The sequence below is a fragment of the Dama dama genome, chromosome 14 (genome assembly GCF_033118175.1).
Source record: "Dama dama isolate Ldn47 chromosome 14, ASM3311817v1, whole genome shotgun sequence".
Classification (NCBI taxonomy): Eukaryota; Metazoa; Chordata; class Mammalia; order Artiodactyla; family Cervidae; genus Dama; species Dama dama.
In genome coordinates this window covers 20,263,179-20,335,267 of record NC_083694.1, presented here as the reverse complement: position 1 = coordinate 20,335,267, position 72,089 = coordinate 20,263,179, and the positions used below count along the sequence as shown (strand labels likewise).

Here is a 72,089-nt window from a genome sequence, read left to right as displayed (position 1 = left end):
CAGTTCTAATTCCAATTTTTTAAGGAGTCTCCACACTGTTCTCCATAGTGGCTGTACTAGTTTGCATTGCCACCAACAGTATAAGAGGGTTCCCTTTTCTCCACACCCTCTCCAGCACTTATTGCTTGTAGACTTTTGGATAGCAGCCATCCTGACTGGTCTGTAATGGTACCTCATTGTGGTTTTGATTTGCATTTCTCTGATAATGAGTGATGTTGAGCATCTTTTCATGTGTTTGTTAGCCATCTGTATGTCTTCTTTGGAGAAATGTCTGTTTAGTTGCTAATGTATTAATAATACACTTAACCTCTCTCTACCCTCACTCACTTCAGTGTGGAATGGTTGGATTTGTAGAGTGAGTAAACACATGCGTTATTTTGCATGTCTTTGCATCGCACTTGTATTTGAAATCTGCTGTAAACTTATTGCCTCGGTAGCCAGCCAGTTCTACCTAGTAAGTGGGTATGAGGGTATGTGCAGATGTGCTGAGTAGCTCAGTCGTGTCCAGCTCTTCTGCAGTCCCAGGGACTGTAGCCTGCCAGGCTCCTCTGTCTGTGGAAGAGGCGCAGGCAAGAACACTGGAACGGGTTGCCATTTGCTACTCCAGAGGATCTTCCTGGCCCAGGGATCAAACTCACGTCTCTTGCGTCTCCTGCATTGGCAGGCAGATTCTTTACCACTTGAGTCACCTGGTGAGCCCTCGGGTATCAAGGAGTCCAAGTCAAAGATTCACAGTAGGGTTATTTAATTTTACAGATGGAAAAATAACAGAAGTCAAGTCCCATAACTGCTTCAAGACCAAAAAGCATATGCCTTAGTAATACTTTAAAATCTTGTTCTTTGGCTTCTGATTTTTAAGCATACTCTCCAAATGACAGATTATTTTGTTCATTTATATGAAAAAACACCTTCCAACCATTTATTCACTTATTCTCTGCAGGACTCTTCTCATATCTGTGAAGTAGGGGTATTCGTAGGGAATATGAAATCAAAGGAGATGCTCTGTATGAGCTGCTTAGCAGTTAGTACTGGGTAGAAAAATGCTCAGTTAATGTTTATCAGTCTTATTATTATTATTATCATAATGATTAAAAGCATGCCAACCAGAGAAAATGCCATATGCCAAGGAAATTTGCTACCAAAGAACATAGTAGCTCCAGAGGCCAGAAAATGGTTAGGTTTACTGGCCTATTAAGTGCATGTCTGACAGTGTCAGGAAATGGAGCTGTAATCTGAAACTTGAGGCATGTTCAAAGTCTTTTAAAATGTTAAATTTCATCTTAGAGACAAGGGGAAGTCATTGAAATTTAGATGTTAAAGTGTTGAGGATCTGGTTTTAGAAATATAATTTCTGGCAGCAGGATGGAGATTATACTGAAAGTGTAATTGTCTGGAGGCTCTGGGCAGGGCAGTCAGGTCCCAAAGATTAGAGGTCTAATTCTAAAGAACAATATATGGTAGAGAAAAGTCTTGGATTCTTCATTTTAAGAACAGGTCATTGAATAATTCATAGCTCAGGAAACAGAATGGAGGGGTCAGCAATAAGCCCAAGAATTTATGGTTAATTAATCTATGACACAGGAGACAAGAATACACAGTAGAGAAGAGAGTCTCCCCTAACTGGTAAACTTGACAGCTACATGTAAAAGATTGAGATTAGAACGTCTTCTAATAGCATGGATAAAAATAAATTCAAAAAGGATTAAATAACTAAAGGTAAGACCAGGTACTGTTAAATCCCTGGAGGAAAACATAGGTGGAATCCTCTGACAGAAATTGTAGCAATATATATTTTTTTGGATTTGTTTCCTGCAGTAATGGAAACAAAAGCAAAACTAGACAGATGAGACCTAATTAAACATAATCAATATTTTTAGTGATAAAAACACACTTCTAAATAAAGTCTCCAATAGGCACAGAAATCATGGTGATTTTGGTGATTTGAATTTTTCATTTTAATTCCTAAAGATGAGTAAAGGCAGATTTTCTGTGTGTTCACTTTTGTTTCCAAGTAGTCAGGATAGTGGTTCTAGAACCCCTGAAAAATTGATGAAAATATTTAGCAATTTATTCTACAAAGAAAAGTTTGTGTATGTATTAAACTTGAACTGTTTGAGAATTGGAGCAATTAGGTTGAGCCAGGTTTTTTTTTTTTTTTTTTTTGCTTTTTTCCCCCTTTTATTTCATAGACTTCTTAGAGGGCAAAACATAGTCAATTATACATGAGTTATTTCTTCCAAGGCTATGGTGTGTTGACAGATACGTGTAATTGGTATTCAACCACATTTCTTTGTTACCTTTGGGTGACAGATCCTGGCATGTAAAACTCACTGTATTAAGAAGCAAATCTCTGACTGCAGCCTCAAACCTGTCAAGCAAACTATTAAGACGCTTTTCTTTCTTTACAAAATGTTGCAAGAGTCAGAAGGTATGATTTTTATCATGGTCTTAAGTAGAGGATATCATTATCATCATCACCATTATATATACTTTGAGGGAATGTCAGGTTTGTTTTTCATTTGTGTTTGATTTGATCTGGCTTTATTTTGTAAACCCCTACTCAGAGTCAGAATTCAACCTTTGGATAAAGTCACCTCCACAGATTGAACTGTATATGTTTCAGGCTACACTCTCAAGACATTTGTCAGTTCTGAAAGGTCATAAATGTTCACTGAAAACTTTACTACCTTCAATATAGATGAAAATGTCTTCTCCTTTAGTCATTCTTTATTTTCTAAAAATTCTATGAAGAGTTAAAAAAGAAGTCCCTCATAATTTAGAGACAAGCAACTTTTGGAAGGCTTTCTCAGACATGGGAAATCTGTGTTTGAATCCCACTTCACTAAAGGAAAATTCAGTCTTCCAGCCTTTCTTGCAGCTGGGGTATGGGCTCCTCCACTCAGATGCACCCATGCAACAGTTTAATTTGTAAGATAATCATATGAAGGAGATGCTCTCTGAAATTGATTTTTCTGGCAGTAGTGGCAAAAGGCCTAAAGGAACATCTCTGGCCCAGCATCTACTTGGAAAACTGTGGTTCCAACCCTAATAATGGCAGCATTGCCCTCTTATGTCACTGGGGTACATTCTTGGTTGTCCAGCCTCCAAACCCAATCTTCTGACCATCCTGGACATTCTTTAAGCTATTCCATACCATTTACTACATTTATTTTCTGTTAAAAATAGCCAGAATGGGCTTTTTTTTTTTTTTTTTTGCAACCAAGCAGCTTTCCAGGTGGTGCCTATGGTAAAGAACCCGCCTGCCAATGCAGGAGACGTAAGAGACGCAGGTTCGATCCCTGGGTTGGGGAGATCCCCTGGAGGAGGGCAGACAACCCATTCCAGTATTCTTGCCTGGACAATACCATGGACAGAGGAGTAAGGGGCTACAGTCCGTAGGGTTGCAAAGAGTCGAATACAACTGAAGCGACTTAGCATGCACACATCACACACACACACACACTCTGATATGTATGTGTATTTGTTTACACACAAACATCTTTTAAAGTACCACATAATTGCCACAGCACACCACCTCTCTCCAAGGGAGGTAATTATTTATTTATTAATTTATTTTACCAACGTATACATTGAGTGCTTGCTACACACAAGACGCATCACTAGACGTTGACAGTGAAAGCATGCTCTCAGCCCTCTTTGGGCATACAATCTGTGGTCCATATAGCCACTCTCACAACAAGGCCTGTCTTTAACACACTACATCACTGCACACCTCTGCTCATACTTGTGGCACATAAACGACACTTACTGCTTTAGATGACTTTAATCCCTCTTTTTTCCATAGCTTCAGAAACCATGGGAATCATCAACAAGATGATACTCTAACACAAAGAAAATAAGAATGCATTATATTTCTGAAAATACCAAAGCTATATCTTTATGATTAAGAATAAAAAAAAAAAAAAAACATTGTGATAGCAAAGCTAATTATTGTGTGTATGCTGCTGCTGCTGCTGCTGCTAAGTCACTTCCGTCGTGCCCGACCCTGTGCGACCCCATAGACGGCAGCCCACCAGGCTCCCCCGTCCTTGGGCTTCTCCAGGCAAGAACACTGGAGTGGGTTGGTTGCCATTTCCTTCTCCAATGCAAGAAAGTGAAAAGTGAAAGTGAAGTCGCTCAGTCGTGTCTGACTCTTAGCGACCCCATGGACTGCAGCCCACCAGGCTCCTCCATCCATGGGATTTTCCAGGCAAGAGTACTGGAGTGGGGTGCCATTGCCTTCTCCAACTGTGTGTATAGTGAGTAGCTATCTTATACCAAAGAATATGTTAGTTGCTTGAAAAGGAGGAATATATTAAAAACTCACGTGTTTGCTTTCTTTACTTACCTTAGCACTAGAGTTGAATAGGGTAGGCAAATATTAAACTATCAGAAAAGAAAATTAGGTATAGCAAAGTATAACTTTGCAGGTTAAGGAAAACACATTGTAAAATGTTAATTGTGTTACACAATAAGCATAACATGAGGTAGAGAATGAAGTAATAAACGTGAACTGGAAAAATCAGAGATATTTTCCTCATGATACAGGCGTAAGCTGTTTCTTGGTTATGGTGATGTGGGTTTAAATTCTGGTTCTTGCACTTACTGTTGTGTAACTTTGGGCAAGTTACTTAACGTTTCTGGTTTTAGCCTTCTTCTTACGGGTAAAATGGGGCCATAATAGTATCTGCTTCTGACATTGTTGTGAGGATTAAATGGTTTAATGCATGTAAAGTATTTCTAGTAGTACATACTTTAGCTATTAGCAGTTTATTTTCACTTTTAATATTATTAGTGTGTGATATGTCTGGCTATTAGTTTTGTCTTGAATGGTAAAAAGGGTATAGTTTAGGGAGGTGGAGTAGCAACATAAATGGGACAGAACTGAGCATCATATCAACACATTAAATTTGTCCATCCCATCAGAAAATGCATTGCCTCCACATTTCTGCAATAGTTGATTACTTCCTTGTATGTATCTACATTAGCAATCTCATTCTTCTTTACTAAATTAATCTTTTTTACCCTAATTGTTTTTATTAGCAGGATAACCATGTTCTATTCCTCATGCAGACTGCTTTATAGAATTTTCTACTCTTCTATAAATCATAATGGGCAGATTAATCTTTCATTCCTTTTCTGCCACATAGGTGGCATTGCTCTCTCTTTAATGCCCACTCTGAGATGCTACTAATAAGTTGAAGGAAAAGTGATACATAATATACAGAGCTTGTGGTATAAATACAGAGCGTGTAGTGGAGATCTGTACTCTGTGTCCCTTAGAGCATCTTTATTTAGTAAAAAAAAAAAGCAAAACAAAAAAAACATTGATTTCCCATGGAATTGATGCTTGCCAAATCTCAGACCATGAACCCATGCCAATGGGTTTGTGAAACACAAAACCTGAACTTGACCAATTTGGCTAATATAATGGCTTCAGGGATAGGCTTAACTTATGATTTAAGTTCTGCCAATGAGTGTCTTCCTGGAATTGTTGGGAGGAAAAAACACTCTGTTGTTGCCAATAGAATATAAGCTCAGAAAGCCTGGTGGTCTCTTTGCTACCTCTTGGGAAATACCTTCCAAAGAATGCACACAGAAAGTCAAAGACAAGAATAGAATAAATACTGTTGATGACATCAGCTGGGCATTCATATCCACTTGGTAGAGTGAGCTTTTCAGTTATATCACCAAATAAACTCCCCTTTTTTGCTTCAGCAAGTTTGAATTTGATATCTGTCTCTTATAACTCATAGAGTTATAGGACACCTCTATACCCTTTCATATCTTATTTTTTACTCTTTTTGGAGTATGAAACAGTAGCTATTCTAATGACAAATTGATATATCTAGTGTCTAGATTATAAATTCTTAGGAGGCAAAATCATAATAATTTTATTGTTACTTCCTAGAATAGCTCCAAGCATATATACTAATTCAATCAAAATTGCCTAAAAACACAAGAATTAACATAAAAAATGAGGAAAAGACATGACACGTATAATATTGAGCACCTACTTTGTGTCACACATTCCTCTGGTAATTCAGAAGCACCATGAATGGATAAAATTCCTGTTGTTGTGTAAGCACACTTTCCAGTGGAGCAATGCCCAATGAACAAGGAAACACAAATAACTAAATCTAGCTTCAGATATTAAGTGTTAAGTTTCTGGAGAAGAATAAAGCAAGAAGAGAAGGCAGAGAGAGGTAGTGATGGGATTTAGGTAGACTGCAACTGAAAGGTCTTTCTAAGAGGTAACGATAGAACAGACACAAGTGTGGAAATGAACATTTCAGGCATAACAACATGTTCAGAAATGTTGAGATGGGAATGAACTTAATGGTCTGAAAATCAGCAATATGTGGACAAGCTCCTGCACTGTTAGCATGCTCATTTTTGTTGACTCAAAGTTGGTGTATGCTATTGTGAATTATGAAGAGATGAGAAGATGCAGGTGTCAAAAAAGCTACTTCATTTACCAGAAGATGATTATTTCTCATTTTCATATATTGCATATGAAGGGCTGTGAAGAGAATAAAGGTGTGTTAACCCTTTGATGGTGTGATTGTATACTGTCCCCATTCCACTATTGAACTGGTTAAGAATATGGCCTCAGAAGGAAAATGAATGGAAGAGATTATTAGGCATCCTTATTTGACATTCTAGAAAATTAAATAAGTTGTCAAAGTTATATATCTTGTTCCTATTGAATGAAATATTGGTCTTAGATTAGGAATAATTTCCTAGCCACATCTTTCACATGACATTTCATTGACTATTCAGTAAATTTTACCCATTTACCTCTTTGTAGGGAGTGGAGGTTGAACAGGAGGGATACAATTGAATATTGCATCAGGAAAAAAAAATATGACAAACCCTAACACTGTTTATATTAAACTTCCAGTGTATTATATGGCTTTGCATAGCAAAGCTTTCTTTAATAACTGTACTTTTCTTAGGCTATCACTTAGTTTATAGTCCTTCAGACCACTATTGTATAATATTGCTAAATTTTTAGAATTAGATGAATGATATATTAATTAATGAATAAATCAACACTGATAATTTTTTTTTAAAAATATGGAATGCTTCACGAATTTGCCTGTCATAACACTGATAATTTTTTTAGCAAATCTTGGAACAAAATAAATGTGTAAGCTTAGTGTGAAACAAAATGGATATTTAACATTAATCTGTTAAGAATTAAACACTCTCTGTCTCCATTAATATTATTAAATATGCTTTACTGGAGATTATTCATTCATTATACATGTAAGATTGTTCTTGCTCTGTAGAAATTCATAGCCTAGCTGAGTGAGCCAATTATTAAGCTATTTATTGTCTCCATTTCAACCCTCTCTCCTATACTTACTCTTTGAGGCAAAAGCTGGGACTCTGTAAACCACATTTCTACTTTGCCGACTGCTCCCTGGTAGGCTCTGCTGTTAAGGGTGCTAGACAAATCATCTAAGACTGGGGAAGGAAGAGAGGAAGTAGCTTCTAGTTAACTTCCTGCTTCCGATTTTGCTTCCTTTTCCTAATCAGTGTTATTCTAGCAATGTCTCTTCATACTGAAATCAGCAGCCCATTCAAGTTGCAGGAACTGATTCTAGTTTGCAGCATTTTCAGCACTCACAGAATCAGCCTCATTATGCCTCTTTAGACACACCAGTGTCAGCTGGGCAGTACCCCCTGCTCAGAGGTGTGAATACAGCTCCACTGGGCTTCTTCTCCAAGGAAGGGTTAGGGGAGGTTGCTTCCTGCAGTTATCAGCTCTATGTCAACTTAGTGTTCACTTTGATGCCTCTTTACCTTTTCTGTTTGTTTTCTTTAACTCTCATCTTATTTTCAATTTTTTAATATATGTATATAGTTCTATTTATTTATTCATTTTTGGCTGTGCTGCCTTCATTGCGGCACAGGCTTTTTTCTAGTTGAGGCAAGTAGGGGCTACTCTTCGTTGTGGTGCAAGGTTCCAGGGCGTGCAGGCTTCAGAAGCTGCAGCTCCTGGGTTCTAGAGCACAGGCTCAATCGTTGTGATACATGGGCTTTGTTGCTCTGCGGCATGTGGAATCTTCCTGTATCAGGGGTTGAACCTGCATCTCCTGCATTGGCAGGTGGATTCTTTACCACTGAGCCACCAGGGAAGCCCCTCTTCAATTTTCAATACCTCTGTGAGAGTTGTTTGCCTAGGGATTTGAAGAACTACGTATATAAAACAATACACATAAGTACATCAGACCTGTGAAGAAAGATAAATCAGTGCGAGGTTGTGAGAATACTTTTTTGCTAAAACATATGACTATGTGTTTGTTTGATAAGAATATTTTAATCAAATTGTTTCTAGTTCTCAGTATTGTAATCCATCTTGCAAGCTTTCACATGTGTACCAGAGAGCATGAAATGGATTAACAGGAACATTTAGTGAGCTGCTGATGCATTAACACTGTTTTCTAGGAAATGTCAGAAATCTGTGTTGCTTCTCAATGTGTGGAAACCATTTGCATTTGGCTTATGCCTCTCACTAAAAAGATTTAAAACAGTTCAGATTTTACTTGTTGGGTGAAGAGAACACAGCTTACAAGGAGACTGTACATTAGCAGTTAGAATATTTTTGTTTATTTTATATCATTCTGTACTGAAGAACATCCCATCAGTGGCATGAATTATTTTTATAAATAGAAATAAAATATCATTTGAATGAAAATTAGTGAAGAAAGAAAAACACCAAAAGATTAAAAAGGGAGAAAGGCAGAGATTTTAGATTGGTGAATACTGGCAACAAACAAAACCTACATGAAACACAGGAAAGTATCATCAGAATTAAGAAAACAGGACACACCAGAATAGAAAATGGCAATCATCTGAATTATATGACCCAATAATTTTCACAAGAACCTTGATGAGAAGAATCTAGAAGTTTCTATGAAAATCTCACATTAAAGTGTTTATAGTTTGAGGTTTGATGAGATTTAGGGTGATTTAAATCGATGTATTTCATTTCCCTATAAAACCATGTTACCTCACTGCCTTTGCCACCTATAACGAAGACAGCATCGTCACTAGCCTTTGGGTATCTGTGCTGACCTTTGGCATGCCGGATGTCTTGGGAGGAGAGAAGAGAATTCTTAAATATCTTTTGATTCTTTTTATACCAAAAGCCTGGCTGATTTAATCAGAAAATTTTATGTTAGAGAAATCTGTGCCAAGGAGAAAAAGTGAAAAGCCCAACTCTTCCTACCCAAGTGATTTGTGGGAAGATAGGAGTTAAAAGTAGAATGTGAAGCATTCTTATACCTTTGCTTTTTCTTTCTTTTTCTCAAGTGTGGCCATGGTGGGTGAGTGCTAAGTCGCTTCAGTCATGTGGGCCTCTTTACCACTCTATGTACTGTAACCCGCCAGGCTCCTCTGTCCAGGGGATTCTCCGGGTAAGAATACTGGAATGGGTTGCATGCTCTCATTCAGGGGGTCTTCCCTACACAGGGACGGAACCCAAGTCTCCTGTGGCTCCTGCATTGCAGGTGGATTCTCTACTGCTGAGCCACTGGGGAAGCCCAGAGCTATATTGAAATTAATAAAGAGGAAATCAAGAAGAGAGAGGAGGGTAAAACAAGTGAAGGTTTCAAGCTGTGGAGCTACCTCCTCACCATGGGAAAAATAGCACGACTGGTAGATGATGGTATCTATATGGATAGGCCCCACACAGCATCCTGGCTTCTCATGGAATGTGTACCATGTAAGACACTTAGAAACCCCCATTTGCTCCTGTGAAGGACGGCAGAGTGCTGAGAGGCACACGGGACAAGCAGGAGCCCGGGGCTGGATAGAAGAGACCGCCTTGTGCTGGGGACTCTGGCTGGGACCACAGCCCGCTGGGGTGGGTGCCAACAAGTTGAGCGGGATCAGTTTTACTTCAGCCATCTCTGGCCCAGAGAACCAGTCAGAACACAGCCGTGTCACTCAGGAAGTTGTCGTCGCCCTGCTCAGTCACTCATTGTGTCCAACTCTGCGAGCACGTGGACTGTAGCCCGCCAGGCTCCTCTGTCCATGGGATCTTCCAGGCAAGAATACTGGAGTGGGTTGTCATTTCCTCCTCCATAGAATCTTCCCAACCCAGGGATTGAACCCACTAACCCACGTCTCCCGTGTCTCAGCACTGATAGGCAGATTCTTTGCTGCTGAGCCGCCTGGAAGCACCCATTCAGAAAGTGAGAGAATCCAAAACCTATGGTCTTTCCTATCCTTTTCCACAGCCAGGGTACAGGGCACCGGGAAGCTTCCCTACTGATACCAAACATCATCCCCCAAGGGGAGCAGAGGACGGAAGAGGACATGCTTCAGATGAAATTAAATTAAAATATTGATAATTTAAATTAAATTATTGATGGAGCATTTTTATGAGACTGGATAGCAGTTATTTTTCCCTATTGATGATAAGATGGAGACCCCTGAGGAAGATTAGAGTTAGAGAAAATTGCAGAAATTAAGTTTTATTTGTATAGCTTAGAGTAATGTAAGCGAATTTTTATGTCACTAGAATTATATGCAATGGTGCCTCATAAGATGCATATGCTCTTCATGATCAGCAACTGATTTATAATATTCATATGATCATGAGGTAAAGAATAGATAGTATTTAATCTGTTAGTTTCACTCTCCTTAAATAAACCTTATCAAGATTCTGATACCTAGAAGGAGAAAAATCAGATAAGTAGCACTTCTTAATAGAATATTGTTTTATCTTGGTTTAGTTTGAATTGCTAAGACCATAAGCAAAACTTTTAGTGGCCTATCCTATATCCTACCTATTATGTTTCTTGTCTAGTTATATCTTTCTTTCCCAAGTTCCTGAGTCCTTCAAGGAGCTATTTCGTGGTTGTCCTGATTAACACTATAAGAATTAAGCTATTAATATTAATGTAGCTTAATATTTTCATACTTTAATACACATTTAAAAGACTACAGCCCTTTTTAGACAGTTAATATAGTGCGTGCTAATGTTTACGGCATGTCATGAGGCTAACCACAAGGAAAAGTCCACTGTATGCCTACCAAAAATCAATCAAAGGAAGGGTAATTGAGTTAGCGTCCTCATGACTTAACATGGCATGTCCGTATTAACAAATTTGCCTTAATGGTGTAGTCACGCATTGTCCCAGGACGCGGGATAATGATTTAATAAAATGGAGCAGACAGCATAAGATTAATGACTAACACATGAATAGTTGTTTATGCCAACTGTTTGGTGTCGAGAAAAAGAGCCTGTAATGTCAAGTCAGATGATCTGGATTTGAATCCCTGCATGTCCAGTGTTTGATTTGTGTGTGACTTGGGAAAGTCACTTGTTTTCTTTGCACTTGAGTTGGTCCATTTGGACAATTGGAAGTCACACCTCGCAGGAGAGATGGACTCACATAAACCACAGTTGGAGAGCAGGGGCTACGTGCAGTGCTTTTAAAGCCTCCATGAAATGTCCACATGTCCATGCTCATCACACTCTTCACAAGAGGGGAAGTTGGGCCATCACCCAAGGTGAAAAGAAACGCTCTCTTCATATCTGTAGACTATGAAGGAACATTTCCTACTGGGACTTTAAAAATTATATTACTCAAATGTGACTTTTTTGGCTATAAAGTCACATTTTGCTCATGCACTGTTTGGAAAAATAATATAACTATCTATACATTGAAACTGTCAAATACCTCACCCATTTTGACTTCAGCAATTCCTAGGGAAGGGTCTATTCACAGAATATGGGAGAACAGGAAAAAATAAAACATTATGAAAAAAATAATGGGAAATGTTGTTTATCTTCTTGAGCTGGAAAATATGAGACCATCTAGATTTCACAAGACTATTCTAATTTAACCAGACCTGGTTGTTCAGCTGTGGTGCAAACAACACCCTCTTCTCTGATCCCCCTTCTTCCCCATTTTCAAAATTATCTCCTTCAATATTTTAATCATCAAATTATTTTCTTTCTCAAATCCTTATGGGGCTTTACAATCAAGTTAAAATCTTCTCATTATTCATAGTGAATATTACCTCTCAGGTTCCAATTTCCTGCTAGACATTGATTTACCCTCATTAGGAAAGTCACTCAACCATCCTCACATGTCTGTCATATCTCTTTCCCTCTTGGGCTATTTAATGCTGTTCTCATTGCCTGGAATGACCTTTCTCATCCTCTAGCAACTAAAATGCTGCTCAAGGCTGATTATCTCCAAAGCCTTTGTCAGATTATACCCTTTTTTCACTTCATCTCTCTATCTCTATACACATGGATGCATTCAGTTATATTTGTTTATGCCTATATTACTCTATCACAGTATTTTGTGAGTTTCACCACTCATAATATGTATGAGAAACTCAGAGAAATGCACCAAAACAGAAGAGGTCCCTGATCTCTGAAGCTCATAAAAATTTCTGTGAGGAAGTCAGCTTTCAAAATGTACCAGGTGCTAAGAGTGGGTGACTATCTTATACAGTCCCTGTTGGTAACATCTAACCTATATTCTCCACTTCTGCACGGAAGGGGACAAACGTAGGATGAAGAGAAGCAGGGACAGAGGGGAAGGGACAGACCTCTTCTGCACAAGGAGCCCGCCCACAGCAGGACCAGCTGGGGTGGGGGCTGGGTAGAACATTTAGGTTTAAATCAAATTTGAAGTTTTGATTATTACAGGGATTGCCACTAGACACAACTAACTACTGAATGGAGATTGTGTTTTTACCTTTTTCTTATTTCCTAAGAGTGACCAGGAAACCAGAAGGCTGCTTAAGTTTTTATGCTAAGTGAGGGGAAGGCATATTCCCACTGAAACCGTTTAAAGATACTGTGGGAAACAGTGTGACTGAACTTTTATGACTGAATCCTCAGGAGTCCAGATTGTATAACATGATGTGATTTTTCCACTTTCAGTAGGATTTATCTTTACAGCACAGGTTAAAGAAAAGCATTGACATCTTTCCAGTCTCACCTACCTTGTTCCTCTGGAAGTGATTATTTGGAAGATGTCTGATTGAAGATTAGAAGCTGAGAACTGAACCATTTCCAACTATAAACTCAATTTATACACAAAGTTGGAATGAACTTCTGCTTAAATGAACCCCAAGCTGAGCTGAGCATCCTCACAGAGAAGTAACGCCAACATTTTTGTTTTGTTTTGTTTTAAAATCCAGTGAGAACTTCTGAACAGAAACCAACCCTATATTTTTGAAAGCCACTGAACCAGAATTAAGCTAGAGCTTCAAAATAGTTTCTGAAATAAACTTGAATCAAATTGGTATTTTATTAGGTCCAGGTCCTTGGTTAAGATAAAGTGTGTGGTCATGTAACTGAGCAAAGTAAAATAGCCCACCCAGAGATTAACTATGTGGCCTTTCACTCATTAGTACCATATTTTCAAACTAAAACAACTGAGATGACTTCTCACAAACCACTAGAGTTTACACAAAGAGAGAGCTGAGGATCATTTCTCTAGGAAGGAAGGTTGGAATCCAAAACTGTTCAGTGATTTAACCAAGATCAAGAAGAATGTCAAAGAAGAGTTTGGGATGTTTCAAGAGCTATTTTCCTTTGGGTTTTGCCTAAGAAGAAACAGGCAGGCTCAAAGCCATAACTTAATTCGTATAAAGTCATTAACTTCGGGAATACTTTAAGTTATTGGTGTTGCTAGTTACCAGTGGCAGAGGCAGTTGAAAAGAGAATCCCATGGGGAAGATCCTCTGGAGAAGGGAATGACAACCCACTCCAGTATTCTTCCCTGGAAAATCCCATGGACAGAGGAGCCTGGCGGGCTACAGTCCATGGGATCACAAGAATCAGAAATGACTTAGCAACTAAACTGCCACACCACCCTTCTCTTTATTAAATGAAAGCTCTAGTGATTGATTCTTACTTAAACACTGTTAAATCCATGCTGATTGTTTCTCCTCTAAGAACAACTGAAAAACTGAATAACATTTTCCCCCAGATAAGTTGACAGATATTATCTCCACCAGAAATTCACATGCTTCCCCTACATATATCAGAATTTCTGACCATGGGACTTCCAGGGCAGTCCAGTGGTTAAGACTTTGCCTTACAATATAGGGGGTATGGGTTCAATCCCTGGTCAGAGAGCTAAAATCCCATATACTGAAACACAAAACAGAAGCAATACTGTAACAAATTCAATAAAGACTTTAAAAATGATCCATATCAGAAAAAAAAGATGTATTTAAAAAAAAAAGAATTTCTGACTTGATTCTTCCCATTTGTGACTCAGTGAACTGGAACCATGACAAGTTTTACTGGAGAGAACTCAGGGATGCCCTTGGTTTTGCCATGGGATTCTAGCCGTGGGACATCTCTGGAAAGCTTCTGTTTGGCTGTGAAAATAGTTAAGGCAAATTATAGGTAATAGAGAATATTTACTCAGATAAGGGGCTTGCTTTCTTGAAGCTTTTTTTTTTTTTTTACTCATATGGCCTAAACTCTCTGTCCAGGTTTCAATTCTCTGTTGCATGATCTCTAAATTTATACTGTCCCAACTCCCAGAATGGCATAGTTACGACTTACTATAATCTTAAGTTGACTTTGTCCTTCACAAAATGCTAACACACAGAGAATTTCAACCTTGTATCCACCAGACACTTCATACTCCTGTGAATCTTACCTCTGGAGCAAGTCATCTACATACGAACCTTCAACTTGTGAAGATTCAAAGATGTGAACATGCCCAGAGAAAGGACAAAGAGGCAGAAGGGAAGAAGAAGGAACTGAAAAGCTGAGGAGGTTCACAGCGCAGGAACCAGCAAGGGGGTTTTATCTGCTTGAGGAGGCACAGGACTGAAATGTGGACTGGGACATGCAGGTTGCAGCCGCTGTTCTGGATGCTACTGTGCTGCTGTGTCATCTATCATGAGATAAAAAGAGCTCCTTCTCAGACACCACTGGATCCTTTTCCAGAGGGCAGATAGAACCGAATCCAGCTAGGAACCAGAGCCTGTGCCATCAACATCAGGAGTGAGTGAAACTGCAGCTTGCCCTGTCTCCTATTGCCGACGATCCTGCGCTCTACCATCTCCCACCTCCTCCCCCTCCTCCAGTGAGCAACTCTTCTTGCCTGTTCACTTGATGCCAGCCCCTGTATGCCGGCTATTGTATTGTACTACTGGGCTTTTCAAGGTACTGTTCTGTAAGATTAAAAATGTTGATTTGGTGTGTGTGTGTGTGAAAGGTATTATAAACCTATTACAGTATAGTACTATACAGCCAACTGTGTTAATTGTGTACCTAGGCTAACCTTGTTGAACTTACAAACAAAATGGAAATTACGAATGCACTCTCAAAACAGAACTCATTAGTGTGTCCTCACCTAATTCTGACATCTAACACTGCTCTGACATTAGATTTATGGATGCACCTTTATACTTGAGATATAGACCCCCTAGTCTATACCTACTCAGGTCCAGACATCTGTATCCATCTTGCTTATTCGTTTCTGAGACTTGCTGTGATTGTGTATCCCTTTATATCTAGCCTCCTTAGCTTTACCTTATATCTCCAGGCCCCAAACTCCTTACTTAAAATTCATCATACATTTTGGGATAGTCAAAATAAGTAGGAAAACATCCAGTTATCACAATACATGCTAAGTGAGTGAAACACAACTTTTGTTGTAATGTTTGCCTTTAGAAGAGTGTACTTGTTAATATCAATATATCTGTACTGAATTGAATGTCAGATATAGAGACAAAAAAAAAAAATCTGAAAAATTTGGACCTCCAGAGAGAATTAATTTGGGGGAAGTAGACTGAGTCTTTCTCAAACTTCAGTGCTTTATCCCTGCTTTCAGATCAGCCTTTGGTCATCATCACTATTCACCTCCTGCTCTGTGCCAGAGAAACAAACATGGGAAGCTATGTAAGTTCTCTTTGCGGGGGGTTCAGTTGCTTCTTACTAAAGCACAGATATTCTTGGGAAAAGTGACTACTCAGAATTCTATGAGATATCTGACACTTTGAGGTAGCATTTGCATTTTGTTCTGATAACCAGGAGAAGTTTAAGTACAGTAGATTTAACACCTGGGATGTGTGGAGAGACAGAAAGATGTTTAAAAAGGAGAAGCTGACAACTGACAATAAGCTTAGCCTACTCTGAAACCTCGGAGAGATTTGGTTTCAGGTGCAGTGATAATTTGGAAGTGTGTGTGTGTGTGTGTGTGTGTGTGTGTGTGTGGTGTGCACACACTATGCTCACTCAGTAGTGTCCAACTCTTTGTGGCCCCCATGAACTGTAACTCACCAGGCTCAAGGGCAATTCTGAATCTACACACAATAGTGGTTGAAGGGAGAAGACTTTCAGGGATTCCTAAATTCCTAAATTGTGCAAAAAACTGCTTAGCAGTCTTTACCATAGTCATGGCAATGGGAAGTAGTTTGCAACTATCTTTTTAAAATCTGTGTGCGTGTGAGCTAAGTCTCTTCAGTCATGTCCAACTCTTTTGCGATCCTATGGACTGGAACCCGCCAGGCTCCTCTGTCCATGGGATTTCCCAGGCCAGAATACTGGAATGAGTTGCCATTTCCTTCTCCAGGGGATCTTCCTAACCCAGGGGTCGAACTCATGCCTCCTGCAGCTCCTGCATTGCAGGCGGATTCTTTACTGCTGAGTCAATGGGAAGTCCTTTAAATCTATAGATCAATGAGTTTATTATTTTGTTTAAAATCTGTAGATCACGAAGCACTGAACTGAACTCCCTGTGCTATCCAGGAGCTTCCTGCTAACTCTCCATTTCCCAGCAGAAACAAACACAACATTGTAAAGCAATTGTATTCCAACAAAAAATAAAGTGAAAAAAAAAAAAAGCTATAGGTCAGTTGATTCAATTTAATGATACTCTTGAGATGCATTTGGATTAACTTTAGAAATTAGTTTCTGAGGTGTAACGTTAGTATTTTTAATTTGCTTGTCAACGTGTGATGTTTAGTAGTTAAAACACTAGGAATTTTTCCACGAATTGTTTGGCTTTCTAATAGTATTTCCTATTCGACTGGTCATACTAATGACAGTTGCCTATTTATTTACTCTGTTTCTTTGGATAGTCTCAACCTAGTGGCTAACTGACTTTTATTTCTTCTTGTTTCTGCTTTGGTTTTTATTGATGAACAAGCATTGGATAGTGCCATGAGCTTCACTTTTGTCAAAAGAATCTCTGTCAGTAATGCTGCTCTCTCTGTCTCTCTCTTCCACTTACTGTCTCTCTCTCATACACACATAAACACACACACATTGTGAAATTAATGACCGATTGTCAACAATCCCAGAACCTGACAGCACTACTGTGTTAATGATCTTAAGCGCTCCCACCACCAAATCACACAAAACAAATTGTTAAGTATTTCATGCTATAGTACGTGGGTGAATGTATGAGCAGATTGTAATTGCAAAATAATGACAATATTTGTACAGGTATTTTCAGTTTATAGAGCCTTTTGCATCATCTTATTTTATTCTCACTATAACCCAGTAATATATGCAGCAAAAATAATATTATTCTTCATATGCATGGATGTGCATGCATGAAGGTACACATGTGTGTGCACACACACACACACACACACACACAGAATATCTTGCCCAAGTTCATGCAATTATATAATGGTAGTGCAGGAACACAAATCAAGTTCCATTTTAGTTCTCCCTTCATTTCAGTAACATATCTATCCAGTTTTCAGCAACATTATTATTAGGTATACCCCAAAGGATATACATGGAATAATATGCTCCATAAAAATGTGCATATGATTTTACAAGACTAATTCATTCTAAAATATATTTGCTGAAATTACTATGAACATTGCTTTTTAAATGTGAATCATTTCTCCCTAATTTATCTTTTGCAACAAAGTATGAATTTTTATATAAGATTTTAAAGAATGTAACTCAACTTATTTTCTGCTTCAGTTTCACATATATTTGATATCCAAAATGATTGCAGGCTAATGTAATCATAGAAATATTTTAGGAGACAGAAAAGCTAAGGTGTATTCTTGATTTTCTACTTGACCTTCCCTACCATACTTAACCTTTCTGTTGGAACTTCCTCCATCTGTAAAAAATTTTGCGTAATTATACCACCGTATTATCTCATCAGTATGTAGGAATTCTAAGTTCTTTTGGAAGTAAAGGAACACATAAATTCTAGGACTTGCTATCCCCAAAAATAGAGTGGTGAGATTTTGTTTTGACTGCCTCGGGGTGGTAAAACACTGGCATTATTGGAGCCACCACCACCAAAGTTCCCTCGTAGATGGTGTCACTGTTTCCCCCAAAGCCAGGATTTAGCCTCAGAATCTCCTTTTTCGATGTCCCATTCAAGGCAGCCAATGTAAAATTGGTGTGCTGGATCTCTGCATCTCAAAGTATGGCCTGAGGACCAGCAGCATTGCCCAAGAGTTTCTTAGAAACATAGGAGCTCAGACCCTGTTCCAGATCTACGAGTCAGAATCTCTACTAAGTAAGACCAGGCAGTCTCGGTGTGCTTTGAAGTTTGAGAAGCAGTCGACATACGAAACATTTGTTTGAGTTTTGAATACTTTCATTGTTGGGCATCTAAGAAACATGTCAACAAGGATGAAGGGATGTCTTCTAATTGGGGGCTGTTGGCTTGGACAGGAGTTGGAGATAATCCCCCAAACCTCCAACACCTCTGCATTTAACTGTGATAGAAAAAAAGATAGCAAAAAGACCCTCCCCACCAGAACTCTCCAACCTTCCTGACCTTTGTTGTTTGTATAGGGTAAGTGACAGCCTTCACTCTCTGCTGTAGAAGAAAGTACTTGAGCTTGACACAGGTTGGGCTGCCTCTGTTGTATACAGAAACACTAATGCTTAAATCAGAAACATCTTTTTAAAAAATTTAATTCTGTTGCAAGATGAATTAGGATCTAAACTTAGCTCCAAATGGAATGAAAACTGGGGTGTTTCTTTTCAAACCGTCAGTTTGTTTATGCAGTGGTTTTAGTCCTGAGCAGTATCACCTTCAAAGAGAAAAGCAGTTCTGGCTTAGAGTTGCCAGTTCACATGAAGCCACCCTAGGAGCCAGGATGCTTCAGGCCCTGGTGTTTGTGTGGTGTAGACTTATATTTATACAGTAACACATTCGTAATACATACCCGACATCTTCCGTTAACTTAAAAAGTCAAATGGGTTAGCAACCTTCGCAGAGCTGTTCTGACTTTGGACCAGATTTTCCAGTTCTTTCTAAAATTATTTTTTGGGCTTCATAGTGCATTTTCAGATATTCTGGAGATTTTTTTTTTTTATTCTAAACTTTTATTTTGTATAGGAGTAGAGCTGATAGTTTCCAGTTGAATGGCACAGGGACTCAGCCATACATATACATGTGTCCGTTCTCCCCAACTCCCCTTCCATCCAGACTGCCACGTGATATTGGGCAGAGTTCCCTGTGCTGTACAGTAGGAACTTTATGGTTATTCATTTTAAATCTAGCGATGTATACATGTCCTTCCCAGACTCCCTAATTATCCCTTGCTCCCATCCTTCCCCCTGGCAACCACAAGCTCTTTCTCTAAGTCTATGAGTCTGCTTCCGTTTTATAAGTAAATTCATTTGTATCATTTATTTTTAGATTCCACATGTAAGCTGTGTCATACAATATTTCTCCTTCTCTGACTTCACTCAGTGTGACACACTCCAGCTCCATCCATGTTGAGGCAAATGACGTTATTCTATTCTTTTTAATGGCTGAGTAATATTCATATATATACATATGTACCACATCTTCTTTATCCATTCATCTGTTGATGGACATTTAGGTTACTTCCATGTCTTGGCTATTGTAAACAGAGCTGCAATGAATATTAGGGTTCATGTATCCCTTGGATAATGTTTTCCTCTGGATATGCCCAGGAGTGGGATTGCAGGGTCATATGGTAACTCCGTGTTTAGTTTCTTATTTTAAGGAATCTCTATACTGTTCTGAGATAGTCTGGAGATTTTCAGACTTAGAGTGCAAAAGTGTTTCAGATCTTAGGGTGATGTCTCTGAGCTTTCCTCACCAATCAGTCTGGGATGACACCACTGACATCATGATGAATCTCTGTCTAAATCATGAAGCAACAGACAAAATTTGTTGAGCCTAATTTCGTTTGATGTAGCATAGGTACAAGTGTTAGTGAAATAAATCTTGGTTTTCTGCTATAAAGGAAATAACCTCTTTTCCATTTGAGATCATTCTTATTTGTCATTACCATTCCTCCTGCCATAAATCTATTGGTATTGTGTTTACATAAATCATAATACAGGTTTTCCCAGGATTATCCAGCAATTCAACAGTCATGGTGGCATCCACACTTGCAAAGAGTTTTTAAAAGAAACTTCTGAATACAGGTTGCAATGTAGGGAGCAAGTGTTGAGGACACGCACCCTCCCTTACAACCTGGTTGGACCTGGTACACTTTGACCCCAAAGAAAACACTAGAAGCCTGTAGATGGTAAGACCGAGGCATCTGCAGGATCCTTCCTCACATATTCCCTTTGGAATCAATAAGTGTTTCTAATACAGGAGAAAAGGTACAGGTGTTTCCAGAATTCTTTCTTTTCACACCCATAGCCAGGGCAAAGGAACAAAGTCAAAATAGTCCTTTAGCTGGCTGTATTGTAAATTTTAGAACATTTGAGCCATAATATTAAATGGCCAAATCCCTTTTCTTAACAACTCCTCTTTTCCTCAACAGAATGCCATGATGTGTTCATGCCATGATAAGAAGCACGTGTTCTCTGACCCAGAAACTTCTTTTCAGCTTGGTTTAATTTAGAGAATGAGAACTTTGTAACCCCATGTTTCATGAAAAACAGTTGCATTTGACAAGCACATTGATTAAGGTCTAAGTTGTTCCACTAACAATCAAGAGAGGAAAATGAGGTTAACTGCTTCATTTTCAGGATGTCATGCTGACCAAGAGCTTGCAGATTTTTTTTTCCCCAAAAGCATTTTCTGATTACAAAAAGGTACAATAAATAATCCACTCTCTCTTTTAATATTGAAAAGTAAAGAACAAAAGCCCATGGTGTTGGCAATTTATCTCAGGTATTTTGCCAAAGAATGAAATTCCTTTGACAGCTACAAAGCAGTTTTTGAGTTTTGGTTAGTTATTTGGAGTTGTTATTGTTGTTGTTTACTCACTAAGTTGTGTCTGACTCTTTGCAACCCCATGGACTGCAGCCTGCCAGACTCCTCTGTCAATGGGATTTCCCAGGCAAGAATACTTGAGTGGATTTCCGTTCCCTTCTCCAGGGATCTTCCTGATTCAGGGATCGAACCTGCATCTCCTGCATTGGCAGGCAGGTTCTTTACCACTGAGCCACCAAGGAAACCCACTGGAGATATACCAACACATAAAAGAAACAAAGGTCTCTGCTCTTGTGGGGCTTATATTTTAGTCAGATCAGAAAATCCTTAGTTCTGACCTTATGGAGCAATCATACAGTTAGCTGTCTTATTAAGCAAAACACACATTTCCAAGAACATCAGGAATGAATGCTGGCAAACAAGTGGAGACAAGTTTGTCTCTTGCTGCCGGGCTAGCCACACAGCTCACAGACACCCTGTCACCATTCTTTATGTTAGTCATCTTTATTCATACTAGTTTACTTCTTTTGTTAGTTGGGTTATTTCTCTATAAGGGTTTAATTCCAATGTATCCTATTAGCACACTGACTTCCTGTAGTAGCATTGTTCGGAAGGTCTCTCCCACCACCCGCTATGCAGGGCCCACAGCTATGAGCACAGAGGCCAGGGTGATCCTCCGACTCTCCTTCTGTGAATGGCACTATAGACATAAATAATGCTCTCAAGGTTTGGCTTTTAAAATAGGCTCAAATATGACGAACACAGAAGTATGATGACTGTCATAATTTGAAGTCTCTTCTTAGATTTCCACAAGGCTGGGAGGGCTTTTGAGGGTTTGTGTGTGTGTGTGTTTGTGAGAGTTGCAGGAGAGTGGGATGTAAGAGCATCCTCCTGTTACTGTTGTTACTCCCAGGAGGTAAAAAGATCAGAACTGTCACTGACGACTCCAAACAAGTCAATCTTAAGTTGTTCCATAACCACTTTGGCAGGCAAGCATTTTAGTTTTCTGTTTGTCCAGGGGCCTCTGGTTACTGTTACTGACAGACTGGATTTTATAAACTGACTCCTAAGCAGAAAGCAAGAGTCAGTAAAGAGATCTTCTTATTCATAGTGTACCCATAATCAGTTCAAAAACACATTTGAGATCAGATAAGTAGACCACAGAAAAGCCTACGCTGTGTTTTATGGGCAGTGACTATGTTATTCAAATAGATCATTTACTACCCAGTTATAGTGTGTAATATACATAAATTGTTGATTTCTGGGCTTCCCAGGTGGTGCTAGTGGTAAAGAATCTGCCTGCCAAGGCAGGAGACACAAGAGGGTTTGATCCCTGGGTCAGGAAGATCCCCTGGAGGAAAACATGGCAACCCACTCCACTGTTCTTGCCTGGAGAATCCCATGGACAGAGGAGCCTGGCAGGTTAGAGTCAGTGGAGTCACCAAGAGGTGGACTTGACTGGAGTGACCTAGAACCCATGCACACAAGGGAGCGAAGTAACTCAGTTAAACCTGACCTCCTCACTGATGATTCAGAAGTTGCTGAAAGATCTGAAGCTACTGAATTAGAAATTAGTAAAGGTTAAAGTACTTTCATTTTCTATTTCATTCATCTTATAGTCTATTGATAGGCAGGAGTAGTTGTTCCCTGTATGATAGAATACCAGATAATCCAACATTTGCTATAATATTGAAATCTGTATTTCTAGTTATGTATTGGAAACTGTATTCCAAAATACCGATGAACTTTCCTTTTTTTTAAAGGTCTCTTGAGAAAACTTTATTAACATGACTAACAATAAATCACTCCAAACTTTCCACAGTCTTTATGGAGTTTTTGTTTTAAAGATGAAATTTATTTCATAAGTTCTTATATAAACCAATCATGAATAAACTTTTATAATGAACTTCTCAAATCTTTTTACTGTCTACCTTTCTGGCTCAGCTGGTAAAGAAAACGCCTGCATTGCGGCAGACCTGGGTTCGATCCCTGGGTTGGGAAGATCCCTTGGGGAAGGGAAAAGCTACCCACTCCAGTATTTCTGGCCTGGAGAATTCCATGAGCTGTATAGTCCATGGGGTAACAAAGAGTCGGACACAACTGAGCGACTTTCACTTTCTTCTTGGGATAGCATTGTTATGATAGTATTACATTTTCTTTTTTATTCAAATGAACTATTTTAAAGATTAATGATTATTAGCAAATCTTGATGCAAGATAAACATGATACTATAAAATTACCATTTCCTATCAACTATCTAAAGTAAAAAAGTATTTGGTACTAAGTGTTCTTATGTTCAAATTCTAAAAGTAATTTTTAATCCCAAGGGAACTTGGTACTCCAAGACTTAAAAAAATTTTTAATGATATTTACATAATATATATATTTTTAATCACTAAGTTCCTCCTCATCACTGAAGTATGTGCTTTTCTTTATCCTTGGGCGTCTTGAATCATCTGATGTTGAAGGACCTCCTGACCTGGGTTTCCATTTTTTCTGTTCTTCTTCAATTTTGGCTTGCTGGAAAGCTATAGCCTGACTGAGGCTGTCAAGAGCAGGATCTTCCCCTTCATCTTCACTTTCTTCTACTTCTTCAATTTCTTCTTCTGGCTCAGGAATTTTCTTTTTTTTTCTTTTTCTCTTTCTTCTTTGGAGGTTCACGTTCTCCAAGCATGTTTTTAGGACAGGCATAACTTAAGTGTCCACTTTCCCCACATTCGTAACACTTAGATTTATCAAAGTAGTTTCGTCTTCGGATGAACTCAGCTGCTCTTCCATTGTCAATAGCAATGCTTGCTTTTATCACCCTACCAAATAACTGCTTGTTGTTTATTGCCCTGGTACAGTTTTGTGCAGAGTCTTTATCCAAAAATAAAATGAACGCAACCCCTTTACTCCTCCAGGTATCTTTATCTTTCATTGTAGTAACCTTGACAACTTTGCCATACTTGGAAAATATCCAATATAAGTCATTGTTGGTCAGGGAAAAGGGCAGATTGGGTACATGCTCTGTGCTTTTACTTGGGGCCAATCCACCACTCATTTCTTCAAGTGGGGCGGGCCCGGGGGATAGGGCCAGAAGAGCGCCAGCCCTCAGCTCACTTGGGGCTCAACCCCGACCGTTCCGTCGCTCCTTGCAGCTGCCTCGGCATCACGGGTCCCGGGACGGGTCAGGGGCAGGAGACGAGGAAGTAGATACCATGCCTCTTCCCGGCTTTCCTTTCCTGATGAACTTTTGAAAGTGTTTGGTCTCTGATGAGTCACATAAGCCAATTTGAAAGAAAAAAAAATGCAGTTCGAGTTTGTTAACTAGAAATTTCAAACTCACCTACTTAACCACTAATAATAGCGGAAAGGAAGAATTAAGACTGTCATTATTTGCAGATGACATGATACTATATGTAGAAAACTCTAAAGTTGCCACTAAAAAACTAATTAGAACTAATCAATGAATTCATTGAAGTTGCATAATACGAGTTTAATATACATAAATCTTTTACTTTTCTGGGCTCCCCAGGTGGCTCAGTGGTAAAGAATCTGCCTGCCAACGCAGGAGACGTGGGTTTGATCCCTGGGAGAGAAGATCCCCTGGAGAAGAAAATGGCAAACCACTCCAGTATTCTTTCCTAAATAATCCCAGGGACAGAAGAGCCTGGTGGGTTACAGTCCAGAGGCTCATGAGAGTCGGACATGACTGAGCAACTGAGCCCGCACACACACATGCTCTTTTCTATACAGTCTTAATAAGTTATTAGAAAGAGAAAGCAAGAAAACAATCCCATTTAAAATCCCAACAAGAAGAATAAAACACCTCAGAATAAACTTAACCAAGAAGTTGAAAGATTATACTCTGAAACTGTAAAACACCGATGAAGAAAATTGAAGATGATACAAAAAAATGGAAAAATTTCCTGTATTCACGGGTTAGAAGAATTAATATCTGTAAAATGTCCATAGTGTCCAAAGCAACTCACTGATTTAAATGCAATCTCTATCAAAATACCCATGGCATTTTTCACAGAACTAGAACAAATTATCTTTAAATTCATATGGAACCACAAAAGACCCTGATTACTTTTTTTTTTTTTCCTCAAAGCAATCTTGTGGGAAAAAAACAAAAATGAAAAACAAAGCTGGAGATATCACACGCCCTAACTTCAGACTACTATAAAGCTACAGTAATCAAAATAGTATGACACTGGCAGAAAAACAGACACATAGCTCAACTCAACAGAATAGAGAGCCTAGAAATAAGCCCATGCATTTGTGGTCAATTAATCTGTGACAAATGAAGCAAGAATATACAATAGAGAAAAGACAGTCTCTTCAGTAAGTGGTGCTGGGAAAACTGGACAACTACATGTAAAAGGATAAAATTAGAGCAGTCTCTAACAGCATATTCAAAAATAAATAGAAAAAGGATTAAAGATTTAAATGTAACATTGGAAACCATAAAACTCCTAGGAGAAATCATAGAATGCTCTTTGACGAAATTGAAGCAATATTTTTTGGATCTGTCTCCTAAGGCAAAGAAAATAAAAGCAAAAATAAACAGAACCTAATTAAAAGTTTTGCATAGCAAAGGAAACCATTAACCAAACAAAAGACAACCTACTGAATGGAGGAAACTATTTGTAAATGGTATGATTGATAAGAGATTAATATCTAAAATATGTAAACAGCTCATTCAATGCAATATAAAAAAAAACCCAATTAAAAAATGTGAAGAAGATGAATAGACATTTTTCCAAATAATATATACAGATGACCCAAAGGCACTTGACAAGATACTGAACATCGCTAATCATCAAAAAAATATAGATCTAAACTATAATGCAATATCACCTCAACACCTGTCAGATTGGCTATCATCAAAAGAACACAAGTAACAAATATTGAAGGAGGTGGAGGAAAAGGAACCGTAATACGCTACTGGTAGAAATGTAAATTGGTGCAGCCACTGTGGAAGACAGTATGGACATTCCTCAAAAAGCTTAAAACAGATCCATCATATGACCCAGAAATTCCACTACTAGGTATATCTCCGAAGAAAACAAAAACACTTACTCAAAAAGATATATGTACCCCAATACTCATAGCAGCATTATTTACAATTGCTAAGGTATGGCAGCAACATAAGTGTCCATCAACAGGTGAATGGATAAAGAAGATGTGGTTTACATAATAAATACAATAGTTCAGTTCAGTCCAGTCGCTCAGTCGTGTCTGACTCTCTGCGACCCCATGAACCGCAGCACGCCAGGCCTCCCTGTCCATCACAAACTCCCGGAGTTTACTCAAACTCATGCCCATCGAGTCGGTGATGCCATCCAGCCATTTCATCCTCTGTCGTCCCCTTCTCCTCCTGCCTCCAATCCCTCCCAGCATCAGGGTCTTTTCCAATAAGTCAACTCTTCGCATGAGGTGGCCAAAGTATTGGAGTTTCAGCTTCAGCATCAGTACTTCCAATGAACACCCAGGACTGATTTCCTTTAGGATGGACTGGTTGGATTTCCTTGCAGTCCAAGGGACTCTCAAGAGTCTTCTCCAACACCACAGTTCAAAAGTATCAATTCTTTGCTGCTCAGCTTTCTTTATGGTCCAACTCTCACATCCATACATGACCACTGGAAAAACCATAGCCTTGACTAGCCAAAGTCATGGCTATGTATTGGCAAAGTAATGTCTCTGCTTTTAAATATGCTATCTAGGTTGGTCATAACTTTCTTTCCAAGGAGTAAGCGTCTTCTAATTTCAGGGCTGCAGTCACAATCTGCAGTGATTTTGGAGCCCAAAAAAATAAAGTCTGACACTTTTTCCACTGTTTCCCCATCTGTTTGCCATGAAGTGATGGGACCAGATGCCATGATCTTAGTTTTCTGAATGTTAAGTTTTAAGCCAACTTTTTCACTCTCCTCTTTCACTTTCATCAAGAGGCTTTTTAGTTCCTCTTCACTTTCTGCCGTAAGGATGGTGTCATCTGCATATCTGAGGTTATTGATATTTCTCCTGGCAATCTTGATTCCAACTTGTGCTTCTTCCAGCCCAGCATTTCTCATGATGTACTCTGCATATAAGTTAAATAAGCAGGGTGACAATATACAGCCTTGATGTACTCCTTTTCCTTTTTGGAATCAGTCTGTTGTTCCATGTCCAGTTCTAACTGTTGCTTCCTGACCTGCATACAGATTTCTCAAGAGGCAGGTCAGGTGGTCTGGTATTCCCATCTCTTTTAGAATTTTCCACAGTTTATTGTGATCCACACAGTCGAAGACTTTGGCATAGTCAATAAAGCAGAAATAGATGTTTTTCTGGAACTCTCTTGCTTTTTTGATGATCCAGTGGATGTTGGCAATTTGATCTGTGGTTCCTCTGCCTTTTCTAAAACCAGCTTGAACTGGTTTTAGAAGTTCACGGTTCACGTATTGCTGAAGCCTGGTTTGGAGAATTTTGAGCATTACTTTACTAGCATGTGAGATGAGTGCATTTGTGTGGTAGTTTGAGCATTCTTTGGGATTACCTTTCTTTGGGATTGGAATGAAAACCAACCTTTTCCAGTCCTGTGGCTGAAGAAAGAATTCATAGGGCCTGGACTCCATCTGAGGCCTGTCCATGCTGATCGTGCTTGGCCACCTCTCCAATGGACTCTGAACTCTGTGTTTAGTGCCTATGGAAACTACAACAGAAGGATAAGACCCCCTTCTAGACAGGGGAACTTTGCAGATCATATCCAGGTTACTCATCGCCTAAGAGAAAACATACTCTAAGCACCCCTGCCTCCGGACAGGTCATAAATTTTTTCCTGTATGTATCGGAATGTAACCACAGGCTTATCGGTTATTAACTGGTTGGAATGTAATGGCGGGCTTATTGATTATTAACTGTTTGAACACATAACACATGAATGATTATTGTGATTGTATTTACCCTTCCTTTGTAAGTCTCAAGGAATTTGGGGTGGTAGGTTCAGACATGTACACATGGGGTAAAAAGATTTTCACAAATGCTGGTCGGGGTCCTTGGCTAAGAGGAGACTCTGCCTTGGGCCCGCCGGCGTAATAAACTGCACTCCACTATCTGCATTGTCCTTCTGAGTGAGTTTGTTTCCCGGAGTGTGTGGCTATAACATGGCCACTGCTGAGTTTTCCAAATTTGCTGGCATATTGAGTCAGCTATAAAAAAGGATGAAATTTTGCCATTTGCAACAATATAGGTAGACCTGGAGGGTATTATGTTTAATGAAATAAGTCAGAGAAAGACTAATATTGTATGGTGTCAATCATATGTGGAATCTAAACAAGTGAAATGTGAATATAACAAAACAGAAACAGATTCACAGACAGAGAACACACACATAGTTGACAGAAGGGAGAGGAAAAGAAGGAAGGATAAGATAAGGGTAGGAGATTAAGAAGTACAAAATGTAAAATAAATAAGCTACAAGGATATATTGTACAGTGCAGGGAATATAGCCAATCTTTTATAATAGCTTTAAATGGAGTATAATCTATAAAAATATTGAATCACTATGTTGTACACCTGCCACTAATATAATATCATAGATCAACTATATGCAATACATTTTTAATTAGAATGGTATGTTATTTGACTGGCAACAAAACATTATGTTATTAATTAATATGGATTAACAGAGAATACATACTTTAGTTAATACCAACTAGAAAAAAAATCAGGTCTAAGGAAAATAAAATTGGGGTGTTAAATGATTGTCAATTTTGGCTCATCCAGTTCTCCTATTATAAGTTATCCATATTTTGCATATGTAGATTATAGCCCCATGGCTTTGCTTGGTTCTGTTTTGCAACTAAAATGAATTAAAATAGCTTCAGTGTACAACCAATACATATGGAAGTGGGGCCCAGACTTGAACCCCAATCCAATCACCTTGATCTGTTTGGAGGCCTGAGAGGTAGCCTAGAGTCCGAGTTTGGACATTTTCTGAGCTCTTGAGACAAGAGTCAGACCACAGTAGCAATAGTATTGAGAAGGTTGCCTTGAGGCATCATGGTAGCTTATGGAATCACAAAACAATCAGACAGCAAAGATAGTGGACAGTGACGGATGCAAAAGGCCCTGATCAGACTCAGCAAGTAGTTGAGTATAGATTAGGAAGAATTGTGGGTTGATGACTGAAGCCACATAAGGCTCTCGGAAATAATGGCTTGGGGAGCTTGGCAGTGGGCTTTTGGTCTCAAAACAGAGAATATGTGTGAGCCAAAGAAATCTGATTTTGTTGGTTCTATAATTTAACTTTCTATCTCAGAGCTTCCACGGCTTCATCCAAAGGACACTCCTAACATGCGTCCATAAAGCCAAGAGATCAGAGAAAGGAGCAACTTGATTTCTTAAGTGCTTCCTTTTCTGAGAAAATACAAGGTTATCTCTCCTTAATGATTTGCAATTAAAATCATTCAGGTAATTATGTTGAATGAATAATGTATCTCTTCATCTCAAGGCATCCTGAATGAGTCAGAAAGGAAATATTCTTGCAGGAGATAAATATACTTATGCCTGTGGTTGGGCACACCTCCCTCCACCCACCTTTTCCTTTGTCTCCTGCCCCTCCAGGGAACAAGAGTTTCCATTATTGGATGTGGGTGAGTCAGAGCCCCTTGGGTGGGTAGACTGAGAGCCAGTGAAGGGGGCCCTTGTCTGGTAGATTAGACAGCCGGCATTCTGAGTTTACGAGATGGCTTCCCCTCACACGACTGTTAGAAAAGCCTATTCACCTGTGAACCTCTCCACTCTGTGCCTTTAAAATCACTGTAAAAACTTCACAGGCAGCACTTGATGTGGGAACCAGATTTGTCTTGGCTCCTCTGTAAGCATCCTTAGCCCCTGCCTTTCCCAGCCCCCCTTCCCTCATCACCAGTTTCAGATACCAGAATCCAGAATCTACCGGACACTTGTTTGCACTAAAAAAAAATAAACAAAAAACAGAGAAAGAGAACAGAAAAGAAATACAAAGCATATCCTGATCCCATGAGTACCACTGGATGATTTCATGAGGCCACTTGTGGGATTTTTTGAGCCTCACATTGATCTCTCTGAGACATGAAGCTCTAAGCTGGTGCCTCTGGTTGATGGGTACTGCAAAATGGGTACTCTGGTCGATGGGTACTTTTTAAGTGTGTGTACACTCCTGTTCCCGCTGCAGAAAGAGCCTTTCTAAAGGGACCTGAAGGGTTTCTTTCCAGAACTTTGAGCCCCAGATGTTCTCGTGGGCCAAGAGTCGCTCCCTGAATCAAAGGAGAGTTGGTGCTTTTATGGAGCTGAGTGGTGGCAGGTGTCCAACACAACTCACGTGGTGACGTTCACTGTGCAGTGAGTTATAAAATGTCCCCAATAAAACTTACAAAAATGAAAAATGAAAAATCTGTTCCTTATTTACCCTACGGTGAAAAAAAAATAAGCACCATAATGCATTTCTAAGAATCCTTAATTTTATGTGTGGGAGATCATAATCTTTTAAACACTGGCTAGCATTTTTCCAGAAGCCTTTTCTTCCTTAAAAGGACCAAAACATTTTCTCCACCTTGACTGTCACCAACAAAAAGTAATTAATATTTTCTCCTATGAGAAACCTGAGGGCATTGAGCTATACGAAATTTGAAGGGGAAATTTGAAAGCTGATTTTTTTTTAAATACCTACTTTCCAAGAAAAGACTAAGTGGATGATATTCAAATTAATCTTAGAAACTGACAGAGATGGGCAGGAGGGACAAAGGCAATTAAAGTTTGCCTTTCTCCGAGTTTTTAACTATAAATCCCTGAATATGTTTTTAAAAGAGAATGTATATATCCATTCGGGCTTCCCAGGTGAATCAATGGTAAAGAATCCACCTGCCAAACAGGAGACACAGGTTCGATTACTGGGCTGAGAAGATCCCCTGCAGAAAGAAATGGCAACCCACTCCAGTTTTCTTAGCTGGGGAGTGTCATGGACAGAGGAGCCTGGCAGACTGCAGTCCACGGGGTGGAAAAAGAGCTGGACATGACTTAGTGACTAAACAACCACTACAACAACATATCCATTCATATACATGATTCGGTAACTATTTTACATCACCAGTAGAAACTCACTTCTCCTGGGTTCTGCAGCACTGATAACATGAACCTGACAGAGAGTTTGGGTCAGGGCAGAGGAAGAGCTGAGGGGGCCACAGATACCTCACTGGATCTTTTCTGTGAGCAACTCAGTTACCTGAACAAAGAAAAGTGAAGTCGCTCAGTCATGTCTGACTCTTTGCGACCCCATGGACTGTAGCCTACCAGGCTCCTCTGTCCATGGAATTATCCAGGCAAGAATACTGGGGTTCCTTCTTCAGGGGATCTTCCCAACCCAGGGATCGAACCCAGGTCTCCTGCACTGTAGGCAGTGTAGGCAGGCACTTTATCATCTGAGCCACCAGGGAAGTCCTAAACAAGCCCAAGCTTTAAAAGAGAATGTCTAACAGCTGAGCAATTAAATGTTAACCTCCCATCAGGCTAAAGTAAACTAGAGTTTTGGAAGTCCTGGGGGGGGGGGGGGCGGGGGCGGGGAGGTGGAAAATGGTAACAATAGGGCACTCTTATAGGCTTTACTTAACGAATTCAGTATCAGATTTGGGGTTTTTTAATTGTTAATGTGATGCATTTACATCTGTTAAATACACAGAGTGTCCCACACTTTTTCGGGAAAGTGGAACAATTTGGAACAAAGAAAACCTAGTTAATGTTGATAAGAGGAAGCCATTTATGACTATTGTGAAGATTCTTGTAAAATATGTATAGGATGTAGTTCTCAAGGTGGGAGATTTGTCCTCACAGGGGACTTCTCCCCATGTCTGGAAACATTCTGATTATTGCAACTCAGGTCTGTTATTGGTGTCTAGTCGGTAGATGCAAGGGATGCTGCTAGACTTCATACAATACACAGGACAGCCCCTCAAAACAAAGAAATATCTGATCCCAGATGTCAGTACTAGGAGAGACCCTGATCTAGAGAGACAGAATATTCACTAGCACAATAGTTTCAGGTTCTTTTTTTTTTTTGCAAAGGTACAAGGTCAAAGTCATATTAGGCAATCCTTTTCTCCAATGAGCTTAGAATGCTAACCACCAAGAAAGAAAAAAAAAGAAAAAGTGATACTCACCTTGGCAATGCCCATGTTGCTTCTTTGGTAACTAGGAGGAAAACAGCCACAACTCTCCTTGATGGAGAGACTGAAATGGCATCAGAGTGTTCACCATCACTATTGCCCATAGGACTAGTATCCTCCCCTCACCATCAGAAGTAAAGCAATGTTCAGGCCAGAGTGTTTTCAGTAATATTTTGGCAAAAGCCAGCACTACAGTTGGCAGAATTCAAAAAAGAACAAGAGGAGAAAATTTGTTAGGAATTTGCTTAAGGGACGAGGAGGGGTTGATGCCAGACTCAAAGCTTTCCTGGGTCTCTGGGAAAATGAAGGGATGAGGAAATAGAGACATCTGGAAACTGGGACACATCCTTTGGGAACTTCTCTTTGGAGTCACTCTTTGTGAAGGCTAAGTTTCTAAGGCTTCTCTCTCTCTATGTTACTAGAGAACAATTTATATAAAGTTGGAATTTCTCTTCATCTTACTTGGTGCTGGTTTTGAGATATGGCTACTCTATCAGTGAAAGTGCTTCTTTGTGTCCAAAAGAGAAGAAAACCGGCAAGACAGAGAGTTATTGAGAAAGGAGTGTGATCATTTACCTACATCACTTCAAGGGCCCCTGCCCCAGCCCCTTGAATAATGACTGAGGTGCTTGGTAGAGAGGGTAGAACCATAGGGCCAATGGACCAGGGACAGCAGATAATGAGCCTTCTGGAGAGGCAGTATGGTTCATTTCTCTCATTTCTGATTGCCCTCCCCCACAGTATTTCAGCAAGAAGAAAATCCATGGGGGCTATGCCACTTTGCCACCTCTACCTGAGCAGCAAGGGGCTAATTAGTATAAATCGATTCTTCCAGGAAATGTTGGAAAAAGTAGACATGATCACAGAAATCACAAGCTCCCAACACAGGCTCCAGAAAGATTTTTTGTGACAGTTAAATAGTTTGTATCAACATCATTCTGACCTCTGTCTCATTATTGATTGCTTAGTTCCTTTTCCCTGAAAAGCTATTTTTGTCAACTTGGTCATTCATATAAAAAAAATTCCAAACGCTAATAGAATTCAAATTTTTTCATTTTCCGAATAGGCCATTTGGAATCATAGTATTCCAAGTCAGAAGGAAATTTGGAGACTGTATAGTAATAGGAAAATCTTTCACATATGAGGTCACTAACAAAGGCCCTGAAAATGAAGTGTGTTACCCCAGGAAATGCTGAGTCATCTTGTCTTTTAAGATCTTGACTTTCTGATCTGTGTGTTCATTTTCCCACCTAGGAATAAATTCCTCATAAGAGAAGTAATATAATCAACTAAGGTTTCAGATCAGTGAAACCATCATTATTCTTAGATATTTTTTCCCAGGTGAAACACTGAATTTTGTTATATTTACTGTGGTCAACACGAACTGTTTCATCATTTGTGGACCTTCAGTTTTTTTTTGCACTGATCCATCAAAACTGAATTAATTGCTAGATTGCATATCAGTTTTAGCAAGGAAGTTAGAAAAGGTCTCTTGTATTCCACCTAAGATATTTTTCTCTTGAAACAAATTTTTATATTTGGCATTCAAACCACATGTAGTTACATTTAGTAGAATCCAGAGCAAGTTTAAAAATATTGCAAAGTGTTTCAAAGTAGACCTACCCCTTGTTGTTTAGTCGTTGAGTTCTGTCTGACTTTTGCGGCTCCATGAATTGTAGCCCAACAGACTCCTCTGTCCATGGGAATTCCCAGACAATACTACTGGAGTGGGTTGCCGTTTCCTTCTCCAGGGAATCTTCCTGATCCATGGATCAGCTCCACATCTCCTGTATTGGCAAGCAGATTCTTTACCACTGAGTCACCTGGGAAGCCCTAGATGTACACTGAATATCATCAGCTATCAAACAATCCAGAAAAAACAAAGGTTACAAGCAATATTAGAAGAGTTGTGGGGCAGGGGGAATAAATTAGGAGTTTGAGATTAACATATGCACATTCCTATATATAATACAGTTAACAAGGACCAACCTCACAGGAACTCTATTCAATATTGTGTAATAACCTATATGGGAAAAAAATCTGAAAAAGAATGGATATATGTATATATAACTGAATCACTTGGTTGTACACCTGAAACTAATATAACATTATAAATAAACTATACTCCAATATAAAATAAGAGTTAAATTTTTAAAATGTCATAGAAAAAACAACAAAAAAAGAAAATTGGAAGAAAAATATGTTGAGGTCATTGTTTTGGAAATTTATAGAATCAGAAGAAAACTGGACAATTCACTTAGTGCCTCCCGGTGTCTTTAGACAAGAGTGCCCTACATAGTCTGTACAAAATGTTCGACTTCTTCCTGCTGCTGCTGCTACGTCGCTTCCGTCGTGTCCGACTCTGTGTGACTTCATAGACAGAAGCCCACCAGGCTCCCCCGTCCCTGGGATTCTCCAGGCCAGAACACTGGAGTGGGTTGCCATTTCCTCTCCAATGCGTGAAAGTGAAAAGTGAAAGTGAAGTCGCTCAGTCGTGTCTGACTTGTAGCGACCCCATGGACTGCAGCCCACCAGGCTCCTCCGTCCATGGGATTTTCCAGGCAAGAGTGCTGGAGTGGGGTGCCATTGCCTTCTCCATCGACTTCTTCCTAGAGAGCCTATTTCAACAAGCAACCTTTGGCACCAATTCCAGAGAAGTAACTGTTTTTAATACTCACTGTGGCTCACACAGTTGACATATGTTAGCATTCTGAACAGTTTTATAAGGGATAGTTGCAACCCTCATATAACAGAAACAGCAAAGCAAGATCATCAGCAAAATGCAGCTACGTGTCCACTCTGAAACAGTGGATGGCGCTCAGTTTAGGGTTTATGCACACATCATGTGCACAGACCGATGGCTCCCTGGGAATTGTCACAGCTGCAGATTACCTGATGAGGACAGAACTCATTCAGGGGCATTAATAATCTCTAGTAATAATAATATATTAGCAACATCTATTAATAAACTAATAATCTAGGGTATTTAGGTAAAAAATGCTCAAAAATCATCAAAATAAAGTTCTCAAAAACTTAATATCTCACTACTTCATCTATTATGGATATTATTTTATTTACCATCTAGATGACTTAACATCTTTTTTTCTAGCAAACTTGTTTTCAAATGTGTGGGGTAGTGCTGAATGAGTTTAGTCCCCTTAATACAGCCTTAAATCATGAACAATTACATCATTTTTAAGTAAGAATTTGAGTAAGAATTGTTATACAGCTGTGTCAATGGGGACAGCATTACCAAAGAACTAGGTAGGTTACTTTTAAAAGATAACAAAAACCACTACAATACTGTAAAGTAATTAGCCTCCAACTAATAAAAATAAATGAAAAAAATATATAAAAATAAATTTAAAAAAAAGTTTAGATGTAATTATTGAGCCTATTCTATTTCTCATGCATTTTTCTTAAATTCACTTTTTTATAGTTATTTAAAAATAAATCTTATGCTTTCTGGAATGACTATTACTGACTTTAAAGTTCTAAATTAAGTTCTTTTTATATTTGTGACACCAAAGTATATTTGTAAAGGATTGATTCTTGCACCTGATCCTTAGTGATAAATACAATCACACAAAGGTCAGAGGGACTAGTGAGAAGACTAGTGCCAATATTTTGAATTGATTGATGCAAACTTCAGATATACCCTTTCATTGCACAGAGGTATTGGGAAAAGTCACAAGTCTCATCAATTCAAGATTTTAAAAACGGAATTTGAATCATGCTAACCAAAGGAGCATGAAGCATGTGGGTGTGTGGACAAATTTGGCTTCAAGAAAACACCACATTTTCTTGGTTTTGTGGCCCAAACCATCTTTATCTTATTTATATTTGACAATGCACAAGTCCACATTTTATCTGTCATCTTACTAGTCAGATACTTCCACCTCAAGCAAGAAAAAATAAAACAGTTTAAAATTAGTTGCTGCATTGAAAGATGTATCAAAAATATAATCATTCTGTTTTAACATTCACTTCCCTCAATTCCATGTTGATGTGTCTTAATGCCAAAGACAGATGATAAAATTGTCTGTCCACCACTTAAACCTAAATTTTTATTGCTTCTTTCCAAAGTATTGAAAAGAGCCAAACATACTAATCCATAGTGCTGGGTTAAGCTTTCAAGAGTGATCTCACATTGTATTTATATTAAACCCAAAGATAGATTTCAATGTCAATCAACAACTAATAAAGGTAATTACTTTATCTTGTAGTAATGTAAGGTGTGATCCTGATTATGTTTTGTTTTCCAATTTTTGAAGAGCTAGCACTGTCAGCCTGCATATAAACCTATCTCCTAAATTCCTCGGCTTAGCTTTCCAGGGTGCCCTCATTGTTTATCCTGAACCCCCACCAAGTTTAAGCCCATAAAAGCTGAGGAGAGGAAGCTAAGACCATCCAGCCCCATATAGCTTAAAGGTTAAAGCTATTATCACAACTGGAATGTTTCAGAAACTTTAAGCTTCCACTGTCTTTTCCATTTTGAATAGGCTTATCTTCAAGAAGGTTGGGAATAACACAGGAAATGAACTTTCTTCATATGAAGCAAGTCAGAAGAGCATATGAATAAACCTACTTCTCACCTTCTATAGGCTTAACTCTGGCCAGAGGTATCTACAAATTAAACACGTGATTGAAGAGTGGAATGTGAGTGTGTGTGTTTGTATATGTGTGTTACCTCTTACTCTTTTATTCCTTCACCTTCCATTTCTGCACTCCCTGACCACCGACCCTCACACCCATCACTGCCCCTGACCTTGCTTCTCCCCTTTTTTCTCCTCCTTCCTACCTCACCCCTTCCTCCAATAAATTTCTTTTTACTTGTTTTCAAGTCCTAAAACATTGACTCTACAGGATTAGAAGAAATTGATTTGGTAATCTTGCATTGAATTGAGTTAGCATAGATAATCACTATTTATACTAGATAGGTATGGGGCTTCCCAGGTGGCTCAGTGGGTGAAGAACCATCCTGCACTGCAGGAGATGCAGGTTCAATCTCTGGGTCAGGAAGTTCCCCTGGAGGAGGGCATGGCAACCCACTCCCGTATTCTTTCCTGGAGAATCCCATGGACAGAGGAGCCTGGTGGAGTGAGGTCCTTAGGGTTGCAAAAAGAAGGACATGGCTGAAGTGACTGAGCACACATGCACACACATACTAGATAGGTGAGGTCCTTAAATCAATTTGGGACAGTATCAGGCAAATTAGCTAATTCCCAAATTTCTCATTTACATAGATGATCCTCATAGTGTGCCACTTAAATAGAATTCCTGTTGTGCTTCAGTCTTTCTCACATAGCATTGAGGAGTGAAATATTTTAGTATATCCTTTTTATTGCCCTGCTGATAAAGGGTTTTCCCTGTGAAAATAGTTTTTTCTACCTAGAGGCAAGAAAATTACTTAATGTTTACAGCTGTGAAGGTTTAGTAACACAGTCAGTCCCCTACAGTGAGTCCTCCTTGGCAAACTCTGGGAGACAGTGAGGGACAAGAAGGCCTGGCGTGTTGCAATCCATGGGGTCGCAAAGGGTCGGACACAACTTAGTGACTGAACAACGACCACAGTACCTACATATGAACAAGTTCCACTCTAAGAGCACATTTGCAAGTCCAATTTGTTTGTAAGTCCACAAAGTTAGCCTAGGTACCCAACATTTGGCTACACTCTACCAGCTACATCGCTGCTGCTTTTACACTTGCTTCCAGACATCCTGGGCTAGAAAATAATGTGCTAGTGTACTGTAAAGCTTACAAAAGCATAAACACTTTTAGAGGATGTACACACAGGACAGTGTATACCAGGCATGTGAACTAACTTATGTGGTTGGACATACAGACATACATTCGCATCTTTAAAAGTCTACAGCTTGAATGTTTTATATGTAGGGGACCTAACCATACTTCTGCTTATTGAAAGGAGGAAAGAACCTGGATATTTACTGTGGACTTAGAGTGGTTTAGAGATTGTAGATCTTCATATACTACGTCATCTGGCCCTTGTCACAATTCTCTGAGGCTGATAGTATTGCTTACTTTCTGCAGATGAATAAACTGAAGATAGTGATGGTGGTTTAGTTGCTAAGTCTTGTCCAACTCTTGTGACCCCATGGACTGTAGCCTGCCAGGCTCTTCCGTCCATGGGATTCTCCAGGCAAGAATACTGGAGTGGGTTGCCATTTTCTTCTCCAGGGGATCTTCCCCACCCAGGGATAGAATCTGGGTCTCCTGCATTGCAGGCAGGTTCTTACAGACTGAGCCATGAGGGAAGCCCAACTGAAGATGAAAGTGAAAGTCGCTTAGTCATGTCCGACTCTTTGTGACCCATGGACTACACAGTCCATGGAATTCTCCAGGCCAGAATACTGGAGTGGGTATCTGTTCCCTTCTCCAGGGGGTCTTCCCAACCCAGGGATCAAACCCAGGTCTCCCACATTGCAGGAAGATTCCTTACCAGCTGAGTCATCAGGGAAGCCAACTGAAGATGACAGAGGGTCAATTGTCAGAGCAAATTCAGGCATGTCTTTCAAGCTCAGGATTTACTATCAATATTAAGGCCATAGGTTTCTACATCAGGATTCCTTTCCTTTCAATTCAGTCAGTAATTTCATTGCTTTTTTGAAATTTTACTTAACAGTGCCTTTTATGTACCTCAGGCTAAGTTTGCAGAAATAATTTTCATATAAGCATTTATTTACTCAAAACATGTTTATTACATCATATGCATGATATGCCAGGCGCTGTGTTACATGTTGTGGAATCAAAGTAAATATCTTTGTTGCCACATATAATTCTCCTGCATTCTGGTAAAGCCAGGTGTGTAATCGGATCATCGCAGATGCTCACGCCCCTGGAAAGGCAATTGTGGCAAGGTTCAAGAGCATCAGTGCTTCAGGTCCACATCCGTATTGGATTACTGACTTTCTGAGAAATTCTGACGGAGCCCCCATGGATACCCCTGAACCTCAGATCTCGGCTCTTTTCCCCCTGTAATGTGCTCTACAAACTGTTCACTTCCTTTCCCAAGGAAACAACAGCCAGGAGCCAACTTTGCTGCTGGAAATCCATCTCTGGTTCCCTAGCTGTTATTCCTGTATAACTTCAGGCTGCCCACTTAAATTTTCTTTGCTGTAGTTAATTCTTTGCACAATACAGGTAATAGCTACCCTAGGGGCCACGGTAGGGCTTAATTAATTAATGTTTAAAACATCTTTGAAAATGTAGCATTGAAGCTACTAAGTAAGTGCAAATTATTATTATTATTAGTGTCATTGCCGTCATCATCTGTCTATTTCACATGTAGCCAAGGGCAGTCTCCAAGAGGTGAATCATGGTGCTTGTCTTCAGACCTGGCTCCATCTTCTAAGCTTGACTGCTTGATCTGAGAGTCTGACCCTAATTGTAGGCAATTAGAAATAGAGCAATTGAAAAAAAAGTGGTCTGCCTCTGAAAAGACAAACCATCCCCTGCTTCTACTTCCTTGACTCTGTTTTGGCTGCTGGTTGCTCAGGCTCTCTCCTGATCCTCATGCAATCATGTCAATGTATGTAATACATTATGTGGAAACTCTCCTTAGCAACCTGACCTGGATGCCCTGGGAGCCCTGAAATCTCATCCCACTCTGTAGAGCAGGGGACTGAGATTGAGGACCGTGAGTCATAGATTCAAACTGAGAATGTCAATGAGCCCATGTTTGGTTTAGCAGTTGAGGCTGTACTCTTAAGCCTGTTTGGAAAGAGAAAAATTACATGAAGGCATATAACATAATTTTGAATAAAGTTATTTAGTAGCTGATTGCTAGTTATTTGACTTATTTCAATTTGTTGTTTCAAAAAGAATGCCAATTATTATAAAAATTCAATTACTTTAAATAGTGAAAAATTTTTATTTTTACTGATGCATTTCCTTGTGTCTTTTTTATCCCCCTGAACAATTCTTAATATTCCTCATGATCAAATTCTTCCTCATTTAGGAAAATTCCCTACATCACTCTAGCCGGTGATAAATTTCCCTTCCCTGACTATGTGATAGACCTTGTCTACATCTTTTATTTTAGTAATATTTGCTGCTCTCTGACAATTTTACATTGTTTTCACTGACAACTTTTTTCAGAGGTTTATATCTTCTTTTTTCAATTACTTTACACAGCCATTATGGGTAGTAAGAAAGAGGTGTTCTTCTGTGCATCCTCTGAAATGCCTAAGTTAGATCATTAGAAATGGGACTTGATGATATTTGTTTATCCCTTCCTTCTTATTCAGTAGAGAAAACAGCTCCAGACTTTATATCCCAGAGATTATTTGACATCCTCATTGGATATTATGTCAAGGCTGTTCTACCTTTTTCCCTTCCTCCTGGGGACATGGCAGCATCTCTTGCAATTAGATTAGGTCGTGTGATTGATGTTGGTCAATGCAATATGGATTGCAATAGATATGATGCTGTTGCTTGAAAAGGCCTGTATGTATATTTCTCTTAGACATATCTCCCTGCTTGTCCTACTCTATTCACTAGCAGGCTGAATGGATAACACCCTAAGGACCTAGAGAAAGGCAGTGCCAGAAGATGAAAAGATCCCAAGCTACCACCTAGGGAAGAATTTCCCAGAAGACTTATGTGGCCTGGAAGACCCATGGTGGTCTGTTGCATGAGTGAGAAATAAACTTTCATTTTGATAAACCACGGATTGGGGGTGTTGTTTCCTCCAGAAGCCTAAGTTGACTCATAAAAACAGGTGACAATCACCTCATCCTTAACATATTCAGAATGGAACTCTTGTTTTCTTTATTCCCCAAATCCAGAGCTTCAGCACGTCTTACCCAACTTCTGGAAGTGTATCTCAAAACACACCAGATCTGTCCATTTCTCTCCACTGTTTTATATCACCTCCATGATTTTACATAAAGTTCTCATTATTTCTCATCAAGATTCTATAACTGCTCCTGTGGCTTCCATTCAAACATTTTTCTTCTCTTCAATCCACTCACTATGCAGCAACCAAACTCATCCTTTTAGGACAAAACTTAAACCATATCACTCTCTTATTTAGAACCCTTCAGTAGCTTAACCATTGCACCAAAAATAAATTTCAACTCCTAATCTTGACCTGCAAGATCCGGCATGTTCTGGCCCCTGCCTAGCTCACCAACCTCCTCTCACTTTCCAACTCCCTACAAAGTCTAGTCATCTGGAATTCTTTCAGTTTCCTTAGCAATCTAAATGTTTATCTCTTCCAAGATCTTCACCCATGCAGATTACTTTCTTTGAAGATTTTTTTCTCTTAGCTTCTCACACAGCCAGTTCCTTTCTACCTTTTAAATCACTGTTTAAACATCCCTTCTTCAGAGAGATTTTCTCTGATAGCAATATCTAAGGAAAATATCTCTACTCTGATATCCTTTATTGCAGCATCTTGCTTTTTTCCATGTTAGAAATTACCAGAATTTTATTTATTTATTTTTTCATTTATTTTTATTAGTTGGAGGCTAATTACTTCACAACATTGCAGTGGGTTTTGTCATACATCGCCAGAATTTTAAATTACATGTAGCAGATATGAACCTCGGGCCACAAGTTAAGAAGTCCAAGAATCATAGCTCTATTTTCCATAAATGGATGCCATTTCCCACTTATTCTATTTTAAGACCCCATTCCATTTGTGTATTGATTATGATATAGGTTCCAGATGCTATAACAAAGGGCCAAAAAATAGTGACTAATATAGCTTTGTTAAACTTAGTGACTCTCATGTATTAGAATTTTTTTCTCTCTCCTTTTATAATCTGGGAATAAGCAAACCAAGGCTGAAAAGGCCATTTTGAAATGTCAGGGATCCAAGCTCTTTTTGAATTGTTATTCTGCCTTCCTCATTATGAGGCTTCTGCATACAGGCACAAAATACAAGATGAACTGACTGTTATTTGGGGTGGTAGCTAAGAAGAGTGCATGGTTCAGGAAGAAACTAGGGGTAAAACAGTTCTGGGCCACAATTCCTGTGGCCCATGAATGCTCCCACATTGATAAGGTCTTTGAAGATTTCTAAAGGAGGTGACATTTTAGGAGAAGATAGACATTTTAGTAAAAGATGTGGAAAAGGATGAAGAAAAGGAGAGCTTAAGTGTTCAAAAATCCATACTTTTGTTTTTCTCCCTCCTGGTTTGGATATATAGTAAAAATACTAAAAATGCTTTAATAATAAGTACAGGTAATATGTTAAGAAACTATATTAATATAGTAATAATAAGTACAAAATAGTAAAAAAAAAAAAAAAAAGACAAAGAGTACCTGACTATAATAGAAATGAAATTAAATGTGATTAGAAACTGTTACAGAGTCCAAGCTGGTCCTACTTGCTGCACACCAGGCCAATAAATTGAATGACAAGTTGTTGGGGCAAGGAATAGCAAGTTTATTTGTAAAGACAGAAGACTGAGAAAATGGTGGACTAGTGTCCCAAAGAACCATCTTCCCTGTGTTAGAGTCCAGATTTCTTTTATATTAAAAGAGGAGGAAGTAAGGTCAGACATTTCCTGGTTCCAGTCAGCCTCCAGAGGAGATGTGTCAATTTATTCCTTGCTGCAGTCATTCATAGGTGGACCTAGTCACGATGTTTCCTGTGAGCTAAATAAAAGTATTTTAGCCTAACACTCACTACCTGGGAAGAAGGGTTTCCAGAGATGGGTTATTAGCTATAATTTAAGATTAGAGGTGACATCACTTTAGTGATCAACTTGTAGTAAAATGCAAACTTTCTTTCCTATTGTGGAATGATGAGAAAATCAGGAATATTTGTGGAATGTGGAAAGAATCATTTGACAGAAGGTATGATTCTGAGCAACAAAGAATAACTTAGCCTGGCAAAAGGGCTGGACCTAAGAAATCAACAATTCTTCTGCCAAAGACAAACAAGGATTGTGGCTGAAAGTCAGATTTCCTGTATCTGGCTAGAAGATTAGCATCAAAGTCACAGATCTAACATTAATTGAAGAAAAGGCTGGCAGTTTGAGAATTTAGTCTTTGGTGAAAGTGCTGTGGTGGAAGCTTTCATCACAAAAGGTTACATAAATTTAAGGAGGTGAATTTGAATCCACACCAATGGCAAGATGCCAGTTTTCTCAAGGGTTTCTGTAGTTGTTTTCTGTGCCGTAATATCTCTACTTAGCCACAAGGAGCTCTCCATCCCCATCACTGGCCACCAGTCTCTTTCTGTCTACAGCAATGGTGAGATAGCCATCTTTCCCTTGGTTAAGAGAAATCCATAGTTTGTTGTATTTGCCAAGACCAAAAATGTCGGGAAGCCAGGTTAGCAGAACTGCTGCCGTTGACATCTGTCACATCAACCACATCTCAAGAGCCAGGATGTCTCTCTATTGGTGATCATATCAGTTATTCCCAGGTCAGCCCCACCAATCACCAAACTCAGGTTACCTGTGTTGAACTGGATGAAACTGGTAACCTTACCAGTCTCTGCATCAATCTGAATGGTGTCTGTCATTTACTTTGATGAAAAGATCCAGATAGCTGCTGGTGTAAGCATCATGTATTGTCCGATGAGGGATTCTTTTAGTGCCCACTCTGCACAACTTGTATGTGGCTTCTCAGACATAATACAATGAATAGCACAGACTTTTGGTGGCATGGATCAGATAGAAATTCTCTCTGGTCTTGTCAGTGCTGATAACATTCATAAAAACAGACGGGTAGCTTATATCAATTTGGACCTTGTAATCAATCTATTACTCTTTCTTTTTCCTCCTAGCATGGTTAATTATGTGTGCGTGTGTGTATGTGTGTGTGTGTGTGTGTGTGTGTAGGGCTTCCCAGGTGGCACTTCTGGTAAAGAATCTGCCTGGCAGGGCAGGAAATGCAAGAGACTAGAGTTCAGTCCCTGGGTTTGGAAGATTCCTTAGAGGAGAAAATAGAACCCTACTCCAGTATTCTTGCCTGGAAAATCCCATGGATAGAGGAGCCTGGTGTTCTACAGTCCATGGGGTTGCAAAGAGTTGGATATGACTGAGCATATGATATGTATATACATGTGTATATATATATATAGGTATATTATATGTGTGTATATACATATATATATATATATATATATCTCACAAACTCAAAGCTGTCACATACTAAGATAGCAGATGTGATATGTCAACTTAGATTCAACAGAAGAATTTTAATGTTCAGATTAAATTGATGTGGTAAATTTGAATTTTATTGCCTTTTAGTATCTAAACAAAGCTTTCAACTTTAACTTGGCTTTATTATAATAAAAATGTATACATGTAGAGAGTCTATACTTAGTTTATACTTAGCACAGTATGATTCACATATGGGTATTCCCAAACTTTCTCCTGTCCCCAGGCCCCAAAGGGAAAGCTATTTGCACACTTAGCTGCCTTCTGTTCCCTACCCTACCCCTCCTTTCCAGAGAAGGGTCTGCTTCTGAGCAGATAATGGAAAAGACAACACCATGGTGGTGAAGCTTCCCTGGTAGCTCAACTGGTAAAGAATCCACCTGTAATGCAGGAGACACCCGTTCGATTCCTGGGTCGGGAAGATCCCTTGGAGAAGGGATAGGCTACCCACTTCAGTAATCTTGGGCTTTCCTTGTGGCTCAGCTGGTAAAGGGTCCACCTGCAATGCAGGAGCCTCCGGTTCAATTCCTGGGTTGGGAAGATCCCCTAGAGAAGGGATAGGCTACCCACTCCAGTGTAAACCCAGTGGATTTGGCCCATGAATCATATTGAACCACTGCATGCATATCTGAGTTATTTTATCTCCTGTTAGAGAATACTTAAGTCTGTTCCTTGAGAAAATTTTGAAGGGAAGGCATTCTTTCAGTCTGGGGCCACTGGTTGATGGACAAGAGCAAGTCCTTTGGCCAGTTTGTCCAGCATCCAATACCTTGGGGTTGCTACCTGCTTCAGTACCCTTTGGAATCATAAATTATTGCTCTTAGGTACCGAGTGAATATGAGAAGTTGTATACAAGCTTTGGAGAAATCATCCGAGGGGAAATGATCTACCTAGTGATTTCCAAAATAGATAAAAGGCCCATTTTAGTAAAAGTTGCACAGTAGATGATACATCAACACAGAGGAAAGAAGTACAGTGGATTTAAAAGCTTTAAAGTGTTGATGTTCCACACGTAAGAGCCTAGAGCAATGTTATTCTCTTTGGACTTAAGGACAATGAGAGCCTCTGTTGTTGGACAGAAGAACTTCTTTAGTTTGATATGACCAGAGCATTGAGCCTTTATGATGAGAGCCAAGGGAGGAGGCTCAGAGTTAGTGAGGAAGCCCAGCCAGTAGGGACCAATATTCCATCCTGAGTAACCATACAATTTTTGCTAAATCTCAGGATGACGGTCTGTGTGAATGGAGTATCCACTAAGTATCTTTCACTGAATATTTATTTATAATCTCTTGAGCTTCCGTTTTAAGTTTCCTCCATTATTCCCATGCTTTATGCTCTAAAAAAAAAAGCCTATTTTGTCAGAGGACGGACTTTATTTTCCTTCCAACAGAAAGAAAAGTCAAGTCCAGTTTCATAAATGATGAAGTATAGAATAATATGTTAATATCTAGCTTTAGCTTTTTAAATGTACAAAGACCAAATTGCTAATTAAAAGCTCCTAAGCATGCAGAACTTAAACACCAAGATTATTAGTTTATTAATAGAATAAACCTTCCAGTAATTTTCAGATCTCAAAGTCATCTATTACCTTCTACCACAAAAGACTAAATATAGACTTTCCTTACTTCTATAGGAAAAAGGGGATACATGTTTCAGACCACACATGAAGAATAGTTTTGCTGTGGTTTTTAGGTATATTCCCACATTTAACGATAGAAACAGAAAGCAATTTAAGAACATTTTCCATGTGTGTCCAAAATGGAAGACACATCATCCTCTTCACAAAAGAGCCAGCAGTTCCTGTTGTCTGACAAGGGCAGTTAACTTATATCCATGTGCACAAGGGCTCGTGGGTGTCCAGGAATACAAACCTTCAGTGAGCTTACCAGAAGTTTTATGATGTTTTCCTTTGTGCAGTTTTTCAAATGCAATATATTCCCCTAGGAATAAGTACTTTCCCCATGGCTTCTGCATACGCATGGGATCAAGGCAGCCATTTGATTCTTCACGTGGTAAAGAGTCTGCCAGCAACGCAGAAGACCTGGGTTCGATCCCTGGGTTGGGAAGATGCCCTGAAGGAAGAAATGACTACCCACTCCAGTATTCTTGCCTAGGAAATACCATGGACAGACGAGTCTGGTGGGCTACAGTCTGTGGGCTCACCAAGAGTTGGACACAACTGAACAACTAACACTTTCACAGGACACACATACACACACGCACACACACACACACACACACACAAATGACCCAACAGCACAAGTGCATAAAGTCATGAGAATTTTCCAGCACTGTGTGGAAAATTAGAAAAAACTCTGAAGTAGTTATTACATCAGCATTTTCTGCAAATGTAATTCAACAAGTGGCACATATTATATCTAGGAAGGATTGGCTATGTCTAGAGAGAGCTAGGTAGTTGTCTCTTTTTAAAAAATGTCTTTGGCTATGCCAGGTCTTAATTGTGGCATGTAGGATCTGGTTCCCTGACCAGGGATTGAACCTGGACCCACGTATTGGGAGCATGGAGTGTTAGCCACTGGACCACCAGGGAAGTCCCCAGGCAGTTGTTTCTTATGGGTGGTTATCAGTTCTCTCTCTCTCCTTTGAAAAAGTGCAGATTATGCTAAGGCCCACTAGATTTACGTATTTTGACTGAATTCAGTTATTGCTTCCAAAATAATTCACTTTTTTGAGGGGGATAAGAGTTTCAATTTCCTCAACCCCTTTTCCACTCTACCCCATTCCACTATTACCACCACTAATGAATGAAGCCAGACAGTACAAATGTCTTGAGAATGTTCCAACTTTGACAAGGGAAAGTAAAATATTGCATGATTATGTATCACAAATGAGGTTTTGATTGTAGCCACACAACTCAAAGATAAAATGATTTGTTCTGGTTTTGTTCTTAGTCTCTTATTGGTATTGCTCTCCAAGGCACCAATAAGAGGGTGAAAAGAACAAACAGCTTTCCAGGAGGATTTTTCTAAGAATTTCAACCAAAGATCCAAAAGATAATAGCAGAAATCAGATTCAAAAGAAACAAATAAGGGAACAATGGTAAAATGTGCGGAAGAACAATTGAGGACTGTGGTCATCTACAAGCTTCACCAAAGATTGGCTAGGAAGCCGAGAAGTAGCCAGCATGATACAAGGGAGCAAATGAATGTTTTCCAAACAGGTGTCATTCATTGGGTGTTTTTAGGAAGCTCTAGGATTGATTGAGATGGTTTCGGCATTAGGTCACTTTTCCGCGAAATAGTTCTAGCAACTTTCAAGATGTGAGAGATGATGTATTATTTTTGTATAGAAACAAATTCTGATTTATTAGGGAGAGTATAGATTAGGAAAAGTGACCACCCATGCTTTCTTTTTTATCTTCTTTTCCAGATGTTTTTTGTGTGTTTGTGTTCTTTTGTTGTGATGAACTTGAGTACAATTTTGCAAATCTTTGCCTCCATGATAACATACAAGTCGAGCTGGCTGGACTTTCCCAGAAATGGGGGTGCTAGGTAAAGTAACATGGGCAGAGTCAGGGGCTAATGTTTATATAAACCCTAAAGCACCTTTCAGACCTTAAATGTCAAATCTGCATCAAAATCTAGTTAGAAGGAAGAGTCATTGTTAGTAAATAATAATTCATTGAATTCTATTTAGGGAGTGTTTTGTTTTTTCTGGGTCTTCCCTGCTTCTTAGCTTATTATTATAGAAATTTTAAAAATTTTGTTGAATTACAGTTGGTTTACAATGTTGTTAATTTCTGCTGTACAGAAAAGTGACTCAGATGCACACACACACACACATACACATGTATCTTTTTTGTATTCTTTTCCATTCTGGTTTATCACAGGATATTAAATATAGTTTGCTGTGCTAGTAGAGAAAATTTTAATTTTTATTCTATAAGGCAGAAAGTTAAACAGTCATGGATATCTTAAATAAGTTCAAGTAAGGCTGAGATGGAACTAAATTTGGTCAGTTTAATTTTTGGCTGCTCTTCAATGTAGTTTAAACCACAGTTATCACTGATCCGTTCAGTTGCATAATTCATTCTACTTAAGAATGTTCGTCTCTCCCATGCCACACAAGTAGAACTGGCTGGACTTTCCCAGAAATGGGGGTGCTAAGTAAAGTAACATGGGCAGAGTCAGGGGCTAAGATAACACATTTCTACCGTGAAATATGCCACAAGAACAAAGGTGGAGACCATTTGATCCATTCCTTAGAATTATTCTTCTTAAAATGTAGCATATGATTTTATTGACTGTGTACTAGAGATTAAAACTGAAGATATATATTCTCCTATATGAAAAAAAAAAACAAAAGTGTTTCTAATTTTGGTAAACTCGATAATGTGTCCCTAATATTCCAGAAAGAACTCTGGAATCCTGGTGCCTTGAAATGAGAAAAATACCTAAGCTCTAAATTTCACAGGGTAGAAGAGATCAGTTTCATTTTAAACTCTTCTGCAATTTAGTTGACAGCACCAGGGTATCATTTGACTTGCATGTCTTCAGCATATATTAGGAAGTTACTAGGCTAAATGAGGTTAAGGAGGAGTTTATGGTAAAATATCCATGCCCTTGAGCAATGTATAAACATGTGTATTCTTAGAAGCTTTGTTAACATAGAACAATGTGCTGGTACGTTTGTAACTCACCTAAATATTCCAGCAAACAAGATGTCACAGAGATATGATATCCTCATGGCACAAAAATGTAGACATTTATGATGTGTTGTTTTATGTTTTCAGTAAATTGTGTGGGAAGCTGTGGTGAATTAGCATTGAACCGAGGGTAAGACTTTCCTATTCCTTCCATCCCCGTAAGCTAATTTCATCTTGCTACCCAGGCTGGTCTGCAAGGTTTATTTCCACAAGAGTTTTCCCTTGACGAATTCACACTTTATAAGATTTTAAATTTCAAAAACCACCTGAAACATGCTGTTTCACTTCTGTGTCCCGCCCAAGTGCCTGTCACATAGTTAACCCAATAAATAGTTACAGAAAGAAGAGAGGAAAGAGGAAAGGATGAAAGGGAGAGAGGGAGGGAGGGTTCTATGTTCTGCGTACATTGTGGTCACACTGGATAGTGTAGTAAGTGTGGGGTGGTGTGTATAGTTCAAATAGTCATAGGTCTCTCCCCTTGTTGTTGGTTGACATGTCCTGTTCTGATGTTGACTAGAACAAACCACCTGTAACTAGCAAGCCACTCACCAGTTTTTAAATTTTATTATATTTTTAATTAATTTTCATTGGCATATAGTTAATTTACAACATTGTGTTAGTTTTAGGTGTACAGCAAAGTGAATCAGTTATGCATATACATGTATCTACTCTTTTTAAGATTCTTTTCCCGTATAGGTTATTACAGAGTATTAAGTAGAGTTCCCTGCAGCAACCTTATTTTTAGAAAGTAATCACAAAATGGGGAGAGATGTAGGCCAGTCACCATTTTAAAGATTTGATCTCAACAAATATCCACCTGTCTGATTCACTGTTGCATGCTCTGTAAAATTTGGTGTTCAGAGCATTTGAGTTACTACCTCAGGCCCTTAAAAAATTTTTTTTTTAATAATTTTCCTGTAAAAGGAATACATCTCTTTTGACTATTGAACACTAGGTAAATGTGTAATTTCAGTGTTTGGGGAGTCCTGGTCCAGCGAGAATGATACTTATATTGTATTTCTATGACATAGACACACATAGAGGCAGGCCTACTGACTGGAAGGAAATAAAGGGAAGAATCTAGTTATGAAAAAACTAGATAATTGAAGAGGGAAAGGAATCTAAGACATGAGCTCTCACCATCTACTCTCCTGCTGCACCTATTTTGGTCTGATTAGAGGGAACCTGCCCATCTTATTCCCACCACAGGAAGCCCATCTGCATATCTGGTAGCTGACGAGGTGAGCAAGAACTTGGGGCACTGTGAGTTATGTACTGTGTAAGCGTGAGCTCTCTACTCACTGTAGAAGTGTTGATTGGCTCAGGCTCTATGCACCGTATTGCCAGGCACTGTCCACTGAGTGGTCTCTTAGGGCAGCATTTCCAGTAGTGAATTCTCCTTTGTTAGGCAACTGGTCCTCAAACTTTTAATATCAGTAGTTATCTTGCTAATGTTTCATAACTTAGTGGACTTATGGGATATGCACCCATGCTTAGAAGACTTCCAAGATGTTTTGTACACCTGAAACTAACACAATATTGTAAATCAGCTCTATTTCAATAAAAAAGTACAAACTTCCAGACACAAAATAAATGTCATGCAGAGGTAATGTACAGAATGGTAACTATAGTTAATAATACTATATTGTGAACTTGAAAGTGGCTAAGAGAGTGCATTAAAAAAATTCTTGTCACAAGAAAATAAAATTGTCAATCTGTGAGGTATGGATGATATGTTATGGTGATAATTTCACAGTATACACAAGTATTGAATCTTATCATACACCTGAAACTAATATAATATGTCAATTATACCACAATATTTTTTTAAAATAAATCAAGTAGACAGATGACCCTCAGGAACAGAAAAAGGAGAGCAAGTTCACATTTTGCACATTCATTGAGCTATCCATTTATAATTTGTGTAATGTTTGTATGTTTGTGAAAACTCAGTAAAAACTCATTTCAAAACATATCTATTCAACAAGCTGCTTTGCTTATTTAAGGAATGAAGAAACTAATCCTCATTTTAAGCATTAGTTAGGCAAGTAGTTGTTAGGAAATTTAAACATTGTATAGAAGATTAGATGAAGTGACTTTTGGTTATGTAATATTTTGACCCTTACGTTGTATAATTTTCTGATGCTAGGCTGAAGTCTCCTATATCTTCAATCATTCTTCAGATAACTCTGTTTCATGTCCATCCATTATTGTAAACCAATTTCTTTTGAAGGCAAATGGTTCTCCAAGAACAGAACCATCAGCTTTGTTGTTCTAAATGGCACAGAGTGCCTGCAGGTTTTATGAAATTTCACTGATGTGTGTTGGCACTTGTGCTGTGAGTCTTTGTCAGACAGTCCCCAGTAGCAGAAACTAAAGCCCATTAGCCTTCATGTTGCTCTTACTCTCCCTCATTTTCCAAGTTGTACTAAGTGCTCAATGTTTGGGGGCTGCTGTTGACATGTTGTTTGCTATTTCAGTCCCTTTGGTTCTAGGCATCTTCAGGGAATACTAACAGAAATGGAAAACAAATGTAAAGTAAAAAGTCAAGAAGGACTGTAAAGCAGGCAAAAAAAAAAAAGCAATTTTTGTCTTACAAAGTGAAGCTACAAGTAATTTGATGGAGGAAGAAGCCACAGCAAAGAATCCAAAGCATGTGATTCATGAGATAAAATGAGTCTCAAGTGAGAACAAAATGTGACGGAGGAAGTTCAGTCCTTGAGAGGTCCTGGTAAGCTACAAATATGGACCACACAGAATTTTAAACTTTTGATTGGAAGCTACTAAGAAAAAATAAAATACATATAGTCTATATAAAAAACAAAACAAAGTGTTTAGGAATCTTCCTACAAATTTATCCATAGAAGAAAAACAGTTTATGCCCTGTGTTCAGGATGGGGTTTATCAGATACCAGGCATTTTACCAGGTGTCACTGCATATCTGGAAGATAGCTCTTATTTGTAAATATGATTCAGTATTCCTTTCTTGCCTTCTATGAGGCCTTCCTATATACATAGTTCCTTAATTTTTGTATCTTAAATGGGTTTCTGTCACTTGCAACCAAAAGTATACTAATACTTAAACCTGCAAGTGTTTTTTAAAAAAATATAACCTTGGAGAAAACATGGAACCAATTCATGGGGGCTGGAAGCACTGTTTCCCAATTCCAAAAATAGAATGAAAACCTGTTAATTTTTGGTAACGATACCTGGTTTTTCTCTTGAGATCAGATATTATGCTCTTTGAGGCTGAAGTTTTGATAATTCTGTAGTAAATTATTGGGCTTTCCAGGTGGCATTCAGAATCTGTGTGCCAGTTCAGGAGGTGCAGGTTCAATCCCTGGGTTGGGAAGATCCTCTGAAGAAGGAAAGGCAAACCACTCCAGTATTCTTGCCTGGGAAATCAAATGGATAGAGGAGGCTGGTGGGCTACAGTTCATGGGGTTGCAAAGAGTTGGACATGACTTCTTGTTGTTCCATAGACTGCAGCACACCAGGCTTCCTTGTCCTTCACTAGCTCCAGGAACTTGCTCAAACTCACGTCCATTGAGTTGGTGATGCCATCCAACCATCTCATCCTCTGTCACCCTCTTTTCCTCCTGCCCTCAATCTTTCCCAGTATCAAGGTCTTTTCCGATGAGTCAGCTTTTTGCATCAGGTGGCCAAAGTGTTGGAGCTTCAGCTTCAGCATCAGTCCTTCCAATGAATATTCAGGATTTATTTCTTTTAGGATTGACTGGTTTGATCTCTTGCCATACAAGGGACTCTCAAGAGTCTTCTATAGTACCACAATTAGAAAGGACATGATTTAGGGGCTGAAAAACAAGAAAAGTAAATTACTAAATTAGCAGAAATTGCTGTTTATTTCTGATGGCCTCCATAGATGTATTTCAAGAGGGCAAGAAGTTCCTGTACAAGGTTACATTGCTAAAAACTAGAATTGGAAATAATGGGGTAAGTCTATAACTTTGTTTTGGGAAGATCTTAAACTGCTTAAGATCAAATTTTCATTGGTCTTTCTGAGTTGAGATATTAGTATAGTGTTTTTTTTAATAAACTTTACTTCTGATGCTAAAGATAACACAGGGTTGACGTTTGAAATATGAATATGCAGAAAAAGAGATTAATCAGAGAACACCAGTTTCATAGTCTTTTACTCCTCTTATCTCACAAAGCACCCTTTGACAATTGCTATATTATGTAGTTCTGGTTGGAAATTAACCTTAGCATTATTCCATCATTCTTGAGCTGTGCAGTCCAGTATGGCAGCCACTAGCCACATGTGGCCAGGTAAATTTAAGTTAATTAAAATTAAATAAAATGAAAAATGTAGTTCTTCTTTGGCTCAAGCCACTTAGCAAGTTCTTAGAGGCTATGTATGCCTAATGTCTACCATAATGGATGGCACAAAATAAGAGCATTTCCATCATTGAAGGAAATTTTATAAGATAGCTTTGATCTAAAATTCATTTATGGAAAAAAATATCTAGCTGCCCAAGTCAGCCCTACTGTGTTTTGTTTATGCTCCAAGGCTGATAACTTTAAGTAGAAATTAAATTAGAAGAATGGACAACATCTTCAGTTTGTAGTTCAGTCTACGTTAGACCACACAGTTTCCTATACTGTTAATTAGTAAGGAGTGTCTACAATAATGATATTGAGCAGCAGCCACTTAAATAGTCTTAGGATAATTATATGATCAAAAATATTCTCAAGACTGAAAAAAAGTGACCACATTTCTCAACATCTTAAGTAATTCACAGTCACCAAAATCACCACCAAGAGAACTGGACAACTCAGTTGGGACAACCCAAGGATTCTACAATGCCTCTTTCATGGATGATCCTGAAAAACAGTGAAAATATTTCCAAGAGTCTGATCTTGAGGTCAATATTGACCAATTATGAGGCTAAGTCAATTGTCAAAGAAGTTAGTCACACATCCAATGTCCATCTTCTTACCTCCATCTATAAGTGTCCAAGGTGTGCTGCATTCCCCTCTCTAGTTTTTTAAATGGGAATTTCCACTGCTGCAATCTTCCCCTTCCCACCCCACTCTCTGCCACCTTGAGCTATATTAGAGGAGAATGTTAAGTCTATATATTTTTTGTACCTCAAGAGCCTTGTTTGCCTCTGATGGAGCCCTCTAGAGAAGGAATCCTGAATTTCTGAACCGATGATCTTGTCACTTCTGGAACATTAACAGGACGTAATTTCTAATTGTCTACTGCACAGTTTGTAGAGTGGGGTTGAGTGGACTTGAGGTTCATGGAACAGGTAAAGTAGGTTAAGCAAGAGTTCATTAGGAATTGTGTGTGAAAATGAGGAAATACATGTGTTAGAGAAGTCATAGAGTGATGAAGAACTCTTTAGTTGTGATAAATTCCAAATCTGGTAGAACATCTCTGCTCAGTCTGACATATTGTTGTTTTTGTTTTTTGTTTTTTTATAGTATGACTCCTCTTGGCTCCAGTAGGTTGGTGAAGCTTATACTTATCCAAAGGCTTTTCCCAGACATTTCCCTCTAGCCAGAGCTGATCAGTCTAAAGATGAACACCAGACCTAGGCTTGATAAAATGAAGTATGAAAGTCCAGAATGTGATCATGGACAATCTTTCAGAAAAAAACGAACATACAATTAAGAGCAGGAAAACCTGAGTCTCATCATAACTGTCAGTTTGTTCAGCCTGGGACCTATCACTTTATCTCTCTGGACCTGTTTCTTCATATGTAAAAAGAAAGGCTTGATACTAAAATATTGTTATATATTCCAGGGTATTATCTATGGAATGTTAGTGACCATAATGCAAGGGAAAAAATGGTGTTGGTCAGTTCTGCACTTACTGAAATTTCTTTACAATAAGACTTCTCAGAACATTGAATAAATTAATGTGCACTGTGAATCTTCTAGGAAGATCCAAATGTGCAATATTTACTTAATTTCTTTGATATCAGATCATTTTCTTCCCTGGGAGGCTTTCACAAAGCAGTGTTTGCATGGAATACGTTTTGAAAAATATAGCAGAAGATCTTCTCTGAGATTCTTTGCTGCTCCAAGATCCCAAGCATTTCATGCTCCCAGCTTTCACTGGCTTATGGTACAGCCCAGTGGAGAAGAGAGCATTTAATATCGAGTCTACATAGTTTGAAATCAGACCCTCACTTCAGTTAGAAATCTTGTGAGGCACCCAGATGTGTCTCTTGCATACTGCCAAGCAGGCAGCTTGACTGGATTTTTGTTCAAATCAGGCGAGCCTGTTGGCATGGAGCAGAAAGAGAGAGTGAGGATTCCTGGCTGCCTTTTCCATTAGCCACGCAGCAGCTGCAGCTCATGGCTGAACTGTTCTTCGTCTTAACTGGGCATGTGTCCAATAGCACAGAAGAATATAGACAAGGAAGAAAGGATTCCTAAAGGAATCCAAAGGATTCCCTTTAGGATCCGAAGGACAGCAAGCTACTACCTATCCTTAGCTAAAGGAATCCTAGAGAATTTACCCAGGATTCCAACACTGAGGGCAGGAGAAGGGGGGCAACAAAAGGATGATGGGTAGTTGACATCATCAACTCAACAGAAGTGAGTTTGAGCAAACTCACCACTCAGGAGATGGTGAAGGACAGGGAACCCTGGCATGCTGCAGTCCATGGGGTCACAGAGAGTCAGACACAGCTGAGCGGGTGAACAACAACCAACATTAGAAGCTATTTGAAAGGTCATCTCATCTGAACTCAGTGGCTACTTGACTTCTTTTTGTCATGGTGTTAGATATTTTCATTGAGAAACACTTTAACAGCAAAGCAAGGTGTTGTACCCACAGAGATCTAATAAGCAGAAAAGGCTTCTTTATTGACTCCCTACAGGTTCCATCTGTTGGTTTGGTTCTACCTTCTAGGATCATTTAGAATGAGCCTAAACCAGTCTCATATGACAGATGTAAAAATCAGAAGGTGATTCACCTTGTAGTTCTGAAGATCAGATGAAATGCCAGTGAAACTGCTTTGAAACCATTCAATAACATGACAGGTAAATATAGAAAATTACATTGAGCATTTTTCCTTGTACCATCTTCTCTCAAAGTTGGGGTACACAATTTTTGCTTAAGTCACTAGATATTTGTGCATATTTCTAAAAGAATATCTATATAGCTAATATATGCAATATATGGAACATAGTGCTTTTGTTAGCATATGGGTAAATATTATATATAATTCACATTAAGCACCAAGATAGAAATCCCCAAATATGCATGCAGCAGCTGTAGTATAATCATACACTGGCAGTGAATTATTGTCTGAAGGTGAACCATATAATAAGCTCTGCAATGGTCAGTGGGTGAAGAACTCAGAGGAGGGGCCTACCAGGGATTTTGTCTGGGGAACTGTTTGATCTGTTGCCAACTTGGTCACAGATATCGATTACAGAAAATTCTATGAGATATGCATATCATTAACTTAGTAACATAATATTTTGGTCTCTATGGTGTTCCTCTTGAATGTATAAATGTAGCTAACAACATGTGTTTCTGCCAGTGAGAGAGATTTTTTTAGGTGAATCACCATAAAACTTGGGGGGAGTAAAGAGCTTTCTGATATTTTAACAGAAACTATAGAAACTAGACTGCATTAATCAATCCTTTTGAAGTTTTTCATGAATCACTTTATACCCTAAATGAACTTCGGGAAAAAAAAAAAAAAAACAACCTTGAAATGCCTATAGGTAAATTGACAAATTGCTCATTTGACTAAAGTTTTTCTTAAGACTCAGAATGTCAGCAAAATAGCAAGTTAAAAGTTTCTGGAATCTTTGGTTTAATAGATTTTGTTATTTCTTCTGTTCAGAGGAGAATTCACTATATTTTGAGCATGTCCCAAAGAAAACTTAGACCAAATGATTCTTCCTTTTTCAATTATTTTAAGAGATCATCTTTATGGAATTATGTGTTATCTCAAAAAGGAGTTCTTTGTTATCTCTGCTAATTTGCCTCAAACTACCATTCCTTTTCTTGAACAATTTTTCACTAAGACAGGTATAAATGATTAATCACTCTTTATTTTTAGCAATCCACACATTTTCTAGTAAATACTTTGAAAACAAACATTTGAATCCTTTTTAGTTTTCTGACTCTTTTATCAGAAATTGAATTTTATTTGGCTCATTTGTTGGCATGGAACTGAAAACATCACTTAAAATTACCATAAGTGATCTGAAAAACTATGGAATAATTTATACCTAAAAGTTGAATAGACCTCCATTATTATCTGTAGAGTTTTCCATCCAATGTAGGAGTATAAGGAATTTCTGACAGGTTAATATTCAACCAATCTTTCTCCTTTCCTTCCTTCCCTCCTTCTGTCCATTTGTCTGTTAAGTTTAGATAGATAGATGATAGCTAGCTAGATAGACAGACAAGGGTATTCTGACAGGAAACCAAAATCTTTGGATCAGAAGACAGATTGTTATTACCCACAGAGCACTTTAGCATTACTTTTCCAGTCCCCCACAGGGCAACACAATGAGGACAGATGTTCACTTGAACATTCATCAGGGTTGTTCCATAGGAGAGGAGCTCAGAAATTATGAGACTCAAAGCTTAAATAATGTGGCTAGCACAAGATCCCATTCTCCCTTCAGAGAGAGAAAGTCCTTCACTCTGGAATATAATCAAATCTCTGGGGAGGGGAATAAGAAATTTCCAGAGTTTTTAGTACCCTAGAGTGTAAACAAGTGGTTCTGGGGTAAACAAGCCTTAAAACGTATTCCCTATACGTTATCTTTTCATCCTTTCACCAAGTTAATACTCGTGTTCTTCCTCAGATTTCCTGCACTGTGTGGAAAGGTGGAAATATTCACTCTAGGGGGTGAATGAATATTCAGTGGGGTCTTCAAGTGGTGAAGACAAAGCCTAAACAAGATAAAATAAGTAAGTATATTGTACATTAGAAAATGAAGTGCTGAAGGAAAACCTCAAGAGGAGGAGAGAGACAAAAGTGTGAAAGTTGGGCGGGGCAGATTGAAATTCTAGGGCGGTTCAAAGTGGTCTGGAAGCTGTCATGTTACTGAGTCCCTCACTTTCAAATTACAGATCCCTTTGAAATGAAATAAAAGATTTGAGGAGATTTTCTTTAACAATTTAGTTTTTTGTTGATGTTGTTTTGTAACTCAGAAATTCTCTGTACTTCACTTTAGTCTTTCTTTTCCTCCTTCTACACCAGCTGCCATGATAAGAGACAGTTGATGTGGGAAAATCTAAGGTCCCCATTTGATGGGAATTCTCGACAGTTTTGCAAGAGGACACAAATCAAATTAGAAAATAATACCTCAGCCCAAGAACTAAAAAGCAAGAATGTGTGAAAATATGACAACTTGGAATTAAAATGAGGAAATCCCAGATGTTCTGAGGCTGTTTGGCCACAACAACATAACAGTGATTCAGGGGCGTTTGCCATTTTTTATCCTAGGGTGGCTTCCCTTGCCCCCATCCCGTGCCAAGTCATGTATCTGCTCTCTCTCTGCTCAGAGAATAGAAGCTTATTTCACCATTAGCCTAAACAAGCCAAAAGGACAAACAGACTTCAAGTAAGAGTACATACTTTCTTTCAATTCCAAAGTAAATTATTTTTGAGTTATTCCTTTCCTTGACACAAATAATTGTGACTTGATTAAATGCAGAGATTTCAAATGATGGCATTTGGGGCTTTTGATTGGAAAACAAGAGATAATATGAACACAACTCTTGATATTTCAATGTAGTCACCTGTCAAAATTGTGAGTGAAATGTCACCTCTTAGATTATTACATCTTTCTTCTCTCGAATAGTGTATAATGATGACACCACTTCACCCTGAAACCTCTGTCTTTTCTTCGTCTGTCTCTTACCACGCATGTCTAGATTTGTTAAATGTTCTTGTTTTGCCTTATTCTTGTAATACATGCATGTGTGTTAAGTCGCTTCTGTCGTGTTCTACTCTTTGTGCCCTATGGACTGCAGCTTGCCAGTCTCCTCTGTCTGTAGGACTGCCTAATTGTTAGGTAACTTCTTTACCACTAGTGCCACTTGGGAAGCCCCTGTAATATGTAAGGTCCTTCAAAATTAATTTTTCTTTTCCGTTTTTTTTCATTCTTTGTCATTTATTCAATTAAGCTTGAATAAACGAATTCCTCACTTCACAAGGGTGCAGGACAGTCCCAGGAATGAAGAGGACAGACTGACAATTACTAGACTGAAATACAAGCCTTTGAAAGAGTTACCATAAGCCTGCTTTTTATTGTTGTTTGTTGTTCAGTTGCTCGGTCATGTCCGACTCTTTGCAACCCCGTGGATTGCAGCAAGCCAGGCTTCCTTGTCGTTTACCATCTCCCAGAGCTTGCTCAAATTCATGTCCATTGAGTCGGTGATGCCATCCAACCATCTCCTCTTAGCATGAAACAATGCTTCACTGAGAGTGGACATTTCCCCCCCCCCCCCCCCAGTTTTATTGAGATAGAATTGACATACACAACCATGTAGGGCTTCCCCCCTGGCTCAGTGGTAAAGAATCCGCCTGCAATGCAGGAGATGGGAATTCAATCTCTGGGTGGGGAATATCCGTAAAGGAGGACATGGCAACCCTCCCCAGTGTTCTTGCTAGGAAAATCTTATGGACAGAAAATCTCACGTGGCGGGCCACAGTCTATGGGGTCACAATGAGTCAGACACATCTGAAGCGACTGAGCATGGGTAACTTTAAGGTATGCAACATAAAGATTTATCTTAATACATCATGAAATGGTCTCGTGAACATTCATCATCTCATATAACTGCAACACTGAAGAAATAGAAAAGAAAAATTTTCGTTGTGAGGATTTACTCTCCCAATAACTTTCATTTATAGCATAAACATATAGGAGTGTTAGTTATCTTTACTGTGTTGTACATTCTACCCATAGTCCTTATTCATCTTATAGCCATAAGTTTGTACAACTCCCTCTCCTCTGGTAACCACACATCTGATCTTTTTTTTTTTTTTTTATGAGTTTATTTATTTGTTTATGAAGTACAATTGACCTACAACATCCTGTTAGTTCTTGGAACACAGCATAGTAGTTTATTTCTATACCTTTCAAAATGTCACCATGGTAAGTCTAGTTGCTCCCTGTTGCCGTACAGAGATATGCCTTTTCTTATGCATTTTGAATATCCTTTGTTGTATCTAACACAGGTTTTGATCAACAATTACCTTCTCGTTGATGGATAATTCTTCTTCTACCTCACTTGTGGCAGCAAGTGTTAACTTTTCTGTTCAACATGGGAAATGACAGCAACAACTAGACCATCTGTAGTCCTAAAACCAGGGGTGGGGCTGAAGGTGAGAGGGATAAATGAGTCTTTTAACCAAGACTTTAAGTAACTTCATTCCCTGTGATGAGAAATACAGATGGAGTAGACAGCAACACCTTCAGCCTCGATCAGAACAGTTTTGCTCTGATTCTTTTCTTTTTCCTGACCATGAGCAGCTTAGGAAGAACTTCTGGCAGAGTTAAACCCTCCCAACCATCAGACACCTACAAAAAATTGTCATCCTCATGCAAAAGCAAGCCATAACTCATAGGGAATGACCCAAAGCAAATATGTATTGGAGCTTTGGAATACATGCTTTGATTTTCTTTTTAAAGATTTACTTGCTCTTCCATAACAGTAACTTAAATTCTTGTTTATAAAGTGAAGTCTCAATGAAATGCTATTCTCTAACCCTGTTCTTAAGAGAAGCCATGTAAAATTATTACTTGAAATTATACACTATGTCTCCTATTGAATTCTGTTTTGTATTAGGGAGAAGAATTGGAAGATTCCAGTACAAATTTGAAAAATTTAATCAGACTTTTGAAGCGAATTAGTTGGTTATTAAATTCAAGGATCTTCTTCTACCTGAAACATTCCCCTCTCAAACCCTCTCAGTCAATTACTTTGGCCTATTTTAGTTTCCTAAATCCTAGTTTTCTAAAACCCTGAATATTCACTGGAAGGACTAATGCTGAAGCTGAAGCTCCAATACTTTGGCCACCTAATGTGAAGAACTGATTCACTGGAAAAGACCCTGATGCTGGGAAGGATTGAAGGTAAAAGGAGAAGCAGGCAACAGAGGATGAGATGGTTAGATAGCATCACTAACTCAATGGACATGAATTTGAGCAAACAATGGGAGATAGCCAAGGACAAGTAAGCCTGGCATGCTGCAGTCCATGGGGTTGCAAAGAGTCAGACATGACTTAGCAACTGAACAACAACATTTTAGTTTCATCACTGGACTTGTGCATACTTGTTATAACACTTAGCTACTGAAATGATCTCTTTTAAGCCATTCTCTGCAAATACATCAAGATTGTGGAGCAGGGGCGGTATTGTATCTCACTCTAATTTGTACCTCTAACATTAATTGTTGAATGAAATGTTTAATAATAAATGAATGAAAGTGGCAGAAATACAAGAACCATCTTACTCATGGAAAGGCAGTTAATAGGAATAATCTATACTTCATTACTTTAACTTGTGTGTATTTTTAATAATGATTGTGTGAATTAACTAAATGTCACCATTACCAATTTTCTCATTAACATAGTGACATGTGATACCCTATGCCTCTATTATTAGAATTCTGTATTTTAGGAAGGAAAATTCCAATAATGAACCAAAACTGCTGCTTTATATATTACAACTGAACCTTCCCTAGAGGTTTCATACGAGACTGGCTTAGAAAGTCAATGGAAAGTAATTTTGAAAGAGACTGGAAAAGATCATAGCAAATAAAAAGAAAATAATTTCCAGTACTGAAGAATTACATTATTGGGGGATATAAAAGTCATCTTTGCAATAATTTTCTGATTTTCCTACTTTGTCAAAATTCAAGTCCTGAACAAGAAATTGATCCGAATTTTTTTTTTTTTTTTTTCATTTTGAAACCTGCTCTTTGTTCCATTTTAAAGGCAAAGTAGGACTTCTCTGATGGTCTAGTGGTTAACATTCCATGCTTCCACTGCAGGGGGAGAAGGTTTGATCTCTAGTTCAGAAGGTTTCCACATGCCACACAGTGGAGTCATAAAATAAAATAAATAAAAATGCATATAAAAGCAAAGTGATACCTATAAGGGAAGGTGTCCAAATTTGTATGTAACTTTAACAAAAATACCACCCTGATTAGGTCCCATGATTTTCCATACATTACTAATATGCATTAGTATTAATACTGGAGTATCTTCATTACCTCCACCATAGTTTGGCCCCAGGTAAATAACAGGGAGGGAACACAGCCCCACCCATCAACAGAAAATTGGATTAAAGATTTACTGAGCATGGCCCTGCACATCAGAACAAGACCCAGTTTCCCTCTCAGTCAGTCTCTCCAATCAGGAAGGTTCCATAAGCCTCTTATTCTTCTCTATCAGGGGGCAGACAGACTGAAAACCGCAATCACAGGAAACTAACCAATCTGATCACAGGGACCACAGCCTTGTCTAACTCAATGAAACTATGACCCATGTCCTGTAGAGCCACCCAAGACAGACGGATCATGGTGGAGAGTTCTGACAAAATGTAGTCCTCTGAAGAAGGGAATGGCAAACCACTTCAGTATTCTTACCTTGAGAACCCCATGAACAATATGAAAAGGCAAAAAGATAAAACACTGAAAGATGAAGTCCCCAGGTCGGTAGGTGCCAAATATGCTTCTGGAGATCAGTGGAGAAATAGCTCCAGAAAGAATGAAGAGATGCAGCCAAAGCAAAAACAATATCCAGTTGTGGATGTGACTGGTGATGGAAGTAAAATTCGATGCTGTAAAGAGCAATATTGCATAGGAACCTGGAATGTTTGGTCCATGAATCAAGGCAAATTGGAAGTGTTCAAACAGGAGATGGTAGAGTTAATGTCGACGTTTTAGGAATCAGCAAACTAAAATGCACTGGAAGGGGTGAATTTAACACAGATGACCATTATATCTACCATTATATCTGTGGGCAAGAAGACCTTAGAAGAAATGGAGTAGCCCAAAGTCAACAAAAGAGTCTGAAATGCAGTACTGGGGTGCAATCTCAAAAATGACAGAATGATCTCTGTTTGTTTCCAAGGCAAACCATTCAATATTCCAGTAATCCAAGTCTATTCCACAACCAGAAATGCTGAAGAAGCTGAAGTTGAATGGTTCTATGAAGACCTACAAGACCTTCTAGAACTGACACCCAAAAAAGATGTCTTTTTCATTATAGGGGACTGGAATGCAAAAGTAGGAAGTCAAGAAACACTTGGAGTAACAGGCAAATTTGGCCTTGGAATACAGAATGAAGCAGGGTAAAGGTTAATAGAGTTGTGCCAAGAGAATGCACTGGTCATAACAAACACCCTCTTCCAACAACACAAGAGATGACTCCACACATGGACATCACCAGATGGTCAATACCAAAATCAGACTGATTATATTCTCTGCAGCTAAAGATGGAGAAACTCTATATGTTCAGCAAAAATAAGACCAGGAGCTGACTGTGGCTCAGATCATGAGCTCCTTATTGCCAAATTCAGACTTAAATTGAAGACAGTAGGGAAAACCAATAGACCATTCAGGTACGACCTAAATCAAATCCCTTACGATTATACAGTGGAAGTGACAAATAGATTAAAGATATTAGATCTGCTAGAGTGCTAAAGAACTATGGACAAAGGTTCGTGACATTGTAGAGGAGGCAGGGATCAAGACCATCCCCAAGAAAAAGAAATGCAAAAAGCCAATATGGTTGTCTGAGGAGGCCTTACAAATACTGTGAAAAGAAGAGAAGAAAAAGGCAAAGGAGAAAAGGAAAGATATACCCATTTGAATGCAGAGTTCCAAAGAATAGCAAGGAGAGATAAGAAGGCCTTCCTCAGTGATCAATGCAAATAAATAGAAGAAAACAATAGAATGGGAAAGACTAGAGATCTCTTCAAGAAATTAGAGAAAAAGAAGGGAACATTTCATGCGAAGATGGGCACAATAAAGGACAGAAATGGTATAGAACTAACAAAAGCATAAGATATTAAGAAGAGATGGCAAGAATACACAGGAACCATACAAAAAAGATCTTCATGACCCAGATAATCATGATGGAGTGATCACTCACCTAGAGCCAGACATCCTGGAATGCAAAGTCAAGTGGGCCTTAGGAAGCATCACTACAAACAAAGCTAGTGGAGGTGATGGAATTCCAATTGAACTATTTCAAATCCTAAAATATTTGATGCTGTGAAAGTGCTGCACTCAATATGCCAGCAAATTTGGAAAACTCAGCAGTGGCCACAGGACTGGAAAAGGTCAGTTTTCATTCCAATCCCAAAGCAAGACAATGCCAGAGAATGCTCAAACTATAGCACAATTGCACTCATATTGCATGCTAGCAAAGTAATGCTCAAAATTCTCCAAGCCAGGCTTCAGCAGTATATGAACCCTGAACTTCCACACGTTCAAGTTGGATTTAAAAAAGGCAGAGGAACCAGAGATTAAATTCCCAACATGCTTTGGATCATCAAAAAAGAGAGTTCCTGAAAATCTATCTCTGCTTTATTGACAATGCCAAAGACTTTGACTTCGTGGATCACAACAAACTGTGGAAAAATCTTAAAGAGATGGGAATACCAGACCACCTGACCTGCGTCCTGAAAAATCCATATGCAGGTCAGGAAGCAACTGTTAGAACTGGACATGGAACAACAGACTGGTTCCAAATCGGGAAAGGAGTAGGTCAAGACTGTATATTGTCACCCTGCTTATTTAACTTCTATGCAGAGTACATCATGAGAAACACTGAGCTGGATGAAGCACAGGCTGGAATCAAGATTGCCAGGAGAAATACCAATAACCTCAGATATGCAGATGACACCACCCTTATGGCAGAAAGTGAAGAAGAGCTAGAGTCTCTTGATGAAAGTGAAAGAGGAGAGTGAAAAAGTTGGCTTAAAACTCAACATTCAGAAAACTAAGCTCATGGAATCAGGTCCCATCACTTCATGGTGAATAGATGGGTAAACTGGAAACAGTGTCAGACTTTATTTTTGGGGCTCCAAAATCACTGCAGATGGTGACTGAAGCCATGAAATTAAAAGACGCTTGCTCCTTGGAAGAAAACCTATGACCAACCTAGACAGCATATTAAAAAGCCTCTGCTTTTACTTTGCCATTACATTACTTTGCCAACAAAGGTCCATCTAGTCAAGGCTATGGTTTTTCCAGTAGTCATGTATGAATGTGAGTTGGACTATAAAGAAAGCTGAGCACCGAAGAATTGATGTTTGTGAACTGTGGTGTTAGAGAAGACTCTTGAGAGTCCCTTGGACTGCAAGGAGTTCCAACCAGTCAATCCTAAAGGAAATCGGTCCTGAATATTCATTGGAAGGACTGATGCTGAGGCTGAAGTTCCAATGCTTTGGACACCTGATGCGAAGAGCTGACTCATTTGAAAAGACCCTGATGCTGTGAAAGATTGAAGGTGGGAGGAGAAGGGGAAAAGAAGAGGATGAGATGGTTGGATGGCATCACCAAGTAGGCTCTGGGAGTTGGTGATGGACAGGGAGGCCTGGCGTGCTGCAGTCCATGGAGTTGCAAAGAGTCGGACATGACTGAGCGACTGAACTGACTGACTGACTAATATGCAATTCATCAAATAGAAATAAAACTAAATTTGCATTTCTATAATTTGGATGAGCTAACAGTTTACTTTAGTTCCACACTGGGCGTACTGTTTTGCCTCATTAATGAGCTTTATATACTGTGTTGCACATTGTTGTTTGCATACATCTTCAAAATGTTAGCAAAACAAGTTGGAAAGTAAACTAGCTCATTCGCTATTTTGCTTTATTCCATGATGAAACATGCCTCACTGCAGGTGAGAGCTGGCAGTGCACAGGGTGAAGACTTGGATGTTCATGGGGGTCATTGGGAAATATTACTGTTCATCAGAGTGGGAAGCAAATGAGAAATTAGTGTTCTTAAGAGAGAGTTAAGAAGAAATCAGCTACTACATGTCAAATACAAGTAGTCAGTTTAGTTGGTCAGTCATGTCTGACGCTTTGCAACCCCATGGACTATAGCATGCCAGGCTTCCTTGTCTATCAAATATCCTGGAGATTGCTCAAATTCCTGTCCATCCAGTTGGTGATGCTATCTAACAATCTCATCCTCTGTCATCCCCTTCTCTTCCTGCCTCCGATATTTCCCATCATCAGGGTCTTTCCCAATGAGTCAGTTCTTCGCATCAGGCGGCCAAAGTATTGGAGTTTCAGCTTCAGCGTCAGTCCTTCCAATGAATATTCAGGACTGATTTCCTTTAGGATTGACCAGTTGTATTTCCTTGCAGTCCAAGGGACTCTGAAGAGTCTTTTCAAACACCACAGTTCAAAAGCATAAGTTCTTTAGTGCTCAGCTTTCTTTATAGTCCAACTCTCACATCCATATATGACTACTGGAAAAACCATAGCTTTGACTAGACGGACCTTTGTTGGCAAAGTATTGTCTCTGCTTTTTAGTATGCTAGGTTGTTCATAGCTTTTCTTTCAAGGAGCAAGCGTCTTTTGATTTCTTGGCTGCAGTCACCATCTGTAGTGATTTGGGAGCCCTCCAAAAATAGTTTGTCACTGTTTCCACTGTTTCCCCATCTATTTGCCATGAAGTGGTGGGACCAGATGCCATAATCTTAGTTTTCTGAATGTTGAGTTTTAAGCCAAGATTTTCACTCTCTTTTACTTTTATCAAGAGGCTCTTTAATTCTTCTTCACTTTCTCCCATAAGGGTGGTGTCATCTCCATATCTGATGTTATTGATATTTCTCCCAGCAATCTTGATTCCAGCCAGGCATTTCGTATGATGTACTCTGTATATAAGTTAAATAAGCGGGATGACAGTGTATAGCTTTGATGTACTCCTTTCCTGATTTGAAGCCAGCCTATTGTTCCATGTCTGGTTCTAACTGTTGCTTCTTGACCTGCATACAGGAGGCAGGTAAGGTAGTCTGGTATTCCCATCTCTTTAAGAATTTTCCACAGTTTGTTGTGATCCACACAGTGAAAGGTTTTGGCATAGTCAATAAAGCAGAAGTGTATATTTTTCTGGAACTCTCTTGCTTTTTCAATGATCCAGCAGATGTTGACAATTTGATTTCTGGTTCCTCTGCCTTTTCTAAATCCAGCTTGTACATGTGGAAGTTCAGGGTTCATATACTGCTGAAGCCTGGCTTGGAGAATTTTGAGCATTACTTTGCTAGCATGCAATATGAGTACAATTGTGCTATAGTTTGAGCATTCTCTGGCATTGTCTTGCTTTGGGATTGGAATGAAAACTGACCTTTTCCAGTCCTGTGGCCACTGCTGAGTTTTCCAAATTTGCTGGCATATTGAGTGCAGCACTTTCACAGCATCAAATATTTTAGGATTTGAAATAGTTCAATTGGAATTCCATCACCTCCACTAGCTTTGTTTGTAGTGATGCTTCCTAAGGCCCACTTGACTTTGCATTCCAGGATGTCTGGCTCTAGGTGAGTGATCACTCCATCATGATTATCTGGGTCATGAAGATCTTTTTTGTATGGTTCCTGTGTATTCTTGCCATCTCTTCTTAATATCTTATGCTTTTGTTAGTTCTATACCATTTCTGTCCTTTATTGTGCCCATCTTCGCATGAAATGTTCCCTTCTTTTTCTCTAATTTCTTGAAGAGATCTCTAGTCTTTCCCATTCTATTGTTTTCTTCTATTTATTTGCATTGATCACTGAGGAAGGCCTTCTTATCTCTCCTTGCTATTCTTTGGAACTCTGCATTCAAATGGGTATATCTTTCTTTTCTCTTTTGCCTTTGGCTTCTACTTCTACTTTACTAAAACATCTAGGTCTGTTTTATTGACTATGCCAAAGCCTTTGACTGTGTGGATCACAACAAACTGTGGAAAATTCTTAAAGAGATGGGAATACCAGACCACCTGACCTGCCTCTTGAGAAACTTGTCAAGGAGTAACAGTTAGAACCAGACATGGAACAAATACAAGTAAGCAAGATACAGAGGAAGAAACTCTACCTGGGAAGCCACAGATTAAGAAGACATTTGGGCTCAAGGGCACAATGAGTCTAATAGGTAAAATAATGATTAAGTCATGTCAAGACTAAAATCATTAATCAGAGTGTCAGTTGACCAAAGCTCAGTCTTTACTTTCTGCTCTGCTTTTACAAACTCGGGAATCACAGGGAGAGTGTGCTTGCTAATTCATATCTAATATCCCTTAACTCTGTACTCTTCTCTCCCAGCTTGGGCAGACTTCAAGGTGTCAGCCTTCAGTGGGCAAGGGGACTTGGACAGCTTTGAAAGCGTGAAAGTGTTAGTTGCTCAGTCATATCTGACTCTTTGTGACCCCATAGACTGTAACCCATGAGACTCCTCAGATCATGAGATTTCCTAGGCAAGAATACTAGAGTGGGTAGCCATTCCCTTCTCCAAGGGCTCTTCCTGACCCAGGGATCAAACCCAGGACTTCTGTATTGCAGGCAGATTCTTTACCAGCTGATAAAAATGTCATCCTGGAAGATAATTTTATCTGATTCTTTCCCTCATAGGTGGCTCTTGTGGGATCTTTGAGAGTTCTCCTCTTCTGTTGACCCAGGGAGTTATAACAGTATTGCAGGTGACCACCTGCCACTTCCACTTTCCATCTGAAGATACACCCATCAATCTCATTCTGCTGAGTTTGTTTCACATCTCCTGTCAACCACGTTGATTAGAAAGCATGCAGGGTCTCTCTCCCATGTCACTGCCATTCTCCAGCAGGGAAGCATTAATGGCTCCCTTGCTTTAACAAACTTTGAGAGGCAGGGTAATCTCCACACTAACATGGTTGATTCTACCAGCAGAGCAATTGGCTGGTAGAAAACAGACACCAATCTATGCTTGATAAGGCTTTCTTATAAGGCACGAATTGGCCTTTCTTGATAAGGTACGAATCAGAGAACAGTCCTGTGTCTCCTGATGGCAGGACAGGACACGTATCTCAAGTTCTCTGAGAGTAACCACTGAAACCCCTTTCTCTATGTTTGAGGCAAAAGGGAGCACTGAACATGCCCCCTTTACAGAGGGGAAATGAGGGCTCCAGCATAGCTCTCTCCAAAGAGATTGTCACCATAATGTTCTTAAACATGTCTCTGTCCTATCTTTATATTCTTGAATTTGTTGGAGCCTCCAGAAAAATGTAACAGACTCTCAGGGGCTTTCCTTTGTAAATCAGCATTCAGTGAGAGGTGCTCTATCTCACACACTCACTTTGGTATCACTATACTTATCAGGAAGGATTTCATTCTGAATTCTTGCTCCTCATCTTACTGTAACTAGCAGTTCTAAAACTTGATTGCATATTAGAATCACCAGCAAAGATTTTTAAAATGTAGATATCTGTCACTCCTCTCATTCAGCCAGAGATTCTGATTTAAGTGATCCAAATGAATATTCATACTTTTAAAAACTCTTGATTTTAATATGTAATCAGGGCTGAGAGCAACTGATATAAACAAATAACAATTTATCTCTTCAGCCAACAGCTTTGGATGGGAAAATCCTGTGTTGATTTTGTTTCCCTCTCTATTTGTGGACAAACCTCTAGGCTAATCCCTCTAAAAACTATTCCTTATAATTAATTTTTTAAAAAATCTCCCAAGTAAATTATAGCAAGGACTTACTATGCTTATGGAAAGATTGGTTTTTAAATCAATTTTAATGCAGATTGTTAACATGTTTGTAACTATTTTCATTCAAAGTGGAAATCATACTATTAATTGTTGATCAAGTGTATTTATCAATACATGTTAGTGTTCTCTTGTATGAATATTTCTTCTCTGTTGAGTAGGAATTCATTTTACAGATGCAGTTAGGCATATAAACGAGTGTGTGTGTACACAAATGTGTTTGTTGCAGCATTATTCAGAATAGCAATGAACATGAAACTAAATATAAACCAATGTGAAAACAGTTAAACGCATGCTGATAAGGAATAATTTCTAAGGTGCTTTGTCTTTATATGCACTATATATATGATTCATGATTATGTTTCTATAGTACATATAAAATTTCTGGAAGGATATGCAGAAAGGTATAACAGTCTCCACTAATGTATGAGTCTAAGATTCCTCTTGGAAGGATACTTGCTTTTCATTATATATTTTTTTGGACAGTTTGAATTTTTTGTATCATGTGTATGAAGCAAGTCTCAAAATTTTTAAAAAGCATTCTATTACGGCTAGTAACTAGTAGTTTTACATCACCTTTAGTGGTTTAAGACAAGCTTATCTTTGAAAGATCTGTACATTGAAAATTAAAAGATGCTGATGAAAGAAATTGAAGAAGAGACAAATGGAAAGATCACCCATGTTTATGGATTAGAAGAATTAATATTACTAAAATGTCCATACTATTCAAAGCTATCTATAAGTTCAGTGTAATCTTTATCAAAATTCCAATGGCATTCTTCATAGAAATAGAAAATAAGAATCCTAACGTGTATAAAATCACAAAAGACCTTGAATGGCCAAATAAACCTTGAAAAGAAGAAAAAAAGTCAGAGGCCACATACTTCCTGGTTTCAAAATATACTACAAAGCTATAGTAATCCAAACAGCATGGTACCAGCATAAAAACAGACACACAAACCAATGGAACAGAATCAAGAGCCCAGAAATAAGCTCTCATATATATGGTCAACTAATATTTAGCAAAGAAGGCAAGAATATTCACAGGGGAAAGAATAATCTCTTTAATAAATGGTGTTGGGAAAATTGAATAACTAACATGCAGTGATTATTATACCATCTTGCAAAATATAAAATGGATTAATGACTTAAATGAAAACCTGGAATTGTGAAACTCCTGGTAATAAAGATAGGGGAACAGCTCCTTTATATTGATCTTGGCAATAACAGTTTGATTGTGAAACCAAAAGCACAAGCAATAAAAGCAAAAATAAATAAGTGGGACTATGTCAAATTAAAAAAGCTTCTTCACAGCAAAGAAAATCATCAATGAAATGAAAAGGCAGTCTACAGACTGGGAGAAAATATTTGCAAGTTATTTATCTGACAAGGAATTAAAATAAAAATGTATGAAGAATCCATACCACCCAATAACAACATTGACAACAACAATAAAATAGCAAACAATCCAATTAAAAAATGGATGGAGGAACCAAATGGTTTTCCAGAGAAGACAGATGACCAATAGGCACATGATAAAAAGTGCTAAACATCACTAATAATGAGGGAAATGAAAATAAAAACCACAGTGAGATGGCATCTGTTAGAATGGCTGTCATTAAAAAGGCAAAAGGTAACAAATGTCAGTGAGAATGCAGGGAAAAGGGAATGCTTGTGCACTGTTGGTAGAGATATAAATTGGTGCAGTCACTATAAAAAACAGTATGGAGGTTCCTCAAAAAAAAGAAAAAATAGTTACCATATGATCTATCAATCCCACTTCTGAGTATATATCCAAAGGAAAGAAGAACATGATGCCAAAGACATATCTACACTCTCATGATCATTACAGCATTATTCATAATAACCAAGCTATGAAAACAGCTTAAGTGTCCATCAACAGATGAATGAATAGAAAATATTCATATGTATATATTATTCAACTATGAGAATGAATAAAATCTTACCGATTTTCCAAAACATGGGTTACCCTCAAGGCATTATGCCATGAACTACATCAGAGAAATACAAATACTATATATCACTTATATATAGAATCTACAGAAGCCAAACCCATAGAGAGTAAAATGATGATTTCCTGTGGTGGAGTGGGTGTGGGTGGAAATGGGGAGATGCTGGTTAGAGTAAAAACTTGTAGTTAAGTTCTAGGGATCTAGATTAAGTTCTAGATTAAGTTCCAGGGATCTAATACATAGCATTGTGATTATAGTTAACAATACTCTATTGTATACTTGAAAGTTGCTAATAG

At 38.7% G+C, this 72,089-nt stretch overlaps 2 pseudogenes; both read right to left on the bottom strand.

The window, feature by feature from the left end:
• Positions 1 to 23,492: 23,492 nt before the first annotated feature.
• On the bottom strand, positions 23,493 to 24,186 carry LOC133069576 (zinc finger CCHC-type and RNA-binding motif-containing protein 1-like; annotated as a pseudogene).
• A 19,278-nt stretch (positions 24,187 to 43,464) lies between these two features.
• On the bottom strand, positions 43,465 to 49,152 carry LOC133069548 (small ribosomal subunit protein eS4-like; annotated as a pseudogene).
• Positions 49,153 to 72,089: the final 22,937 nt, after the last annotated feature.